Source organism: Ornithodoros turicata, chromosome 1 (assembly GCF_037126465.1).
Source record: "Ornithodoros turicata isolate Travis chromosome 1, ASM3712646v1, whole genome shotgun sequence".
Lineage (NCBI taxonomy): Eukaryota > Metazoa > Arthropoda > Arachnida > Ixodida > Argasidae > Ornithodoros > Ornithodoros turicata.
In genome coordinates this window covers 35,194,910-35,266,998 of record NC_088201.1, presented here as the reverse complement: position 1 = coordinate 35,266,998, position 72,089 = coordinate 35,194,910, and the positions used below count along the sequence as shown (strand labels likewise).

The following is a 72,089-nucleotide window of genomic DNA, read 5'->3' as shown; positions in this document are numbered from 1 at the left end:
GTTTTCTTTTGCCTTCCAACCAGAAACTGTGTATTCTTTTCCAACCTTCCGCTGCTATCTTAGACGGATATTTTTCTATTTCTTTCCTCCTCTGATCTCTATATAATTCCGCGACTGAGCTTCCGCTGTATTATTTGCTCTTGCCTAACCTTTTCAATTGCAGCAATGTGTGTTTCCCTGCTTCATAAATTGCTGGTTGCCTTTCCGACATTGGACACAGGTCTGTGATCTATCCCCTGTTGGCTAAACTGTCTTATGTTTATTTCCAGCCAAAATCTTGCTGCCTGCTGCCTGATGTCCTTCCCATCCAACATCCTATATATTCCATGTAAAGCATATGCTTGTGATAATTGTTTCAGATCAGAAATCTGTAGGCCCCCAATTTCAATAGGCAGCTTCATTTTCTCCTGCGCTACGCATTGCGTTTTCCCATCGCAAATATACTGAAAGCAGAGTTTCTCAATTCTACGGCATATTTGAGGAGAGGGGTAAGCGACAGAAAAAAGGTACGCGCATTTTCGGTATCATAATTAGTTTGACAATCTGCGCTCGAGCTGTCAGTGGCGTTCCTGGTTCCAATTGTTGTCTGAAACCCCGTCCTTATTAAACCTGACTCCGAGAATTTTGGTCTCTTCCACAATGTTCAGACCCAGATTTTTCCTCTATTTCTCTCCACCTAAATATACCAATTTTGATTCGTCTCTATTTATTTTTGCTCCACTCATTATCCCATATCCTGCCATTACTTCCAGAGCTTTCTCAACTTCCCTTTCGCCTTGAACTACCATCGTGAGATCATCTGCGTAAGCGACTATAGTTTTGCTTTATACAGCCGCTGGGAATCCAACCGCTTTCACTGCCTTCCCTGCCTCGCATTGGTTCAGCTCTCGTAATAACCTATCAAAGGCTAACACATACAGCAGGGGAGAAAGAGGGAAACCTTGCCTTAGTCTTGTCTTGACCTGAAAGCTCTTGCCTAATTGCCCATTGATGAGTAGCCTACTCCTGGCGTTTTCATACATGGCTCCTATTGTGTTTATTATTGGATTTTCCACCCCAATTCCTTCTAATGTTTCTCTTAAATATGCGTGTTTAAGCCGGTCAAATGCCTTTTCTAAATGTCTAAGGTCATGAGAATACTTGTTATTCTTGTTCCGCTTGTCCACTCTATAACATCTCTTAGCCCATATTTTCCTTTGGATGCACCCTGTAATGGTGACAACCACTCTTCCATATTTCCTTGTATTCGGCCCACCACTGCCCTGGCTAATATTTTATAATATGTATTTAGCAACCGTATAGGTGTCCATGCGCCCAACTCCTCCTTGCGCAGCTGATCCTTGTACGGCAGAGTGACCGTTCCTTCTAGGAAGGTTAATGGAAATGGACCTTTCTGAAGTGCTCCATTAAGCACCTTCACCAAAGAGGGGCCTAGAACGCTCCAATACCGTTTGTGGAATTCTGCCGGAAACCCCATCAGGTCCCGGCGACTTTCCACTCTTCAGGCTCCTAACCGCCTGCTGTGCCTCTTTGCAGCTAAGTTCTATGCCTTTTCCTGGCTTTCCCCCACAAAAGGAATCATCTTCCGTGAGTCCATTTTCAGACATGTTGGCGTAGAACTTCCGTGCCACAGTGGTTATTTCACCTTGTTTCGTTACTCGTCTGTCCTTGTTTATGAGGGCCTCTATGGGCGGCTGCGCTGAAGCCAGATGTTTAGAGAGGAGCTTCGGGGAGCACCAGGCTTCCTTCTGTAGATTGTACCTCGCCGCCATATACCTCAACGCCTCCCACCTTTCCTCCCTCAGGAGTGCGAGGTGATCTTTGTCGGAGGTGTAGCTCACACCGGAGAGTACTCCCACGTCGAACTTTTGCAACCGCCGCATGTGGTTCTCGAGCTTGTGCATCGTTGCGCACTTCTCATGCGCCTTTTTCTTCCCACAGGCCTTAAAGCAGTTATTTACAGTCTTTTTTAAGTTCCTCCCACCAATGAAAAGTATTGTCACAATCCTTCACCCCTCTTTGGATTATGTCTTTGACTTCTTGATCGACTTCTGGATGATCGAGCAACTTGATATTTATCCCCCATGGGGGTTGGGATCCCGAAAACTCCATTTCTGTCACTTCCAACAGGACCCCTTGTGGTCGGAAATATCAATTGTTTCGTTGGTTTTAACGTCCCTTACTTTCTGTGCTATTCGACTTGATACATATATTCTGTCAATTCTGCTTCCCCCTTTTTTTATTGAGGCAGGTACAACTTCTTCCCCCCCCCCCCCGCTATTGTCCACACGTCTTATAATTGGAATATTTGTATTCCCCACTCCAAGTGTCTAGCATCACTATTGGTGGTATGCTTTCCTGATGATCTATCTCTAGTATCAGTTACACAGTTAAAGTTCCCACCAAGTATAAAATTATGAGCCCCAATAAAATAATACGGAAAGTTATCTTATAGAACTCCTCCGATTCTTTTGCTCTGTTTGGGCCATACACGTTAATTATTCTAAGTACTTCTCCTCCGTGAGCTATGTCCACTGTAATCGGTGTCTTATTCGAGTTTGAGTTTGATTATAGAAAAAAAAAAAAAACGGAAGATCTTGAATTCATCACCTGACGAATTCTGCTACTCCCACAAAGGTGCCCTAAATGAAAGAAAAATGAAAAGATGAAACGATAAAAATATGAACACATCACCCCTCCCGGTCACCGAACTGTACGTGCACATGCGTAGCTACATCCCCTAGAAGTGAACTGAATTGCGAGAAACTAACAGGAACGGGGAACTCGACGACACATGCCTAGAATGCGGTCCTAAAATACAGATCCCATATCACTGCTCACCATGAAGTTGACAAGCGCTGATAACGCCGCATCTTTCTTCTTGGGTTCCCATACACCCAGCACCTTGACTATATCGAAGGTTCTATTGTCCAAGCAGTCTAGAGCAGACTTCAATGTAGCTCTGTGGGATGCATATCTTGTGTAGTGCATAAGGATGTGTTCGGTGTTTTCCACAGATGCACACGCTGGACAGTTTGCTGAACTAGCCCTGCCGACATTATGGAGAAACTGTTGACCGTACGGAACTTTAAGGCGAAACCGATGCAAAAGTGTTTGTATAGGTCGCGGTATGCTGGACGGAGCACGGAATTTCAGCTCCGGGTCAATCTGATGAAGCAAGGATGACCGTCTGTGGACTTGTAACCATTGCTTTCTGCATATGTCTTCTGTCAGCAATTTTAACATGTGTTTCACATCTGACCTGGAATATGTCACCGGGTGTTCCGTTGACGATAGGTGCGCTATATCTGCTATCTCATCTGGAGCTTCATTATCCCGTATGCCAATATGTCCAAGAATCCACTGAAGCAGTATGTCGTGGCTAGTATCTACTGCTTTCTTGTATGCGATGAGGATGTCCCGTACTATTGGCGCCGTACAGCCACTTCCCAAGAATGAAGTTACGGCTTGGAGACCGGCCTTTGAATCGCAATATATGACACATTGCGCAGGCACCTGACGTGCGGCCACATACTGCATTGCCAGCTGCATGGCTACCAATTCCGCTGTTGTCGACGATGTTCTGTGGGAAAGCCTTGCCATTGCCATTCCGTCTCTACTGTTCTGTGGTACAACAAACGCTGATGAAGACCCAGACGTTGACGTCGACCCGTCTGTGAAAATTGCGGTCCTAGCACGATGGCTCTCCACCAGAGACAGGCAGTAACTGTTTCAGCACTGGAGGTGGTAGTGCAACCTTTCGGTGATATTCGAATTTAATGGCTCTTATGCTCCTTGGTTGTAGACAAATAATTACAGCCCCTTTTGAGTTGTACGTTCTATAATTGGAGTACGACTTTGTGTTAAATGTTTTATCGAATTCTATTGCTTCTTGTTGTTTGTGCCAATGTCTCTCTTGAATTGGGATACAGTTAACCCCCCAAAAAATTCGCTAGTTCAATTACTTCACTTTGTTTCGGTTTACTCCTAAATCCTCTTACATCATTAAATGTTAGGAATTTCAATGTTAAATGGCGGAAATGCCGGCCGCGATCTCACAATCGGATGAATTTCAGTATCCGCGTTGCCGATTTTACGCTTCTATTGCCCCCCCCCCTGCTCCAAAACTTGAGTGCAGGTTTAAAATGGATGCAAGTAGGAGTCCTTTACATCTATCAGGCGAAGTTTGGCCGTCATGGCATATTTTATGCCTGTGTGTGCATGCATATTTTGAGTGTTCCGATGTGTAAAAGGCATAAAACAAATAAGCGAAAGCATTGCTGGTTGTCACTCGTATAAATGCAGTAATTGTTGACAAGTGAGAGGAGAAAATTAGTTAAGCCGGCTAAGTCTCTGGTCAGGAGCCTGCTCCCGACGTGAAGCTTATCCGCTTGAAGATGATTTTGGTTTGAATTGTATTCGCATGATTCGCAATTGTATGTAATTTGCATGAAGTTTTCTTAGCGTAATTTGCATTTACCACTTAGATGTCCTCGTTTTTTGGCTTTAAAATTTTGCCAAGTTATATCGTAGCACCACTTTCTATCGCATTTACTATTCCTAACCACGATAGACTTTTTTTCTAACCACTATAGACTTGCGTACAATCAATAGGGCGTGGTGATTGAAATCCCCACGCGCAGGTCACCAGCTGAACAAACTAACACAAGGCTTATTCCACGACTCTTTCTATTCCCCCATCGCCCGAAGAGCATTGAAATTCTCATTAATCATATAACAGAGTAAACAACAGGTGGTATCAGCGATGTTTTGTCACAGCTTTACTTGTCGCTGTTCTGGCTCTGATTCTCGTTGCTGCTTCGGTGAATTATCGCAGTGCTCGTGGTGTTTGCTCGGAAACTTAATCTACCTTAGTTCGGGCTTGTCCATTCTGATAACAACTCGGAAAGCTTCTCTCAGCGCGCCCTTGCTCGTTCAAAATGAGCAGCCTCAGCTTTTACGATGGCGTTCTCGTGTTTGACCAAGGACTTGAAGCGCGATACCGTGTGAGGGACAAAGCACCCGTACCCTCGGGTGTATTAGTGCGCTTAGATTTATTCTGCTGTGCAGTATTGGTAGAGTAGGATTTCCCCGAAGGAATGACGGCTCTGGTTGCCGAAGGAGATGACCGCTTATACTTTTCTGCAAGATTTGCTGTAGAAGGTGTTTCCTCTGGAGGTCGGTGAATACAGGTCGCTAGCACTGATATTCCAAAACACCGACTGTTATAGCCGACAAAAAAGTAACACGAGAAACAAAAGGAAGGACATATCTCAAAGGGCGCATGGATGTAAAACAACCAGGGAATAAGGGGAATGATCGCTACTAATATTATGCGTAGCCACTTATGCCGATGTAATATCAAGGACAGCAGTTTTGTGAGGTTACTTGTGCGCTATGTCCTGTAATACTCGTAGCTTCTAAATCTGCGGTCATTATTCATAATGAAAATGTTTTCTTGTGCTACACAGACGTCTACTAAATGAATAATAACATCTTGTATTAGCAATTATGGTGGCATATGTGAAGCGACTGTGTATTTTCAAATTCTGTGACATCCTCTTCGGCAGCTGACTTTATATAGACAAAAAGCAAAGCAAGTAATGGAAGAGTAAAGCGTAAGTTCACTGGTTAGAAAGCAGACAGGCCATGCTACCATGCAGCTACATATTTTTTGCAACACAAAAACCTCCCTCTGCGGTGCCAAGTGATTGAGCTTGAGATTTCCTTGAGAAACGTGATGGCATTTTGTATGTTGAACGGAACTTCCGTTAGCCCAGAGCTCGTCCTGCATGTTTCCCTGTCCCTGTTCTCCAGCGCTGTTTCCATCATGTTTGACACAAATTTACATCCGGATATTAATAAACCTAGAGACATCAAGTGACAATATGTGGAGTTAGTAACGATATGACCTGATCACAGACCTGACCGGCAATCAGAGAGGTGTGGGCTCGAGTCCTGCCACCGCCACTCGCTCACTTGTAGACCGATATGTATAGATCGATCTTGCGAAGTGGCCAAGTGTCCGTTGGCCTTCAAGATCTTGAGCGATGACCGATAAATTATGTATTCTTACACTTTGCAGGTATCGTGGCAACATTACACTGGGTACAGCTCATGCTTTGAGCAATCTGTCTTCCAGAATATATGTCTCTTCAACGGGCACTGAACGGACGCGGGATAGCGGCTTTGTTATTCACGGTGCACTGAGGAAACAGATACATATGTCTCTGTTTTCCCGTGCGCACGGCGTGCAGATGCCCGTGGACGCTCTCTGATTTGTCATGTGACAGCGACTTTGTATGCTTGATTAATATTGCGCCTCATTGCGAAATATGGGTGCAACTGCTTTTGTTCTGACGAAGATCTTTGGCGGTAACATTTCAACCGCCATTGATACAAGCACGGCTGACCCGCGTACCATTTGCTAACAGAATTTCCTGCAGCACGATGTTACGATGACAGTATAATGTAATTCACTTGCTACTGCTACTTCAAGGCATAAATATGCTGGACACGCTTGTGACACAGGACTTTTTGCCACAATTGTACGGCCAGTAACATTCGAGACGTATGTGCCCAGAGAAGGATTTCGCACTGGTGGTGAAACATGTGACACCACACCCTTTAGTTCCTATCTGTGGCACGGGTTCAGAGAGCGCACGTTGCACAAGAAACCCATTTAGGATCGAATGAAGGCCATGTTTCCTGGTGGCAGCACGAGCGAGACTAGACAAATGATGACTACTCGAGCGTCGTGCTTTCAAGTACTCTCGATACTTCTATCGCTTAATTGAACGCGTTCTTAACTTTTAAAACAAAGGACGATCGAATAGAAAGCAAGAAGATAGGCCGCCAAGTATATAGGCCCATACTTTTTGCTCAACGAGATGCACACGGGATAAATTGACTGCGGTTCGGAAAACAGAGGATTTGGAGATGCATTTAAGAGCAGCGGAAGCCCTTGAAGCGGATGAGGGAGCACTCGAAAATCCTTCTGTTTCGTGCTCGAGAGATTCTGAAAGGCCTGAGGTAACAAAAGGAAGGAGCCGCCGACGCTGCGGGAACTGCCGATGTCAGCAAATGAGAGAGCCGGCGCGATGCAACGGGATCACCGAGCGAGTGAGCACTGCTGCCACTGAGATAGAGACGGATACGACGAAGCGCATCTCTTTGCCTCATGAATACGGGCCCAACTGTTCGTTCTACGGGATGTACGCGTTTATACGGTACCTGTCGTTCGCAGCGCAACGAGACAAAAAAAAAAAAAAAGAGATAAACGACAAGCAACCAGTTTGTAACAGAGTATTAGGCCGTGAGCGTGGATAACACTAAATACAGAGATCCGCATCCGCAACTGCGCTAGTTGAAAGAGGTGTATCCGCGTTGATATTGACTACATCGGTGCATCGGTGATCGTTTTATTTGTCCGAAAGAAATATGCAGGACAACAAATGATATCTGACAAACGTTTTTGCTTCTGACCATACAAATTCCTTTAACGTTATGGAATACACAGCAACGCAACGGATGGCACGCTCATACACGCCACTTTGAATTCACTAAGCACTCTAAATTGCGGCTCCACCTAAGGACGTCGGCAGAGGCAATATAGCTTATTTGCGGCTGAAATACGGCTGCCCGGGCGCTCGTCGCAGGCGCACGATTTTACCTGCATTTTAGCCGCCAGATTTCTAAACATTTCATTTCTGCCCGCAAACCAGGATGTTGAGTGGATATACGGGTGGATCCGCGCACATAACCCTGCCCGGGCATAGCTCTAATTATATTCACCTCTGTGGAGTACAGTGACGCATATTCTGTTCAGGGCTGTCGTGTTGGGATGCATGGTGACCAGTAAAATAAACGCGAAGGGAAATATTCGGAAGTTGTATACGGAAGTATTTGTAGCGGACAGTTTACCAAATGGCGCGGATTTATTTTATATATTCGAATACTTGCACTTACTTGCTCTGTAATGCTCTGTTAGTGTCAAATGCACACATGGCTTCCTCGACATGGTATGCTCTAAAGTAAACAGCGGAACACGTGAATCTGTCTTTATTATATTTGCACCCTTGGGGATTGTGCATCGCATGGACAACCGTTTTCGTTTCTTGCACTTTTCTTTCTACTAACGTAGAAAGTTGGGATATAGTTGATGATTTAGCATGATGAACAAAATTTTATATATTTCTTTTTATTTTCGCTCTTCATTTGTATACGTCTACTCACTGACTTAATGACTTCTCTGAAGTCGCGACAGGGATGGGGCAACATGGCGTCCTCTTCTCCCCATTCACATTTGACACAAGCAACACAGCCAGTAGCAACGCACACACTTGCGGTGCGGCTCGAGATTTCATACGAGACACACAAACAGTATTTTCTTCTCGTATCGATTGTTGACTTGGAGCGAGCCTCCAATCGAACCAAAACACATGTGCGTTCCCTATACTGACGTCGCTTCGACCAGCATGTAAATGTGTCTTGGCTCTGTTCTCAAATACACATTGTTCTCAAATATGTATTACAATAGAAAAGCAAAAGCAGCTGCATTTGACCTTCAGTTGTGTAAAACTGCATCCTTATTTCAACGCATACATCTTCAACCTATCAACTGTGTGTCTTCTTGGAACCAATTATACTGTTTTAAACGCAATTAGCTGGAAGGCCGTACATCTAGCCTTCATTTGACACCCCGCCAATATCATGAGCGTCGTGCAGAGCACTGCCGCTCTATTATCCCTTTTATCTGCTAGCATTCGCGCGGAATCCTGGGATCGTACTGAGCAACAGATGCTCGCTTCTCCCTGAACGTTTACCTTTCTGCCTACTTCCTTTTCTGTCAAGAGAGACATTAGCTCTCTTTCGCCCTTATAGACTGCGACACCTGCTATGTCAGCAGGTGCAGTTCCCCAACGACTTTGATCTTGCCTTGGAGTGCTCGCCAGTGTGTCTACTATATGCCATATACACGTGGGATTTCGAATGTCTGGTTTTGCTACAACCGCAGAAAGGGACGAGAGTATGGCTAAGCAGTACCCGTTGCGCTCGAGGGAACATGCCAGGATGTCACACCGGGCACGGCAAACTTCAGGTTGCAAAGGCCCGTGCAACACAACTTGGCCACTTGCGAATACATACATATTTATTATATGTTCTACGTTGGTTATACGTTATTGCACGTACAGGGCAAGCGAAAGTGGCCTTTTCTCTCTCTCTCTCTCTTTTTTTTTTTTTAAGGGGGAGGGGGTGTTTATGGGAGTAGCCGAATTTGTCGCGTGATGAATTCAATCTCCCCTTTGTAGTTTTTTCGCCAACATCCACATCATCAACGGCTAATAGCGCTTTTGCTTATTTGGATTTCGATTTCCTTAGTTTATTAGCGAAATGACAAGCAATGAATCCACAGATACTGGACTCCAGCGACAAATTCGTGTAATAATAATAATAATTATTATTATTATTTCTATTATCTATATTATTTATTATTAATAATTATTATTATTATTTAAGATGATAATAATAATAATAATAATAATAATAATAGGAATTGGAATTGGAAGTTTTATTATCATCAATGAAATCGTTATTACATGTCATAAGGTCCACCTAAACCATAACGGTTTGTGGGCAGGACCCAGCAATCAAGTGGACAACTAACTGACAACAATAACAGTATCGATACCCTAACAATAACAACAACCTTGTTTTATGACTCTAGCTACACATCCGAAAAACAGCTCGAAATAGACAATGACTTAGTAACAATAACAATAACCATAACAATACCGTAACAGTAACAATACCATTAATTTATCAGTCTAGCAACGCATCCAGAACACTCTTAACAGCTCGAATTGACATCAAATCCAACGAATCAATAGGCGAAGTATTGAATATGCTAGGAACATAGTAGCGCCGCAAACCCTTACCATAATTAGTAAATATTCGTGGTACATAGTAAATTTCAAGACACCTGGAGGCATAATAATATGGACGACAGGCCTTAAACATGTCAGTCCAATAAAATTTTAACACAACAGTTCTAATAAAAAGATCCTTAAAAGAAGACATTCGGTGTAAATGAAACATATCAGCATCTTCGAAATCTGACCCAAGAAGTTGCCCATACCATAAATTCCTAAGTGCAGATAGGAGGATGGGATCAATTCTATTCCTCCATTCCGAAGAACAGTTAGAAAATAATGTAATACCATATCGCAAACTAGAGTATCCTAAGGACTGCAAAATCACTGTACTAGTAGTAGTAATTATTATTATTATTATTATTATTACAATAATAATAATAATATTAAAATTTTTAATAATAAAAATTAAAAATTCAATTTATTTCACTTGAAAATCGACAAAATCGGTCTTTCCTGGTGGCAAAAGTGCCGCAGAGGCCAATGCAGCAAGCGGCATTCTTGCACAACGTCTACATTTTTTAAATATAATTCGGGGACACGTTACAACAAGCACCCTGTATAGATTGTGATGATAAACGGACTATGCACAGACGGCAGCTGCTTCACATAAGGCACTGCATGAGAGGCAAAATAATTCAGTTGTTTTATCTACCAGATCACAGGTGAAGTGAATGGTTAAAGTTTGAGGAGAAACACACGACGTTGGGAATTTCTGTTGCACACTCGGTGTATTTCCACGGCTTGAAAGGAGTGTGGACGTATCTATTATCTATTAACACTGGCGCGCCTTTGTCTACGCCTCTCAGTGATGCGCTCTTTTAACAACAACATTCATTTTGATCATTGAATCAGGAACACTCAAATCCGATCTCCTTCGCGTCCGATGGCAGGTATTTATTACATCTGCAACAACTCTGCGCAACATGGTTTGACAAAAACAGTTTAGAACAACAGTGTTTAAATCTTCCGTAATCGCGTATGAATTTTCAAGCTCATAAAGCCGATTCTAATATACGTGGCATTGAAAACGAAGGTCAGTTACAGCGTGCATCTTCAACAGTCTCATGTCACAAACAATCGGGCACGTCCTACAGAACCGTCACGATGTTTTTTTTTTTTTTTTTTCTACTTTAGTCGATAGGGAATGGAGACGATCCCCGGCGCGTGGAAAAGCAAAGTCAGAATGCGGTGCCTTTGAAAAGGGCACGCCGACTGCTCCTTCGTTACAATGGCATGCGATTTTCACAATGCGCCCTTTGCAATATCGCTGGGCCGAGTGTCGAGCGAACAAAGCATTCCCCGGGCGTCCTCATTGAACCGTTTCGGTGCCGTCATCTCTGCACCGGTTTCCGACGCATCAGTCAAGCGGAAACTTGTAGAGCGGAAGACGGCAGTGAAAGAGTTCGAGGAAACGTGGTCCAGCGTGTCAGGGGCAGCCAATGGCCGGGCCGCCCTCAGTCATAAATTAATATCACTACCAGATGCTCAGCGAACCCGCCTCTCTGGTGTTCGCTTCTGGCACAATGGTCTTCCCATTAGACGGACGGATGCCGCAGGATTGAGCCGTCGTCTAAACGGGGGAACGCTCTCCCAGGGTGTCAGGTGTTGCGCCGGCACCCGCTGTTCCATCCACGCCTGTCTCAATTATTAGTAATATTGACTTTTTTCGTTCCTTTCAGTTTTGTAATATAAGAAAAAGAAGAAAAAAAAAAAACCTTCGAAACTTGAACAACACAGTATGGGACTAAAGGATGGGGGGGAGGTCGATAACTCGTAAAGATAATAATCAAAAGTCAATCTCAAATTGCACTAATTTTCTCGGAACAAATCACTCAACACAGCCAAAAAAAAAAAAGACACCATTCCTGCGTTATACTGCACTGCAGCAAAACTGATTGGTAATAAAATCGCGAATTGAGTTTGAGTTAGAATGCGGAAAAAAAAAAGGAACAAGTTGAATTCGTCACATGGCGAATTCTGCTGCTCCCATAAAGAACCCATAAATTGATGGACCCCGCAGAAAGGGGAGAGAGAGAGACAGAGAGATTGTGGGTTTAATGGCACAAAGGCAACAAAGGCCACAAAGCGCCAAAACTACGGTGAGTATGTGAGAGATGATTATGGGAGAGATGATGATGGTGAGAGAGAGTGTGTGTGGTAGTTAAAAGATATCTACAGAAAGGAAAAAGAAAAATTATAAAAATAAAAAATGAAAAGAAATAAACATCACCCCTTACTGTCACCGAACTGTATGTGCACATGCGTAGCTGCATAGTTTTAACTTTCCTTTTCGTTTCTTTCGTTCTTTTTTTTTTTTTTTTTGCCAATAAATCCCCTTACCCAAGAAGTGAAAGGAATAGCGATAAACTGTAAGAGCGACGAGAAACTCTACGACACATGCCGAGAACGCGGTCCTAAAATACAGATTCGATATCACTGCTCACGATGAAGTTGACAAGTGCTGATAACGCTGCATCTCTCTTCTTGGGTTCGCATGCACCCAGTACCTTGACTATATCGAATATTCTATTGTTCAAGCCGTCTAAAGCAGACTTCAATGTAGCTCTTTGGGATGCATATCTTGTGCAGCGCATGAGCATGTGTTCCGTGTTTTCCACAGATGCAAGCACTCGCGAATTCTTTTTTTCCATTACCATTGATATAATCGCATTTTCTGGTCATGCATTGTTAGAATTCAACAGCGCTAACCCGTACGTGCGGCACAGCCATCCCCTAGGCTACCACTGGTGGTAACGTTCGTCCCCACAGGTATCTTGAACATCCTGACGGTATAAAGTTGTTGACACCTGTTATTATGCGGTCGACAGCTCGAGCACCACATTTCCGACACCACGTTCACGATGTGTTCTTATAACGTGCGTACTAATACGAATCGCTTTCGGTACTGCGCTTTAGCCCATCCCTCATCACTTCCTTTCTTCGTCCTTCACCCGAGCATACTTATCTTGCGCCAGAAGAAGGGGGTGGGGTGGGGGGTGACATGATGCAGGAACGTCGACATAGTTAGATATAGGCAACATTGACGGCAATTTTGTCACAGACGTGTGCTCGCACCCCTGGCGGGCAACTTACCGCCTGTAAGGTACTATACTGCCTTCGTTCTTTGCTCTGATAGTTGTTTCATCCTTCTTTTATCTGCTGTATGGAAGTGGGACGATTATGGCTGCGTTGCAATACCTCGCGCCCGCGATGCCGCCTGACTAGGCAGCTGAGTAGACCCCTTTGCTTGTCACTATTGGAACAGGCTTGCCTAGCCGAGGCGCCGGTGGCGCCATCTCGTTGCTCACGCAAGAAATGCGTACGGCGCAAGCGCAGCAGGACTCTAATGCGCTAAGTTTGTAGGACATCGTGCATAAACGGTCACCTTCACAACTAAACATGTGTTGCAACTCTCTACGCAGTTTTAAAAAACATACCACTATGTGCAACTTTAGATTTAAAGCCAGCAGAAACAGCGGGCACGCTGGTACCGTCAACGCGCGTCTCCATCCAGGCTGTCAGATGGTCAGGCGTATAACTAAACTGCATCGATGCGCACTAGGCGGTAGCCGACTGAATAGCGGACTTGGCGAGATTTGGAACGAGACTTAACATGGCGGCACTTCCGGTTAGACCGCTAGGCAGCCGACTGACTATTGGAACGCAGCCTATGATACCTCAAATCCCCCTTCGAAACATCCTGCCACGCATTATTCTGTGTATACGCAGAAATATGTAGTAACAGGTGCAATCTATTTATCTCCTAACGCTATGTCCTTTTCCATATGAATGCGTTAGCATTAGGAGTGTCAAAATGGAAAAAGCTGTATGTATGTGTTTGCGTGTATGAGATGGTGAAGCCTCACCGAGACAGAGGTATAAGTGGACATGTAAAGGGGAGAGAAGAGGGTAATTGTAAATGAAGGTAAATGATATGGCATTGAAGTAGTTAAGTAAGAGGCAAGAGTAGTTAAATGTAATTAGAGGTAATTAAAGAAAGAAAGTTGAGTTTAAAGGTAATGGATGTAAGATATATCCAATTAAGGGAAATATTAAATGAAATTAAAGATTACTGAAGGTAATCACAGGTTAGCGGAGCTAATTAAATGTATTTATAGGTAATTAACGTCAATTAAAGGGAAATTGAGAGTAATTAAAGCAAGTAAACGTAATTAAGGGGAATTAAATTAAATTCAATATTACTTCAAGTAACCTGCGGTTACCTTCCTGCGGTTGCCTTCGCTAATTAAAGGGTAATTGAAAGTAATTGAGGCTAATTAAAGGTTAATTAAATGGACTTATATGTAGTAATTGAAAGTGTCGAACCGGAAGTACAGACCGAAGGTGGACAACCGGAAGTCAGGTTAGACCGGAAGTGGACATCCGGAAGTCGAGTTGGACCGGAAGTGGATACCGGAAGTCAAGTATATGACGGGAAGTGGACAACCGGAAGTCAGGTTTAGACCGGAAAGGCGCTTACTGCTAACTCATTTCCCTCGCATTTACCGCTGAAGCGCCACTGAATTTTTTGCCATTGTTTAGTTTGTAGACTTTCGCATTATTAGGCATAAAAGGTACAAGTGCATCCGTTTGCACAGTAGACAGTGCACAAGCTCAGATCTTGCGGTCGTGAGACAGCGACGCGAGGATCGAGTACACGAACCTTCAGCAGCATTTTGGTAACATTTTCAGACTTTCCAGCAACCAGCTGTGGTGCGTAATATTCGTGATATTTTCCTAACGAGAAGTTCGAAATCTTATCGAAAGACACATATTTTTATGGAACCATCATTCGGTCGAACACGCTCCACCTGCGCCGTTGCAACGCCCACAATCCTTAAGATGATACCTCGAATCTCCACGTCCTAATACAAGACATCGACGAGGCTACACGATGTAGTGCAGGCAACTGTGCATATCATTACAGGTCAACACGGTCATCCGGTACAAGATCGGTGGAAGTCATCATCATCATGCGCCATGTCCACCAATTCTAAACAAGGCCTCATGGCCCTACTTGACATGACCTTATGGACAGTGCGAACGTATGCAGTAGTCTCTTGCAGAGCATGTGCCCACGCAAGTCTGGTGACGGGCGACCACAGTACTCGCCTCCAGAGGATCCCGGTTTATTGGGAACTCTTGGTAGTCGGCAGGCTGACGCAGCCGCGAAAGTAGCGCACAGCAATGGGGAACTTATGTAATGCCTATTTCGGCAAGTCTGATTAAATGATACTATTCAAGACTGGCACAAGAACGTAATTGCACGAACGCTGTGTCTTAGCCGATTCCAGACGGTCAGTGTCATGGGTAGCTGGTTCACACTATCACTCCTATTTGAAATGCCGTGTTGTGGCCTTTAGTAAGTATAGACAGATAGATGTAGAAAGAAAAAAATGGAGACGTATAGATCACTCCGGTACAATAGTAGTCGCTGACACTACAGCAGTCGTCGTACTTTGTGCTGAATACCTCTGGAGCAGGGCGCTCTCAGCACGCCAGAGCCATCGTTTCACGTTCCGTAGCACTCCATCGAAGATAGCATTTGATTTCCACACGTGCATTGAGGGCGGCATCGAAGAGGTAAGCCATACGGGCACACTAATTACAAAAGAACCTAACCCCACCCCCATCGCGTGACCTCCACTAGATATGGACCATTATGAAAGTAGTCCAAACTTTCAGGGAATTTCCCAGCACTCTTACATCACCCCCCCCCCCCAAAAAAAAAACAACAAAAAAACAAAGCAACAGCCCCAACGTATCTGCTGGAAGAGCAAATAATAATAATAATAATAATAATAATAATAATAATAACGAAAAGAATGCCTGAAAAGACAGCAGATATCGGTGTCAAGCACCGCTACGGGATACCGACACCCCGTCCCCCGAGATGAAATCCTGTGTATAGGCTGCGCAGGCCCCCTAGCCCCTTGCCCAAACATCTCGCGGAGAACGAGGCGTTGGCTGCTGCTGCCCCCTCCTGATAAGTGTTGAGAGCGAACGGGGAAGCACAGCAGTTCGATACCGCACCCAGAGATGGCGCACGATCTCCGCTCGTCGCTTTTTTCGGAAAACTAGAACTATTATTTACATGCTATGAAGGGTGAAACTATGTTGAATGAGATAAAGACATTCTTGGTGGGGCGACCAAACACACGTACTATTATTGCAGGAATGGGGTAACTGTTGGCACACTGTGCACAAACGAAAGCATGGAGCTATAATAAGACAAGTATTTGAAGAGATTTAAACATTACAGTAATTTATTTTTCTAAAAAAACAAGCTTTCGGACAGAAGACACTATGCTAAAGCCATATCTCACAACAGTGCTAACATACAACATAGTATGCCGTGTAGAAAAGAATTTGTAGCAACTAGGATACTCAGTCCCGCGTACAATTACACTCAAATAGACATTTGAAGGTCAGACAAAAAGTGTTTCAGCGTTAGAGCATTGGTAATACTTTGAGGCAATGCATTCCACTCATTCATAGTACGAGGGAAAAAGGAGTATTTAAATACATTTGTCCGACACAGTGGAATGTTTAATGTACGACTATGACGCGAACGAACCGTCCTATTTTCGTTGTAAGAGATGTACTTGGAGTCATCAATACAAAGTTTACCATTAATGATTTGGTATACAAGTAATGAAGGCGGTCGTGTTTACGACGGGATTCGAGGGTGACGAAGGTGAAGCGAAGACCTAATCTCTGAACGCGTTCTCTGAACATATTCAAGTTCCGAAATATTAGATTGTGTGCATGTATCCCACACTGGAACTGGCGTATTCGAGTATAGGGCGTGTAAGTGTTTTAAATGCAAGCAGTTTGGTTTGTGAAGTTGCGTGCATTAGGTGACACTTGATGTACCAAAGCTTAATGTGAGCCTGCCTCGTGATCTCGTTTATGTGAGTATTCCAACTTAGGTTCGTGGAAATATGTACCCCAAAGTATTTATATGTACTAACCTAGAAGTGAACCTAACATAGAAGTGAATATTCAAATGTGAGTGGCCTTTCCTTTTGAGTAATAGTCATCACAGCACACTTTTTGAGATTCAAGGGCATTTGCCAGTCATCGCGCCAGTTAGACATAGCAGAAACGCATGACTGTAGTTCCAGTTCATCCTTAACGCCGTTAATTTCTTTATAGATGGCGCAGTCATCAGCATATAACCAACTCCCGTGGCATAGTGGTTAGAGTGATCACTTTCCACGCCGAGACTGGGAGGTGACACGGGTTCGAATCCTGTCACCGGCTGTGCTGTCTGAGGTTTTCCCTGGGTTTTCTGAAGACTTTCCAGACGAATGTTGGCCTAGTTCCCCTTGAAGTCGGCCCAGGACGCATACTAACCCCGCTGTCCCCCACTCCTTCCTGCTGTCCTCTCTTCATCTGTCCACGTCTATACGCCGGCGTTCGTTCGCGGCGCTAACACGGAATTTTAAAAAAAAGTCATCTGTATATAGAAGTATTGTGGCGTGAAAGCACACGATATCATTAACGTATATATTGAAAAGCAATGGTCCGAGTACGGATCCCTGGGGGTCTCCGGATGTGACAGTAGTTGGTGGCGATCATACAGAGTTCACATGTACATATTGGGATCTGTTAGCTAGGTATGCGTGAAGCCACTTTAGAATCGAGTCATTGATGATCAGCTTGACTAGTAGAAGTTTGGCGTGTGAAACCCTGCTTGTGAATGCTTTCGAGAAATCGAAGAAGACAACGTCAACTTGTCCCTTCCGATTAAGTATTTCAGAAAGGTCGTAGGTGATCTCTGTTAGCTGAGTCACTGTCGAGAGCCGTTTCTGTAATCCATGTTGATTATCGAATAGTGTTTTGTGTTCTTCTAAATGTGCAATTATGTGATTGAATACTATGTGCTCTAGCAGTTTGGAACATGTACAAAGTAATGGTATTGGACGGAAATCGGAAGAATTTCTGCTGGAACCTACTTTTCATATCGGTATGACTTTTGCACATTTCCACTGTGATGGAATAGAGCCATACTCTAAAGCTTTCATAAATAGAATATGCATGTACCTAGTACACCATTCAGCATACCTTATGAGGAACTGGTTTGGGATACCATCATCACCTGGGGAATGTTTAAGGGTCAAGGTTTAACGAGGCATTAAGTACACCATCTCGTGAAATCGTGATATCGGGAACACTGAAGAACTCACAAGCAAAAGGTGGTACGTATCCATTGTCATGAGTGAAAGAAGTTACAAATTGCCCATTAAAAGTATTTGCTATTAAAAGTGGGTTATCAACATGAGAACCATTTACACAGATTTTATCAAGTTTAGGTTTTGAGAGGGAAACGTAGCGCCAGAATTTTCCGGAATCGTTCTTTAGAAAGGAAGACATTTTGTTATTATAAAAGTGAAACTTTGATGCTCTAATTTTGTCTTTAAGGTTACCTGCAGTGTCCGCGTATTACTGAGTAGACGGTATTTTCTTTCCCCGAAGTTTATTGAACCTGCGTTTTAGGTGAATGATCTCTCTTGTTATCCAGGGATTTTTGTACGTCGTGTACGTCGTATAATTTTGTACGTCGTTTCTCGCACAACCCGAATCCCTTTGAGTTCTCACGTACAACACTGTCACGTATCCGCTGTAATGTCTATGAGACTCCATAAACAAACTGTGGAGAGCGTGTGAGACTTCTTTTCTCGTTTACAAGCAGCTGCACCTCGTGTTCTTCCTTAAGCTAAATATTTTAAACTGGAACTCTTCACTGTAAATGCAAGCTGTAATGCTTTGCTGAAATTCAGGTGCAAAAATCGCAGGTAACTCAAAGCGTCAACAGATCGAGTTCCATTTTAGATTGTTCTAAGTAATCTTGCGTGCATGTAATCTCTTTCGTGACTCTGCAATCTTAAAAACAGAGGAGGAGGTAAACAGAGATGGTGGTGGATGGTGACGAGATCGGCTTGCCGTTGTGGGGTAAACCGAACTTCATCACATCGCAAGCTCGTCCCGAATGACATCGTTCTCTCCTTTGATTTGTTGAAAACGTCCCCGAGCGTAGGAAATTCTTCACGCTTTCCTCGAAAATCTACACGGTAGGCCCAGTGTTTCCTTGAAAGGGAGGGGTCCGCCTTTTCGTGACACTTATGTGGTTAAGTTAATTGTCACAAAAAGGCGTGCGCAAAGTGCTTTCCACACATCAAGATTGATAAGTGTATCATTTTGTGCAATGGATGGCATTCAGTGTGATGCACTTGTTCTCTGCCTCCCATTGAAAGAAAAGCAGGACCAAGGGTCGCGTCCCTTTAAGGGACCATATCGTAATCCCCTCAAGACCGTGGTTTTCGGGCGCGACCTTGTTCACCTCTAGCTTCGAGCGTAGTTCAATTCTACCAAATTTGTGGCGCTGTCGAACACTATGACGTCATTTGTATACAAAAGGGGAGAGGTCTATTGTTGGACATAAACGAAAACGATCTAAGCGTGTTGCACTCCTCCGCAGGCAACTCAAAGTCTAACTCAACTGCTCATGCGCGCTGCACCTGCGTAATGCTATTTTGTGTCCGAAGTAACTTGGAAGTAAGTTGTTCTTTTAATTCAGTAACCGCGAGTTACGTTTCAGGCTGAAGAACTTTGTTATTAGCTTAGTTACATTTTTCACACGGTAACTTAACTTGTAACGAGTTCTTTTTGACAAGGTAACTTCTCAATCTATGGTCCGAATCATATTGTAACAAGATAACATCTCCGGGGCAATCAGCCTGATGGAAATCTATAATTGCTAACTTTTCATACAATATTTGCGTAAAATTAATTAGAAATAAATGAAATCAATTGCACCCACAATATGCACTAACCAACTCCCGTGGCATAGTGGTTAGAGTGATCACTTTCCACGCCGAGACTGGGAGGTGACACGGGTTCGAATCCTGTCACCGGCTGTGCTGTCTGAGGTTTTCCCTGGGTTTTCTGAAGACTTTCCAGACGAATGTTGGCCTAGTTCCCCTTGAAGTCGGCCCAGGACGCATACTAACCCCGCTGTCCCCCACTCCTTCCTGCTGTCCTCTCTTCATCTGTCCACGTCTATACGCCGGCGTTCGTTCGCGGCGCTAACACGGAATTTTAAAAAAAAGTCATCTGTATATAGAAGTATTGTGGCGTGAAAGCACACGATATCATTAACGTATATATTGAAAAGCAATGGTCCGAGTACGGATCCCTGGGGGTCTCCGGATGTGACAGTAGTTGGTGGCGATCATACAGAGTTCACATGTACATATTGGGATCTGTTAGCTAGGTATGCGTGAAGCCACTTTAGAATCGAGTCATTGATGATCAGCTTGACTAGTAGAAGTTTGGCGTGTGAAACCCTGCTTGTGAATGCTTTCGAGAAATCGAAGAAGACAACGTCAACTTGTCCCTTCCGATTAAGTATTTCAGAAAGGTCGTAGGTGATCTCTGTTAGCTGAGTCACTGTCGAGAGCCGTTTCTGTAATCCATGTTGATTATCGAATAGTGTTTTGTGTTCTTCTAAATGTGCAATTATGTGATTGAATACTATGTGCTCTAGCAGTTTGGAACATGTACAAAGTAATGGTATTGGACGGAAATCGGAAGAATTTCTGCTGGAACCTACTTTTCATATCGGTATGACTTTTGCACATTTCCACTGTGATGGAATAGAGCCATACTCTAAAGCTTTCATAAATAGAATATGCATGTACCTAGTACACCATTCAGCATACCTTATGAGGAACTGGTTTGGGATACCATCATCACCTGGGGAATGTTTAAGGGTCAAGGTTTAACGAGGCATTAAGTACACCATCTCGTGAAATCGTGATATCGGGAACACTGAAGAACTCACAAGCAAAAGGTGGTACGTATCCATTGTCATGAGTGAAAGAAGTTACAAATTGCCCATTAAAAGTATTTGCTATTAAAAGTGGGTTATCAACATGAGAACCATTTACACAGATTTTATCAAGTTTAGGTTTTGAGAGGGAAACGTAGCGCCAGAATTTTCCGGAATCGTTCTTTAGAAAGGAAGACATTTTGTTATTATAAAAGTGAAACTTTGATGCTCTAATTTTGTCTTTAAGGTTACCTGCAGTGTCCGCGTATTACTGAGTAGACGGTATTTTCTTTCCCCGAAGTTTATTGAACCTGCGTTTTAGGTGAATGATCTCTCTTGTTATCCAGGGATTTTTGTACGTCGTGTACGTCGTATAATTTTGTACGTCGTTTCTCGCACAACCCGAATCCCTTTGAGTTCTCACGTACAACACTGTCACGTATCCGCTGTAATGTCTATGAGACTCCATAAACAAACTGTGGAGAGCGTGTGAGACTTCTTTTCTCGTTTACAAGCAGCTGCACCTCGTGTTCTTCCTTAAGCTAAATATTTTAAACTGGAACTCTTCACTGTAAATGCAAGCTGTAATGCTTTGCTGAAATTCAGGTGCAAAAATCGCAGGTAACTCAAAGCGTCAACAGATCGAGTTCCATTTTAGATTGTTCTAAGTAATCTTGCGTGCATGTAATCTCTTTCGTGACTCTGCAATCTTAAAACAGAGGAGGAGGTAAACAGAGATGGTGGTGGATGGTGACGAGATCGGCTTGCCGTTGTGGGGTAAACCGAACTTCATCACATCGCAAGCTCGTCCCGAATGACATCGTTCTCTCCTTTGATTTGTTGAAAACGTCCCCGAGCGTAGGAAATTCTTCACGCTTTCCTCGAAAATCTACACGGTAGGCCCAGTGTTTCCTTGAAAGGGAGGGGTCCGCCTTTTCGTGACACTTATGTGGTTAAGTTAATTGTCACAAAAAGGCGTGCGCAAAGTGCTTTCCACACATCAAGATTGATAAGTGTATCATTTTGTGCAATGGATGGCATTCAGTGTGATGCACTTGTTCTCTGCCTCCCATTGAAAGAAAAGCAGGACCAAGGGTCGCGTCCCTTTAAGGGACCATATCGTAATCCCCTCAAGACCGTGGTTTTCGGGCGCGACCTTGTTCACCTCTAGCTTCGAGCGTAGTTCAATTCTACCAAATTTGTGGCGCTGTCGAACACTATGACGTCATTTGTATACAAAAGGGGAGAGGTCTATTGTTGGACATAAACGAAAACGATCTAAGCGTGTTGCACTCCTCCGCAGGCAACTCAAAGTCTAACTCAACTGCTCATGCGCGCTGCACCTGCGTAATGCTATTTTGTGTCCGAAGTAACTTGGAAGTAAGTTGTTCTTTTAATTCAGTAACCGCGAGTTACGTTTCAGGCTGAAGAACTTTGTTATTAGCTTAGTTACATTTTTCACACGGTAACTTAACTTGTAACGAGTTCTTTTTGACAAGGTAACTTCTCAATCTATGGTCCGAATCATATTGTAACAAGATAACATCTCCGGGGCAATCAGCCTGATGGAAATCTATAATTGCTAACTTTTCATACAATATTTGCGTAAAATTAATTAGAAATAAATGAAATCAATTGCACCCACAATATGCACACCAATATATAGTTCACACATCAAATATGCACATGTGTGAAGAGATTAATATGTGAGATTTTACAGAAGCTTGCAGCAATAAGCTTGTTGAACAAGGGACCGGTTACCTACCTATGTGGAAGGGTACCGAGAGCTCGGAGAATACACTTAACGTGTGACAGGAAGCTCCTCCTTCAAGACTAAATGAAAATGGCCCGCAGGTGGTGGCTTATGTTTGCATTTTACTTTGCTTGAATGATGGCAGTTGTGGCACAGGCACCAGCAGTAGGATTCGAACCTACACGCTGTGATTGCTGGTCAGAGATGCTACCAATTGACGTATGCGAATAGCGATGTGAGGCTTGTCCTTCTATGTTTAATCGCCTCGTCTACTACGCCGCGTCACAGCCGAACGCAAGCACAGCATGTGAGCCTGTCATCTTTACTCGAAATGCCCCCCGAGCGGAGGAAATCCTTCGCGCTTTCCTCGAACATCTACACGGTAGGCCCGGAGTTTCCTCAAATCCCAATGACTCCTCAAGTGGAGGGGCATTTCTTTCCTACACTCACTGGAGCCGAGGCGGGGTATCGAGTTGAGGATCGTTAAAGAATACGGCCGTTAGAGCCGTATTCTTAGAAGATCCTCGGCTCCACCCTCCACATCAGCTACTCCTCGAGAAGGGTTTTGTGCTTCAAAATCTACTTTTAGTCTCAATGTCTCCGAACGGAGGAAATCCTTTGCGTTTCCTTGAAAATCTACATGGTAGGTTCGGTGTTTCCCTGAATCCCAATAACTCCTCCAGTGGAAGAGCACTTATGGAGTCGAGGCAGGGTGTCGAGTCGAGGATCGTTTTAGAATACGGACGTTAGAACCGTATTCTTAAACGATCTTCGGCTCGACCCTGCACTACAGCTGATCCTCGAGACCAGCTTTGTGCTTCAAAAATCGGCCTTTACTTTAAACGCCCCCGAGTGTAGGAAAGCCTTCACGCTTTCCTCGAAAATCTACACGGTACACTCTTAACTTGGTACCCTTTATTGTAACTTTTAGCAATGTGTAACCTTTATATAGACGTAGATTTCCAAATATCGTAGAGGTTACACGTCCGATACCTCTATTTAGAGGTTAAACACGACTTGTAACGTGACACTGGAGGAGCAATAGAGGTTACTTCAGAGTTCAACGGAAATCCAATCGTCGTAACTTATAAATGTACCCTTTATAGGAACGTTGTAACTTCTAAACGAATTCCGTGTTTGAATTTCCTTCGTTTGTTTTTCTTGTTTCTTTGCAAGGTAACCTGTATAAAAAGTACTGCTTAAAAGTCACTTTGTTCTCGTTCAAACCGCACATTCAATCATTCAGTACGAGAGTTTCGGATCAGTGTGCGTTACGTTATTGTGTCTCTGCGTCTGTACGAACCGCGGATCGTGTTCAGAATTGTGAAGAAAGCACAAGGTTGAAGTGATGGAACTCTATGAAGGTATTATTACGGTATGTTCACTACAAAGTTTACGTAGTTACGTTTTTGCTGGACAGTCTAGGAACACTAATCGCATCACAGTCTGTCTTTTCAACACGGTTCAACGGTTCAACACAGTGTGTACGTGTGTGTGTTACAGTGGCGTATCTAGGGTGTGGCAGGTGTGGACAGGTGCCATGGGCGCCAGGTGAACAGGGGCGCCATTATGTGGTCGAGTGTGAATGTGCCAGGTCGGGCACTCAACCTGGCACATTCATAAATGATCTAAAGCACCCGCCATTAGAGAGGTTGTAGTGTGAAACCTAGTGCGGACCACACGAAAACGCATCCCCAAGGACATCATGTTACCCATGTTGCCATGGGCGCAGGTAGCTCTAGATACGCCACTGGTGTGTTATGCCCGTTATTTGCTTAGTCCTTTGTCATCCTTGTGTATTACTTCTTCGTGTGCTTCTGATTAACCATAGCCGCGTCGCTGATGTGTCATTCTGACGTATCAGAAAGGAATAGAAATGTTTTCGGCGTACTGGAGAGGGAGTTGCAACCATGTGAGGACTGTAAAGAGTATGCCTCCTTGAAACTGAATGCGGTTCACCACAGCTGAAGTATTGGTATTGTGACGTCCTCGTGCGCTTGCCTCAGCGGTAGTTCCAGGTTTGCCAACTAAATAATACATATGCTCCAATTGCAATTATTTCTTTTTCATTTATTGTGCATGTGAATCAGTAGGTGTAGTGATCACTCGCTTTTCACCACGGATGCCTTTAGATGAACGACGTATATTATGGCTATATGTTGCGAATGAGAGTATGCGTTCTGCACTTATGAGAGCTCATTTTGAGTACCATTTGTCCTGTAGCGTCTGTGAAGAGGCGGGCGTCTTAGAGACAGCCATGCCTGGCGAAACTAACTTTTACGTCGGTGTGGCGGTTAGGAGACAGTGACCTCTATTTATAGGTGATCCGTGTAACGTTTATAGAGGGTAACCTCTGAAATAGAGGGTAAAAATTTTGAAATGTTTACCCTTTACTAGAAGGTACCAGATTTCGAGTGTAGGCCCGGGGTCTCCTTGAATTCCAATGACTCCTCAAGCGGAGGGGCACTTCTTTCCTCCACTCACTGGAGCCGAGGCGGGGTGTCGAGTTGAGGATCGTTTAAGAATAGAGCCGTTAGCGTCCTTCACTTTGCCCGCATTTGAAGGGCATTTATGAAATACACACACACGTACACACAAAATCACCATCGTCTATGGGGTCAAACTGTAACAGGGTGAAGTTACTATGCAATTTACATCAGCACTGTCTCTTCTAGTTTCTGTATACCTTCCTCCGATTTATGTGCATAAAATCAGCGTAGACAGTGGGAACAACCAGCAATAAAAATGTCGTCGATAGGACTTTTTCTCGATAACGCTAGGATTTGCAGTTTTTAGATTTTCTCCAGGACGCAAAATTACATCTCTCTGTATAACTGCGTACCATTTTTCTCTCTTTTCTTCCCCACAGATGTGAAGTTCAACTTAACTTGAACACGACGAACAAGTCCTAAAACAAAGTTCTGCGGGCATTCGATGGTTTCACAGTTTACAGCCTTTATCACAAGAAGCCCCGTGGCTTCAAATACTCTCATCATGTTTCTTTTTTCTTTTTGTTCCGGCGTTAGCACCGCGAATCAACTGTGTCTATGGGCCGCGTACATACATGGAGAGGCGGAGAGAGGACAGCGGCAACGGGTGGGATACACAGGGGGTTAGTATGCATACTGGGTCAACTTTCGGGGGAACTGTGCCGACACACGTCTGGAATGTGCCGCGGAAAACCCAGGAAAAACTTCGAACAGCATAGCCGGTAGTGGGACTCGACTCCACCATCTCGCAGTCTTCAACGTGACCTTGGATGTACTAGCGACGAACGAATGGTATCAAAGGAACGTGTCCACAAACTTATCGAACAACGACCGCATCTATTCTGCCATGCCGCTGTGTGTGCGTCGCTAGAAACTTGCTTGGTCATGCTCCTTGAAGGCTTCCAGAAAACAGATATTACATATTAGGAAGGAGAATGTAGAACATTCTGGTGTTTTCAATTTTTATATCAGCACAGGAATTTCAGATGTATAGGAAGTTCAGATGCATAAGGCGCTGCCAGAGTGGCGAACCAAAAATGTTATCGGTTCGGTTCAGGTTCAGGTCCGATTCAGCTCCATGCCGACGCATGTATCGGTTCAACCCGGTTCGCGAAAAATTTAAGCGGTTCAAGACCAGTTCGTTGCATAAATTATGTGCGAATAAACGCAATACGCGTCACGTGCAATAATGATGGGCCTTTTATGGCGACAGCCAGTCATGGGGCAGTTTCCATCTAAAGATCGCTACGTTACAGTTACACTTCTTCTAGAAAAAAGTAACTTAGTTACAGCTACAGTTGCTACTTTCAGAAAGTAACTAGTTACAGTTAAGCGATCCACAGCGTACAAGCGTTACGTGCGTTACGTGCGTTACGTGCGAATGTTGCGTACAAGCCAGTACGGACAACCGTATGTGCACAGGCAAACAGTACTTTATTTTCAAACACGCACGGCATTCTTAACTTAAGAATGCTACAATTCATATGATGCAATGCAGCTCGTTCAGACAATTCTTAGAATCTTGAGTATCATCTGAACGAGTTGCATTTCAATAACAATAGTTTTTCGAATTTTTTATCATTAATCCTCCCACGCTTGAGTCCACAGATGTACCCTGCCAACACTGAAGAGCCTTTCGACTGGTGCACTTGATAGAATTCCGGTGTTGAACAATACGAAGAGCTTCTTTAAACCAGAAAAGCCATTCAGAGACAGCATGTGACTGCGGTTGTTCTGTCTCCACCTGTCCAGTTCCTCCTCATTGAAGGAATCCTGGAGCTGAGAGAAGTCGTTGTCATCATGTGGCAGATCGTTCCTTCTCGATGGTCTTGTATTCCTCCGACACCATGTTGGACCGTCGCATCAACACGCAGACCTGTGAAGTGGCTGAAAAAAGTTTTCACACTTTCACGTAGTAAGTAGTTACCGAACATTGGTAACGAGTTACTCCCCATCACTGGCGACAGCAATATCGGTTCGGTTTAGTTCGGTCCAGCCGAAAAATAACGGTCATTTTCTGTTTCCGGCACTCTGGTTGCTGCTACGGGTGTCTTATTATTGCATCAAATCACAGAGCTACCAACGGAAAAACAACCTTGAACTACCACATCCCTACATGCACTCCCACTTTCAATGCACTGTACTGCTTGAGAAGAATTGTACCACGAGGAGATGTTCAACAAGCGGACGATTTTGTGTCTGCCGACGCATAGCTCGGGGTTTTGACCTTGCTGCTATGCGTGGATCTGAAGCCGCCGGCGTCTCGGAAAATGTCAAAATAAAAGCAGCCCTTCATCCCAGATTGTGAGGATAAGAAGCGATATTAATAGCTTCCCCGCAGTAAAATGAGTAATTGCTAGGGTGGTGCATCCTGCAGCTTCACGGTAACACACAGTAAAGGTTGCTCAGGGTAAGATAAATTACCTGAATGGAGATGTGGGTTTTCGTGGGAAGTAGCCTATCATTTGTACGATGACTCGAACGTGTAAAGAGTAATTGTTGTAATATGACGAATTTTAATTATCTCATTCTGTCCCAATGACATATCGGTATTCGCAGGTTATCTCTTGAAAATATTCCGGATGTAATTGCAGTTGCGATGCTTGTTATTCAGTTTTTCGAGAAAAATGATAAAACAAGTCATCTAACATCCCGAACCAAGCAGGACATGGAAGTCTGCTGGAGACCACGCATAATACGCTGCATAAATTCAAAAGTAAATAAATAAGTAAACAAATAGTGGCCTTGGGTAATCGCTCTCCTCGTCGTCCACTTCGAATGCTCTCGGTATTCTTTCGATCGGCTACTCTCGATTGCCGTCTACAGAATAAGCCTGTTTTGCACTTCAACTACCGCATAAGTACATATAATATTGTCTATCAGAAAACAAAAATGCGTGGATAGCCGTCACCCCGCCCAATGGGACCAAACTTTGTGGCGAAAAAATGGCAGGAACGAAGAGATCATCGCGTCTAATGTGTCACAACACATTTGTGAGACGACCATGCCAGCGCCGATCGACTTCCGTGCAATCCCTGATTTTCTCGTCGCGGGGTGTTGGCCCTTCCCCCGCCCTTTCGGCTCTATGGGTACCTCACCCGGAGTCAGTTGTCGGTTTCTTTCACGAGTGCCATTTTTCTTCGCACACGCTGGGCGGTGTCGCGCCGTTCGCTCATCGGCAGAGACCTGTTTGCCATTCGGAAGGCATGATTGGGCCTAGCGTAGCGTGAATGAATGCTTGCGACACTTTTGATAACAACGGCAACATCGTGGTGAAAAGACAACGTTGTGGAGTTCCATGGCGTCTCGGTATAGGGATATACATCCACTCCTTACAGTGTTAGAAATTTTCCTGGTGGAAAGTGGTGTGATTGATTTTATAGAGAAATAACGAAGGACGTTTCACAGCTATATGTTATTGTGAGCTGTGGGAAATCTCACCATGCTTGAACGAAGGTGAACCCGAAAGTTTGGAGAGTCAGAGGGCGATTAGCGAAATGAAACGCGGGAAAGCATAAACAAAAACAAGCGCTGCGTGCAGAACAGCCACACTTAGCTGTACAAGTCTGCTGTACAAACGTATTCAATAACAAGACATTTGTTTGTGTGTTAGGAGTAGCAAAACAAGTTGGGAGACGAGTTCAATTTCTCCTCTCTTTCAAAACAAACAAACGTCTGAAAAATTGAAATATGTGTTCTAGAACTCAGAGACCTCGGGGAAGAACACTGTAGCTCATCGCGTCATCTGATATTTTCGCTTCCTCACTTTTTATTTTTGCACATTCGTGCGACAGGAACTCCACTCCTTAGTTACTGTTTCTTTCATTTTACTTGTTTATATCTTAATTTTGAGCACTCAGCTCTAAGCGTCATGAAGTAGTCTGGTATCTATATAGTAGTAGTAGTATCTCCATATCTCCATATCTAGTAGTCTATCTAGTAGTCTATCTCCATATTTTTCTTCGCACATCTCATTCCATTCCATTCCAACTTTGTCTTTTCTCTATATCGTATCCGCTGACATACCTGGGGAAATTATTTGCATTGCAATAGCGTTACTCATTGCGCCATGTAACGGGACGCTCCATTACAGGAATAATTACACCAACAGTGATGTAATCAAGTAATGACACTGCATCACCAATACGATGTAGAAGGAATCTCATACAAATTCATTGCTACTTGGCTGTACCGAGGCCAGAAGTGCTGGGTTTGTATATGACATTACTTCTACCGGTCAAGCTCATGGAAGACACTGTTGTTACCAGCCCGTAGGCGGTGCCCCTTTTATATTTATCTCTATGCTCTTTTTTTCAGCATATTTTGCTGCATATTTTTCGAGTATAATACGAAGTGATGAAATGACTATTGTACAGAAGTTCGGTGTGGTTGACAGAAGTGGTACGCTGCATCCCATTTACAAGGAGAGTGCAATTTTTATGCTCCTCCGCTTCTCGATATTGTTGGTGATGTACGGTATAGTTATTATGCGTGGTTTTATGTGGTCGGTACATTTTTTATTGGGATAGTGATAGTGTGTCTACTTCTTGAGTACCGGTGAAAGTTGCACCATCTTCTAGCCTATAGAATGAATCATAGGGGAAAAAAAGAACTGAAGAAACCAGAATAATAAGGCTGACCTGAATAATTGAACCCGTGGATGCAATAAGGGGTTTAAGTCGAGAAATTTCAAACTGAGAAAACTCCAAATGAATATTCGGTAAAGTACGAGGGGTGTTCAAGTCAAACCGGGACTTTCTGTCTCCTGAGTGTCTCCTGAGTGTCGCGCTGCTTATTTTTCGTCATTTTCACACGCGACAGGCCTCCGCGTTCACCACGTGGTGGTCCAAGGTTTGTGCGAAACAGAAGACACGTGCTGGACAAGATGGCCGACAACGAGGTGAGCGCGCACATCGAACAGCGAATTCTCATGACGTTTCTCGTGAATGAAGGCGTAAAGTCATCTGAAATTCACAGAAGACTTCAGGCTCCGTATGGCCACGATACACTTAGCCGCAGCAAAGCGTTTGAGTGGTGCAAACGGTTCCGAGACGGCCGTACATCAGTGCAGGACGATCCCGGCCGGGGCGGCTCAGAGCGCCCAGTGTCACAGTTCCTGAGAACATCCAACTTGTGGAGCGCCTGATCCTCAAGGACCGACGGATAACATGTCTCGAACTGGCTCGAAAGACGGACCTTTCTGTGGGAATTGCTGTGTATCATTCATGAACACTTCCAGTTTCGGAAAGTTAGGGCCCGTTGGGTCCCGAGGCAGCTCTCCGTGTTTGACTGGCAGAGAAGACTGGAAATCTCCCAAGAGCTAAGGTACCGTTTCGACACTGAAGGACAGCCGTTCCTTGATCGGATCATCACGTGCGATGAAACGTGGGTGCACCATTTCACTCCTGAGTTTAAACGCGCATCAAAATAGTGGAAGCATCCGGGCTCGCCAGCTCCCAAGAAGTTCCCAAGCACCCCGTCTGCGGGTAAGGTCATGGCCACGGTTTTTATGGGACAAGGCTGGCGTTGTTCATGTTGATTTTCTGCCCAGTGGTACCACCATCAATAGTGCATATTACTGCCAGGTTCTCAGGGGTGTGCATAAGGCACTGAAGCAAAAGCGGCCGGGCCTCATCACCAAAGGAGTCCTCCTCTTACAGGACAATGCACGCCCGCATACCGCGCATCTTACGACACGCACCTTACAGGAACTTGGCTGGGAGTTGCTGCCACATCCCCCATACAGTCCAGACCTCGCCCACAGCGATTTCCATCTCTTCGGGCCACTGAAGGCATTCCTTGGGGGCCGCCACTTCAGCTGCGACGACGAGGTCAAGAATGCGGTCCGATCATGGCTGCTACGCGCCGGTAAGGATTTCTACGCTGGTGGCATCCAATCCCTCGTGAAACGCTGGGACAAGTGCATTAGTGCAGCTGGAGATTACGTTGAAAAATAAAAATAATTTCTCGCCTGTAAGTTCATTTTACTTTTGCGAAAAATGAAAAGTCCCAGTTTGACTTGAACACCCCTTGTAATTACAGCTGGGTTTCCTCGAATAACGCAAATGCAAAATGTGTGGCATATATGTATGCGTCTACTCTGCATGCATGCCCTGTTAGCATCGTTTTGGGGGGGGTGATTTAGCAGAAACTGAACAAAATCCAGGAACATATCTTATCCCCTTTTCCAATATAACACCGCATGCACAGGGTTCTGCTCCAGAAAAAAAAAAAAAAAAAAAACTATTCTCACGAGTCAGACCTTGTTGGCTGAACAATGGTGATATCAGGTAGGATGAAGTGACCCGTGTGTAGTGGAGCAGCCATGATCGGGCTGGTTGTGGCGTTAAACGAGCACACTCTTGAAAATGATGTCCTAAGATGTCCAGCACAATACGACTTATTAGCATAGTGCATGTGTTTTTTTCCGATTACAATGCTCAGTGGCACCGCTGACACGGTCACGTGAGGTAGGAAGAATGTGTTTTTCGAGTGGAAGCCGAAGTTCGTTTCCGCATCGTAGCAAAATTTAAGCTGCACAATTTGTATGCGTGTGTAGAAAAGGGGCCTGGTCTGACTGTCCATCCCATTGACACACATGCATTTCCCGTTTCTTACCCTCCTGTAGCGGATCAATAAATTGCAGTACGGTACTAAATTTTCTTTGGCAGGTAGATACTGGTACGTAAATGCCATAGCAACAAAAATACTAAAGAGGTGATAAGTCGGATTATCCCCTTATTGCATCCACGGGTTCAATTGACGAATACAAAACCGGGAAATGCGAAAAATATAAACTTCCTTGTCTTCAACTGCAATGCAACGACTTTGAATTTTCGGTCAGCCACGAGGTAGTTTTCGTCGTTCTTTTTCAATGTCATCCTGATCATTTCTTTTATTTCTCTATTCAATTGAATGTTGGACACGTATCGTGCACCGGTAGCCTTCGTCTCCCCTATAGATCCGACTCCGCCGTTGTGTTTAATCGCTCCTACAACTCCGAGTGGTAAGGAATAAGTGGTAGCTATTGCACTCCCGGAGTCTTCCACGGCCACTATTTGTGTGACTTTAGCTAGTTTACGTTCGATTTTATATCTCAGTCGTTCCCCCGTGATTTCCTGTTGGAAAACCATTCGCATGGCGTATGTAGATTTTATGGAGCGCGGCAAGAAGGGGCCACCGTTACTTTACTTCTCAAACTCTCTGACCTGATGGCGCTGGGTCGTCGAAGGAAACGTATTTTCACTTTAAAGCCTCCCATGTCACCTCACGGGTCGTCGGTCTTCCTTTCTTGGGACTTTGTTTCTGCTCAACTGGGCCCCAATAGCCGAAGCACCCTTAAATACGGCAGTCGTTCAGAGGTCGCTATACTGTATCCCCTGCATCACGCGGTCCAGTCAGTCCAGACTTACGCTCAGTTAGATTTAAAGGTTTGCTGTGAGCGGGTGATTGGCTGTTATATATATGATGCGTTCGAATTGCTAATAATGTGTTTACTAGAGCGCGACCTTTCTTCTTCTCATTGTTGTTTTTGCATTGACTGTGTTTTGCTGCGTACGTATATGCCTCGTAATTTTCAGAAACTGAACTTCTAGTATAATACACCGCAGCAACAATGCAAGGTTGGGCATTACATGCGCGCATGAGGTGCAACTGAGGAACCATGTCCCTCAGTATGGGGAGAGAAAAAGACGAGGACCGCGCACACCATAACACAGAACCAGCACCGAATTTTTAACCAAAACATAGAATCGGAGGGAATAAATGTGTACAAGAGAAGAGGGAAAAGGAAAAGGGGAGGGAAAAATCGTCTTTTTTCCCTCTCCAAACTCAGGGACATGGTTCTTCAGTCGTCATCACACCAGCATGCTTGCTTCATCTTCTTTTCTGAGATACGATTCCCCCCCCCCCCCCCGTCCTGACCAGCACAACAATGCACATAAATCAACGCTCAAATGATATAATCTGTATATCTATAAGTATGCTATGTTCTATAGCTCTATACTCAGTGACACTGCTTTACTACTATCAAGTGAGATGCTTATGAACTTATATGACTTTTCAGGGTTCTAACGCCGCCCAGTCAACTTCCTTATAGACCCTACGGGCTGTCACCCACTGGAACGTCCCTTGATCTACATCTCCTGGTAAGTTTCCAGTAACTTCATAATTGTTTAACCTAGGGAACCGTGAATGCCTATATTTAGCAGACACTGATAATTAAGAGTGATGCTCACTTTGAAAGATTAGATGATAATCATGGCTTCGAAGCCATCTGGATCTTCAACTTCATGTCCCGTACTGATTGTTGGAGCTCTTTAGAGGGTTTGTTAAGATAGGCTACTTCGGAAAATTTTCCCTTTTACGAACGTTCTTGTAGCAGGTGACTATACATTGTGCTATAATAGATTGCTTAACCCTGTAGCTCAACGTATGCTATAATTTTGATAAACTTGTATGGCAGCGCTACCCGGATAACTACTCGCACCACTGGCAATATTCTGGGTCTTGCCTTTTGATTACACAAACTGTTTTCCGCAGCGTTATTAAATGTTCTCTTCTTGACTATATCGGTGACCACTCAGTTATATCATGTACAATCATCATTAGCATCTTCAGCTTCTGGATTAGCTCACACCACGGGAATACAGGACTTCGTTGTGGCTGATAATTTCGGTATTGTTTATCGTTCTAGCTATTCCTATTATTTTATTATCTATGTCTGAATGGCATCATTTGTGTTGGTGCCTTGCGAGTCTTTCTTGAGATTCATTATTGTGGCGTCCGTTTTCCACCTTGAACGTAATTGGTGCAATGCATTTGAGGGCAATTTTTGCTGGAATACTTGCAGGGCGTGTAATTATACCTTATTGCGTTTCGCATGCAGACTCTAGGACACATAAATGACAGATTATTTATAGTCCAATTTCTTGTTGGCTACCTGTACAACAGTACCACCAATAGCGTTCTTAAATAAAACTGTAAAGTGTAATGTTCTCTCTGCTTCAACTGGCACTTCCATTGCACGCTTTTCCATACAGGAGTCCGTGGGCCACAAATTTGATAATGCGAAAAGGAAAAAAAATCGAGGCTGATTCATGAGACTCACAGACTTTACAAAGCCTATTAAGGCTCGCACTTATCAAAAACCAAGTCCACATTTGCCCCTAATTATACACCACGAAATTCACGCGTGTCACATTGAAATGACGTGAGCTAAAAGTATGCGTTCCCAGGCGCTGTGACAAAGAATAATATCTGCCCAATTGGTTTAGCGCGGTCATAGTTCATGGCTCATGAAGCCAACTTTCTCTAATCATCAAGATTTATGAGTGACAAAAAAAATTGACACTTCGTGCTCGGGCCCTTTTAGATATTTCTCTCCGTTGGTCGTTTTCTACAACGTTGCGAGAAGTCTATTCCATGAAGGTTCAAAATTTGAAATTATTGCGGCTTCTAACGTGCTCGCTCGCCCGAGTTGGACAGGTATAATAGATTAACCACCCATGTCGTGGGATCATTTCCCTACGCGTGCCCAGGATGCTGGCTCCCCTGGGCTATTAAAAATGCACTCATATAACTGTTCTATGTCTTTGACGAAACGATCAAAATGAGGTCCTAGATATTAGCTAATTACTCCGTTAACTTTGTGAGCTCTTATAATTTTATACTGTAACAAAATCATCTCCTCGCTTATTACGAGCACGGTTTTAATAACGCGCAGTCGTGCAGTTCTTAGTTTCGATGCGGGTATTTTAACTTGCCCTGAGCACTTTGTAAATCAGACCAAATGTTAAAGTTACTGTAACACGGTGGATCATGGACTAACTTTATCTTTCGCAAGGTCTCGATTAACCTTCACAACCACGGCTTGCTACTCTTTAATTATGAAATGAACAGATATAGCAAACTGCTATGAAAACACATGCTATGAACCGTTGTATGAACATGCACGACTTTTCGTCGGTCCTCGACCGCCTTTCTTGGGCGTTGGTGAGGCTTAATGTTCGTTCAGCCCCTGTAATCTACGTTAGCTAGTTGATATTTTCGCAATTTCCCGCGATCTTTTCAATACGACAACAGGAGCCCAATCACAATCCACCAAACACCTTACATATGGTTCAATTGTGTTTTATTTATTCAGTAAAAATCGGCTTACGTTCCCGATGCGCTTTGCACTCCTGAACATTGGTGTTCGCCTCATGCAGCAGGTCTTTTACAGGGCACCCGTCTCTGGAAATATCAGGAGGTGTCACTATCAATAAGTACAATTTTTGTCTTCAGTTGTTCCTGCGTTATTCTTTTCAACAGATCACACGCTCCAGAAATGTATTCTGCGTTAAACCAGAGGCAGAGAGCTACTTCACGTAACACATATTCCTGAAAGTTTTAAAGGAAGCTCCACAAGCCGCACAACTTAAAAGTACGTAGAGTTTGTAGGCACAATCAATGCAGCGCTGCATTCGTGCACGGGAGCTACGTAAGCAACAAACCATGAGCTACACCGGCGTGCCGTTGTTGGCCTCGCTCATGTGGGCAACGTCATGTCCGTAGCCAGGATGAAATGAGATGACGTGATACATAACACGCTCACAGCCAACCGTCAGGCCCGGTTCCACCAACACCAGTTAACACTTAAACCGAGATTAGACTTCCCTAAACGTGGTGCTAATCGTCAAACCTGTGTTACCAACGGCTCTAAGGCCCGGTATCACCGACGCTGGTTAACTTTAAACCGCGCGATCAAGGGCTGCTAAAACTTAACTTAACTTAACTTAAAGTTAACACTCCAATCTTTTTTGCAAACGTTAGTTGGTGACATAATGAATGCTTCAGTGACAATAACTCCCTTTATTCAAGCGGAGTTAAGCGTTGAATTCAAGTTAAGGGGCCGTTGATCTCGGTTCAAATGTTCATCGGCGTTGGTGAAACCAGGGGTGGTGGTGCTCCTGAAAGAGCTCGTCGTTGTCGGCCTCACAGAGGTGGGGAACGTCATGACTAACGCTCTGGGGAATGTGCGTCCTGGGCCGACTTCTAAGGGAACTGTGCCGAAGTCGGCCCAATTCCCAGTTGTCGGCCAGAAAGGTATACTCCCCGCTCTCATCCAATCAGAAGCGAAACTGTATGATTCGGCGCAAGCTTGGCGCAGAGCGTGCCATCGGTGAAGCTATGTTTTTGTGGTGTACTCTCTAAAAAAAGGAACTTCACCAGCCAGCATTCCTAATGGTACTGCTCTGTCTCATGGTTTAACTGAGGACGAAGGGCGTACGCCATTTTGGAGCCCTTCGTGCATATGTAAAGTGTTCCAGAGGAGGCGTTTCCCACAATCACTTTCCTCCGGTGTTCCACATTCAGAAGACTTGAGTGACATGATTATGTGCGTTGGTTACACCATATAGCACGCTACTACCAACCATCATCCCGAATGACAACGTTCTTGCCCCTGATTTGTTGAAAACGGGAGGCGGAGCCTATTTTGTTCACATTATGTATGGCATAATTGTACAAGAAAGGCGTACGCCTACCATTGTCATCAAATGAAGGGAGATGACGTTGTCATTCGCGATGATGGTTGGCCAGGAGCGTGCTATGTGGTGAAGTTCATTTTTAAGAGTGTACATGGTGAGACTTACCAGATCCCGTTTTACCAGATACGCTCTTAAAACAGAACTGCACCGCATAACTCTCTCATAGCCAACCATCATCCCGAATGACGTCGTTCTGTCCCCCGATTTGTTGAAAACGGAAGGAGTACGGCTTTTAGTGATACTTATGCCGTTATGTTAAGTGTCACCGAGCTTTACACAAATCAGGACAGATAACGGTATCGTTCTGCGCAGTGTTTGGTCTTTAGTGTGTTATGCGGTGAAGTTAATTAAGAATGCATTAATTATTATATAATTATATAATAAATAATAAGAATTATTAATGCGGTGAATAATTAAGACATAAGCCCCCCCCCCCCCCCCTGTCCTACACTGTTAAAACAGAACTTCACCACATAGCCCGCTCCTAGCCAACCATCATCTCGAATGATATCGTTATCTGCCCTGATTTGTTGAGAACGGGAGGCGTACGCCTTTTTTGTGACACTTACGCAGAAATGTTAATGTCACAAAATGGCGTACGCCCCGCGCTTTCCACAAATCAAGAGTCATAGAGGTATCTCTCTGTGCAATGGTTGGCCTTCAGCGTGCTATGTGGTGAAGCTTTGTTTTAAGAGTGTAGGTGTACCCATTCATTATTAAGCCCTCTTATTTTCCGAAATTCATTTCGCTAAAGGCTGATGTCTGCGTTGGAGACGGCAGATCAGTAAATTATGACGCGCGTAAGCCAAACTATGTCATCCTGCACATCGTGATATTTCAAAATCGCCCCTTTAAACAACAGAATTGATCTTGTCCTCCGATTACCTTTCAACTTTGTGTTGCGTGGCGAAAGGGCAGTGAGCTTCCCCAAAGCGGTGCGCGATGAGGGAAAAAAGAGCAGAGTTTCGCATCGCACTCCCTTCGTAACTCAATCCTGCTCGACGCCTGCAGCTCCCATTGCTGGACTCGTCAACGCGCTCAGGGTCCCTACAAGGCCAGTCACGTCTCCCCGATTTTTATGAGTAATATAAATTTCATCCTTCCATCGCCTCAAAATGTTCCTGCTGCTACCGCCTGTGACTTTTCTTTTGGAGCCGCCGTTTTCCCCTACAATTGGCTTTGGCTACTCATGAAGTGTAAAAGGATTTCACAGCCACCGCGGAGCCAAAGAAAACTCAGATAGACGCGTTAGCCTCATCCACGCGAAAAAGAAATAATAATAAGAAAAAACGTCGGACAACTTAAAAGCGTGCACAGACTTCCCAACTAGTTCCCTTGTGCTGCTCGTTTAATTTTAGTGGGGGGTCAAATGACCTGAAGGGAAGTGGGGAAAGCACTGATTCCCAACGAATGCACGCTACGCCCTCGGTATGTAATTATAAAAAAAAAAAACATACATGAATGAAATCGGTAAATGAGTGAACAGGTAAAAGGGTAAACTGTGAGCTACCGGGACTGTGTCCCTGAAAGTGTTGCCGTTTTACCGCGTGCTAAGTTTGCTCTCTGCAACCGTTTTGCCTTCCGCTGAGGACTCGCGGTGGTATTCGCATCTCAGTGTTGCGTCTCCATTCGTGTTTTTGTACACAGGCTAAACTTCCAGCTCCCATGGCTTAGTCGCTCGGTATTAAAGGGGTACGAAAGTGGGAAAAAGTAAGAAAATGGGAAAAGAAGTGGAAGAAGGTGGAAAAAAATCTCTTCGCGGAATGAAATATGCCGTTACCATGACATCAACATAAACGGAACGGGATTCATCGGTTGCGTCGTTCGTGATTTATGTGAGAAACAGGCCTGACTTTAAGCTTTTCCTCTCCATCTCCTTCTCGAGAAGCGCGCCAATATACGGAGAAGCCTCGGATTGGTCTCCTCAAACGATCTCCCGCGATGATTGGACAAATCGTTTGAGGATACCAATGAGAGGCCGTTCCGCATTGTCGGCCTTCTTGAGAAGGAGAGGGAGAGGGAAAACTTAAATTCCGACTTGTTTCGCTCATAAATCACGAACGACGCAACCGAGGAATCCCGTTCCTCTTGTGTTGGTGTCAAGGTAACAGCATCTTTCATTCCACGAGTAGAAATTTTTCCACTTTAATGTCCGTTTAAAGATTAAAAAAAAACTACGATGATCACCTTCCGCGCCGAGACTGGGAAGTGGCACGGGTTCGAATCCCGGCGCCGGCTGTGTTCGATGTCTGCCCAGGATGCGGTAACTTTGGAAACCGGTAATTTTCCTTTCGGGAAGCAGCCGACCTACAACAGGCAACACAGGACAATGTAACCACTTTCCAGTCCCAGCAGCCGACACTTCTGAGGCTCCTGCTTTATGTATGCGGTTTTTATGCGGTTTACGTATACAGTGCTGTATTTATGTCTGCAGTTGAAGGTGCCAAGAGCAGCAGGAGTGGGCCAATAGCCTTACGAAATTTGTGTGTTGAGGGAGCCGCGCTTCCCTCAAGAGCCGGTGTCGAAAATTTGCCACCTCTTCCTGTAATACAAATAGAGTAAATGAAACACTGATTGACTTGAACATGTCTGAGTATGCGTCGCGACATGGTCTGTTGCAAGATGCATTTGCGTTGATCCTATTTTTATCATCCGAAATTTCTTCCTGGAATAGGTGCCAAGCCGAAAGAGTTACTTTATTTTTTTGTTTCTACGCATACAATTTTCTTTGACATCCAACACTTTCAAACGCGTGACGACGTTGACTTCGCTGTCTACGTTGCCCAAGTAGTAAACACGAAACGGGGACCAGCTTGACTAGCTTTTTCTTACATTGCAACCTGTGTGTGTCATTGCTACATACCCGTGCATTTATTTTTGACATATAGGTTACAACTTACTTGGGTAGTTAAGGAAGAGAACATTGGAGATGGACCAACGGAAGGGCCATTTCCATTTGCACAGGGAGGGCCCAGATTTCAGCCTCGTAGTTTTTCCTTCATTTCTCTGTCTTTCTTGGGTACATCCCGTATCCGACTCACTTCAGGTTGCATATTATGAATGGCCACAAAAGTTGGCCAGCGTTATGGTCCGTGGATTGCTTTCCTGGAAACGGGATTCGCCCCACATGGTGATGGTGAAAGGGCTCGCCGTTGTCGGCCTCGCAGATGTGGGTAACGTCACGACTGACGCCCTGGGGGAATGTGCGTCTTGGGCCGACTTCTAAGGGAACTGTGCCGACATATGTCTCAAAGCGTCTGAGGAAAACCCAGGAAAAACCCCAGACAGCACAGCCAGCACTGGGATTCGAACCCGAAATTTTAACCTCAAGCCAGTGTCAAAAAGTGTTCGCACCTATTAAGTAAAACGGATATGTACACCATTGTGAGCTTCGATTCTTTTTCTTCCTCGACAACAATCATAACAACAACAACAACAACAACAACTAGATAATGATGATAACAGGGGGACAATAACAGCAGTCTTTGCACAGTATACGATATAGTTGTTGTTTAATACCCCTCACACGCGGGCTAGCAAGAACCCCTTTGCGGTGGGAGTCATTTACTGCTTCGAAGGATACCTTGCTGAAAGGAGGTCGCACCGGTGTCGATCCTCTTTTCGTTCGGTAGTGCCATCTGAAATGTGGCTTGAGAGTACCGTACTCACGAACCTTCGTGAGGTCTTTGTAAACTGTAATTATTAAATTAGCTGTAAAATGGCTTTCTAACTTCATCCGTTAAAGAATTAAAAAATATTCTTAGTCGAGCATTCTTATTTTCAATTGCCGTGGTGTAATAATCGTCGGCTGGTTCTGCGTTCAAGGCTATGGCTTTTCGCCCGTAAAGGAGATAAGCAATCTCCTCTTTCGCCAAGCCACGCCTGCGAAGGGGAGATCTCTTCTCTTTTATCATGTGTCCTGGGAAGCAAACGCCATTCGGAAGGGTGTCCTTCTCTGGAAAGGCCTTTAGGCTGCGCATGTGTTAGGGGTATAACTAGACAAGCATTCCAGTAGGTAGTAGAAGGAACAATTATACTCTCTAGATCTCCTGAAAAATCAAACGCAAATCACTAAAGCAAGGCGCGACCGAGCACACATTCTGGAGCTGCATCAGGCAATGAAAAAGGCGGAAAGGAATAGGCGCGATACGGCGTGTCCCAGGTCCCCACTAGAAACAATGGTCGTGGACCACGAACAGCGTTTCTAGACGCTGTGTTCTGTGTTTTACTCATCTCGATTAAATCGCAAAATTTATGCACGGAAACGACTTAAACTAACGGTGTAGTTGATGACGCACTTAAACATAGAGGGACAAACACAACACAAGCCCCCGCACTGCTGGTGCCTTTTGTTCAACTGACATCATTCAATTTAGTTAAAATATGAATAATTCGAAATGCCATTTACAGCACTGAAGGATCGCCCTTATAGCCTAGAATTTTATTTGGCTGGTAGTACTTCGTAAACGAACGTGACGACATTTCTGAAAATATCCGTTCTCTGTTCAGAAAAGAAAAATAGCTCTATTTCGTTTGACGCCTCTAGAGTTTATTTAAGCCTGAGCCTACTCAATTGACGCATGCATTTGCCTCCCCCTAGCGGGCAGAATACGATGCCCCAATACGTAATGTCAGCTGTGATATCATAATAAAACACTATTATGTACGTACGATTATTGATAATGAAGTAAAACGAAATACATTTATTTATTCTCAGGCTTCCGGAGAAGAACTCAACTCTAAGCACCGTTGGTTCTTAGACGGGCTCCTAAGGCCTCTACCCAAAAGACTCTATATATCATACGGCGTACAAGAGAAGAGCACATGTGGGGATGATGGGAAGCGGGCTGTGGAATGCTGGTTTAATAGTTTCGCTTTGTGTTGTTTGGGCCATCGCGCCTGGCCAATTTGTTTTACCCATCCATCGGTGGAGGTGTATTAGTGTCAGGGGAACACAACCTACCCCGGTCAGAGATTAATGAGAAACCGATTGCCTCACTGTTTCCGGCCGATTGCCAATCGATGCTCGGAGGCTTCCATACGACTTCGCCTGATCGCTCGCACAGTCGTGGACGCGGTCTGCTTGATGAATGGCTGCCGTTCAACTGTGGGCTTCAGCTGGGCTAGAGTTCGAAAATGATATTTAAAAAACTCCTTATGTAACTTGCAATTTGCGTTTCTTTCTATACCATTTGCAAGAACAGCTACAGATAGCTGGATTTTTCACAAAATGGAAAGCCAGACTCCATTTATATTAAACTGTCGCCAAGGAGGGCATTAACATACTGATGTATTTTAGAGGGGGAAATATTTATTAGTGTCCTAACTCTTCTATTTGTTTTGTGGTCAGTAACCGCATCAAAGTTAAGAGCTAGGAAGCCTCTGTGATGCAGAACGACCACCACAAAGTGCCTGAAGAACATTGTAGCAGACCATGGTAAGCCTTGAACGACTCCATCGAGAGTCTTAGTGGATCGAAAGGTGTTCACGATAGCCGTTCCGAAAATACGATAAGCCAATAGCTTCATTCCTTTGAAGTGGCTGACATCACATTGCTGATCTTTGATTTGAGAACTTCCTTTATTGTATCGTTTTCGTAGAGGGCTTCCGTTCTATACTAAAACTCCCTATACTATCTTCCCGTGTGTTAAGCCAGTCAGTGGATCATGTCAATAAAAAATTATGTAGATCATTTTTGTTTAGTTTGTGCACTAGCGTACCAAGGTCAGCGCATGTCGCCAGATACGGCGTCTCCATAAAACGACAGGGTGGGCGATAGGGTGCAACGAGCAATCGTGTTAGTTTTAACTGGAATGTTTATCGAGCTGTCGGTGGACCTTGTTCTTCTGACTGGTAAAATTGTTGCATTGGTTTCGCCAGTGCAGCTTCATTAGAGCCTGGATGAATTACTCCTCCGACACGAAGGGGACATTAGGAAGTGGTCAAGAGGGGAAGGGACACAATGCGGCGATGGGAACCGTGGCATCTGTCGAGAACGCACGATCAAATCGGATCAGAACGGCGCTGATTTCATTAAGGGACAGTCTCTGGCCGTTTCCGTTCCTCAGCTGGGGTTCCTGGGAATACCAAGGGGAGATGAGGGAAGCGACGGGCACCGCAGTGCAGCAGACCAGCCACCTTACTAAGGCCTCGATCGTGTCTACAAAAATTATGTGTTTTACGCCTTTCGTTTGTTGCAAAAACATAACCGAAAAGACCAAAACGATGCATTCTAAGTGTTTTAATACTTTGAGGATTGTTCGATGCGTAATTTGCTGTCGCTCTATTAAATGGTATTTTGCAGTTTGTTGTTGTGTGTCTTTATAATGTCAATATCTTGAGGCGTATTAGGCTAGTAGTGCACGCATTCATTCAATCATTCCTGTAGGGCGTTGAGAATATTTAAATTTGTCTAATACCGAAACGAATAATTGTGTATTCGATTCGAATTCCTAATCGAATATGGAATTCTATATCTGAATTTCGAATTGAATGACTGTCTCTTCCAAACCAAATGCATACATATACTATCGGAATAAGTTAAAACTGGAAAGTGACTGTCCTGAGGCTGGAACACACAAACAGAGAAACACAACACAAGCATCAATACCTTAGAACATGAACAGTAGAACTTTTTTCTGGTAGAACTAGTTTTCTACTGTTCATGTCCTAAGGCATTGAGGCTTGTGTTGTGTTTCTCTGTTTGTGTGTTCCAGCCTCAGAACAGTCATTTTCCACCGTGTTTAACAGATGCCGCTGCCTCGTACTTGTGTTGTATGTTTCAGTTTCAGTTTGTTTACTTATTAAGAAGGCCAAAAAATAGGCGATGTCAAGTTGCCGGTGGTGAGCAAACCAAAGAGTGATATTAAATGGTAGGAGCTCCTTCCGTTTAATATCACTCTTTGTTTATTTATTGTTACACAAAGTGCCATGTACATGGGGATTGCCAAAAAGCGGCACAAAAGCCACTTGACAGGAGCACATTCCCCTAAAACACTTGCGTTGGTCATAACGCGCACACAAAAATAGTAGTCGCAAATAGTAGTGACACATATTGATTAATGGTAAAAGAAAAATACACAGTGGTTCAGAAAGAGAACTGACGTACATTAACATGATAAAGATTATACAGTATTACATAAATATTGCTCGCAATGCAGTTACTGAGATGTTATTAATATTTATCCCCGTCGTGTTACAAGAGTTTAATAATCAGGGAAGAGAGTGAGACGATAGCTGATCGCAATAACCAGTTCTAGAAATGGGAACTTTCCATTACTCAGTATGTCGAGTGTGCCTTCGTTGCTTTTCTTTCCTGGGAAAATAGAAATAATATGGTACTGTTGTTTTGTCGTGACGCAACTGAGTAGGTTTTTGTAAAAAATAGTCGTGAAAATTTGCTATTCTTAAAATACCAAGAACATTAAACAATTGATCGGTATGACAGTCATATGGAACGTTTCCTATAATTCGAACAGTCCGTTTTTGCGCGAGTAGTAAACTATGCAGGCAATCCAGAAGATGTGGTCCCAGTCCTACAGCTAGCTAACCTTTTCAGTGACTTTCATCTTTCTTCATCTTTCTATGCAGGTTATTTTGGCTTGTAGTTCCCCAAACCAAGAAACAGTAACGTAAAACAGATAAAATCAGTGAATTGTAAATAAGCATTTTAACGTTTTTTGGGAGGACAGGTCGTAGGTGGTTTATCAGACCAATGGGCTTTGATATGCTACTTTTAACGTAGAATTAACGTAGCGTAACGCAGTGAGTCTTGCATTTTTTAGTGTCTAGAACGAGGAGCAGACTTCATCCGTAGATGTAGGGAGCAAAAATATGGAGTCAATATTACTGCCTGGGATGTCTAATAGGATACCTTTCTATCATCATCACTTTCTCATCCCTTCCACAAGCGCAATGGGGTAGTGTACCGCCATAACGGCGGAGAATGACCCGCCACATCATCATCCCATTTATGTGTGTGTGTGGGGGGGGGGATGTAAATACATGTGTCTGAAACATCGTGGCCATCTAGAGGCTTGTGTGGGACTATATTGACAAGATACTGGTTAAAAGTACTGCACAAACCTTCACCACTAATTCTTTCGCCAGTTAAGGTCATGCCATTGAAATTGTGAGTCTGTGCTCGGATGATGTTATTCGGCGTTTTCCATACGGCTGTAGCGTTCCCACCATAAGTTTCGAAAAGATTATGGTAGTAGACTACTTTTGCCTGTTTCAAAGCTCTAGTTACTTGATTGCGGTAGGATTGCGGCATATATGTATGTATGTGTGTGTATGTGTGTATGAGAAGACATGTAGGAGAGAATGTGATGGGAGTGAGTGTGTGTGTGTGTGTCCCGTTAGTTGAATGAGGCTCCTCGGCAAGTCGTCGGAAAGCAGATGCCAGCGTGGTCGAATTAGTAGGGCACTTGACCAGCAATCGAGATTTGCGTGGTTCAAATCCCGCCGCTGTCTGGCTTTTTCGACGACTGCCATATTTATACTATATTGGAATAGTTTCGAAGCTGCAAGTGTAAATCCAAAAACACCACAAGAGTAGTTAAACAACGAAGCCGTGCCGTTCCTCAGCGACACAGGTCTCATGAACAGCCTGTGAACTCAAGTCCTCATTCTTCAGTGTCCTACCCTCACCTCTCACCCTCATACGCATCACCGTCATCTTTTTTTTTTTATTAAGTCATCTTTGTCTTTACTCTATCTCATCTTGCTTTCACCTTTTATTAGTTTATCCTTTATTTCACAGTTCTGTTCTCCACTTTTTTATCCTACTTTTATGTAATTTTCTTTCGTTCTTTTCTGTCTTTCTTTTTTTTTGCGGAATAGTAAGCCGACATGCTGTTTGACTCACCTTTCCTTTTTTTTCTTTGTCCTAATAAATATACCCCCCTCCCCACGTGCTCTTTCATGCAAAGATCCATGTGCGTATATCCCGTACGCATGAATACAGCTCGGTTATATTCGCTTATGTTACACAGATATTCGCTTGGTATTTGCCTCCATTTTAAAAAGAGTATTCGCACAGCCCTACTGGTAACGCGCATATGTTGAACGTTATCCAGTCTAGTTAATGTGAGCCTGGTAAAACAGTTTAGGGATGTGTAAATGCCCTGCGAAGTCGCTAATTAGCCACAGCGGGGCCGTTGCAAATGTCTGTTATCTATTCCTGGCAGGTCAGTTAAAGGACAGTGCGCGAAGAAGAGTTCATTTCGTTGAGGCGCCGCGATCGAAGGAACGGATTCTTGTGCGCGGCCTCATCGTACGCAATGAATCCCTCCAGGCACGACAGTAATGAGCTCGACTCCGGAGATCGGAATACAATTACCGTTATTAAGCTCTACATTAGAACCGCACTGAAACTAAAGGGTAACGGCAACCGTGATAGAATAATTAAGAGGAAGTATGCGGTATAAGAACCATCGAAACATTTCGATGCACGATCGATTCTCTTTGCCGTTTTTTGTGGATGAGCTCAACGTTTGATTCCCGTGTTTGCAATGTTTGGAATGCCAGAGATGTCGCCGTCGTCTCATCTACGTAATATAATGGGTCGTACATCGTTTAAGATACGACCGGGGAATTCGGAGCAACTAATTGTGGAATCGTTTGAGGGGATTACTCGTGCTATAGTTCCTTTTTCCTTCGTCTTTTTCTTTTTTTTTTCGAATATATTCGTGTTAGTCGCATCGCGAACGTACACCGTGTCTCTGATATCTCTGATGGGATATGCTCTATTTATGCAAGGTATCCCGAAATACATGGTGGAAAATACATAAGACGGTAGTCATTGGCTGCACTGTGCCTGTGTGTGATGTGTACAATCACCATCGATTTACGAGTGCTCTCGCTTTTGTGAACGGTACATCGTGGGGGCAAGAACTCCGCCTGGTATCTGTCCCTCGTTTTATGAACTCTCGATTTACGATTAGTGAATAAAAGCATTTTTTGGCGCACGAACCTACACAATGTAAATCAGAACTCCACCAGGTAGCGCGTTTCTGACCAACCATCATTCCGAATGAATCGTACGCTTTTTTGGAACAATTTTGGTTTGTGCTAATGTTATCCCTTTTCCGTCATTTATTGTTATTGTCGTTGTAATGTCACAAAAGGGCGTACGATCCTGTCTTTCCCCAAACAATACGGATTTTTAGGATCAAATCTAAGGAAGCTGTCAAATCCAGTTTCAGCAATCAATGTGTTGTCAGTCACTTCAAAGGAAGAGCACGATTGGCTTGTCACGCTTTCGGGACCGTTATCGTCGACACCTTCCGATATACTAAAACTCCCTAACGAATGGTATTAGTTGGTCTTGACAGTGTGAAATCGTGAAGTTCTGTTCTACCCTGATAATTATATTCCTGCACGATGAACTGAACTCCATCTGACAAACTACAACGGCATTTACATGGATAATATGGGGCAATAGAAAAGCAGTGTAACATGTGTTTCCAGCTTACACCGGCACGGACATGTTTTCGCCCTTGATGCATTCTGCATTTTTCTTTCTGCTTTTTTCGTTTTTTTTATGCCCGTCTTCGGTAAATGTCGGTGGAACAAACTACAAACTCGATGGAGATACTTTAAAAAACTTTCAGAAACGTCGTGCTCATACCCGGTTACAAGAACAGATTTTTACTATTTTGAAATGTTTTCTGTGAATAAAATTTGAAAATCTCTCATTATTTAATGAACGATCTAAAAATTAGGAAATTCGAAATTGAATGATGCGTACCTTAAAGATGATACATCACTCAAGAGTGTAAACTTTGTCTCAAAGTCTCATTAGGACCATCTCTGAAAAGTCTTTCCGGTTTTTCATGAAATATGGTTCGGCCTCTGGAGAACCGCACCATTGTTACCTAAAACTTCTTTTAAAAAATTCTAACCGCACGGTTCCTAGTGTATCACAATTCTTTAGCATCGTTGGCTCGTAGTAATCGTAATCTTCCGTAATCTGGGCTAATAAGGCTTCTAACAGTACCAACCCCACTGCAGCAATGTGGACAGCATGTACGTATAGCCTTCGGTTAGCAGTATCCTTTCCGTGTCATTTCAGCGAGTCTTCAGTTATTGTGGCAGGGTGTGTTCACAACCATTGTCCTTTGAACGACAGTTTCTAGTTGCGACCAGTTGTGACATTTGCAATGTAACGACTCCTAGAGCAGCTATTAGAGAGCGTTTTAGTGCATCGTACGCGATCGCCTTTGCGAAGGGATAGCGTGGTAGTTCTGCGCACTGCGCGAAGCTACCTATATGTTTTGAGCCTGCGCAGAACCACCAACGCTAACCCTTACGTACGTAAAGGCGATAGCGTACGATGCACTAAAACTCTCTATTAACTGCACTTCGCTTCCGTGGGAAAGGAACCTCCAACGTCTATAATGCATCACTTCACGTTTCGTGACCTCATGGAAGCAAATTGCAAACAATTTTAGACCTGAAGTTAGGAAGTGAAATACCGACAGCGTTCACGCTGTCTCGGGACATATCGTTGTAGCCTGTAAATATACGAACACCCGTTTCGACAGTTGCCTTCCTCTGTGTGCAAACAATTCCTAGTGATTACTCACTATGTGTAAAAAGACAATCGTGACATTTTTGGGGAAGAAATAATTGCTGCGGCACCATTCCAACAGGAATGCCCACTGGAAAGTGGCTCGGTTGACCAGCGAGCAAACCGCCGCCTTTCGCATTCCATCCTTTTTAATAACCGTGGGGCCCGAAGGCTACCAAACAAGAAGCAGTGAGCCGTTCGGAACGCGCCAACGAGTGAGTGAAATTATTACGCCTCCCCCACAAGATCCAGGTGGTCAGCACTTTCCCAGCAAAAGTCAACCTACTTTGTTCCGAGCAGGGCGCTTGTAATTAGACTCTGTTAATGATGGAATTTAATAAATTTGCCGCGGGAAAACCAACCAACCCCGCCACACACTCCCCGTGTGTAATAATGCTCCCGCGACCCTTACAGAACTGCCGCGGACCGCGGAATGTTCCCCTTCGGGCAGCGGGACGCAGCCTTTGGCAACAAAAACGTTTGCCGCAATTAGCCGGACCGGGAGGTGCTGCGGGGGAGCCCTCCGTCCATTAATTTGTTTGTTAATTAATTTCACATAAATAACGTGCCGCCGTTTACCTCTCTCCCTCTTCTTCTTCTTCGCACATGCAGTGTTCCAGCGTGCGAGGCTATAGTGCGGAGGGGACCGCCTGGAATGGGGTTAATTGAAAAGTGGACCTGGGACTCGCAGATCATCTCGAGAGCCTGCTACTCGTGTGCAGTCCTGCTCGTAAAAGTGAGGTTTACTGCGTTTACTTGTTGGCTTACTCTGGGCGTTGTATCATTGTTCTGTTTTATGGGTTTAATAGTGCTCTCTTAACTAGATGTGTTTCTTATTACGGCATCCTTCCTTCCTTCCTTCTTATTTTTTTTTCTTTTGCCCTATGTTTTCCTTTCTCTCCCCCACCCCCACCCCCACCCCCTTTGCCGTATCCTTTTATTTCTACGTTCGCCCACACACAGTAACGAATGCATACGAAGAACATCTAAATTCGATGCATGAGTTATCCCTGACCCCTATTAACGTGCATATACTAAGCGGCACAAGGTGTCTAGTCGTTTGACTATACTTATCAATAAGAGTGTAGAGTAAATGGAGTAAATTCGTAAGCACACCACGTAGAAAATAGGTAGCAACTGCCTCAATTAGCATTACAGCAATACAATCCTCCATAGTACAGTTCACATGGAATTCATGACAGCAAAGACCTCAGTCTCTAAGTCAAGATAAATAGCTTACCTTTCTAATTATCAGTTCACAATAGGTGAACCCAGTGTGACGTAAAGGCAGGAACTACGATGTGTACGGGCGTGTATTTGAGGCGGCAGTGACTCCTCTTCTCAATACCCGCATTTCTCCTCTTGGTCCTGCTAAGCGAGAGGCAGTGAAAAATGTTCCAGAATATAGGAGCAAAAATTCTAGACCACCCCGCTATTGCGTTCCCCGTTGAATAACAGGATTAGTTGGGTCTTTCTGTGCGTCGTCTCGTCTTTGTTTCTGAACACTGCTTCATGCACGCACCACCCTCTTCCGGGTTAAGGCTTCAGAGTTAGGGCGTATCTGGAACCCATTGAATTTTTATGGAACACTTATCACCGATCACGCGGATCGCACTGTTACAAAACTTTCTCCTTTTTTGTTCCTTTTTGAACTTCGCCTTCTTCTTTATAATGCTACTTTTATATTCTTTTTCGGTTTCCTGTCGGGAGTTGTTCAATGAAGTGGAGGGGGAGCGACTGCTTCGGAGGGCGATCTCCTTTTCGTTTTCTTTTTACTGCGTGTTCCTACCTTCCGATTTTTGGTATCGTGATATCCGGAATTCCTTGGTCTATACGCTTCCAGAATAGAGTTGCGTGTGGTTTTATGTAGTGAGCATTAGTTCTCTCGAGTATCAAAGCGACTGGTATTACTGCTTTAAGTAATCAGTTCTGTTATAGCCCAACTCGATTCTGCTCACAATAGGGCGTTGAACACTTCTGGAATGTCAAATGTGCGGTTCGGAAAGGAGCGAAAATTCTTCCTACGTAATATTGAGGGTCACCTGCCTAACGAAATGTACGTTAGGTCGGCTGAAGACAACGGTCCTGTTTGCGTTGTCCATTAATAGGAAAGGTTACAGCAGGTCCTTGGAGTTTTATGGTCCTGCTTGGTCTCTGGGTCAACTCATCGTTACAGCGTTTGACCATCGAAGCTCTTGGACCCCTACGGAAACGGGATTGGCTTCGCAGCTCTAACTGTGTCATATGATATTGTCAATGCTGCCGCGGTGCGTTTGAATCTATCGATCTATCATGCCAAAGGGACAACTCTTTCATTTTGATGCACCTGTCTCATCTGGGAACAGAAACAACCAATGTTGTCATTGTCAACAACCAATGTTGGGTAACAGGTCCTATTGTGTCGTGACCAACCTCTCTGCATATAGTTTTTTGCATATCCCCTGGTTAGCATCGCCGCCACATTTTTCTTGTTTCAGTCCTTGTCGTTTTTACATTAAAATAACGGCACGGGCATGGTGGACCTGCACGTACTAACAAATTTCTGCTAGGAGGTGAAAAAGTGCGTAGCTTCTGACATCAAGCAATCCTTGTGCTGTGGAAGAGGGTGCCGAGCACCGTGCATTATAGCTTTTATTAGAGAGTTTTAGCAGACCGTTGATAACGCGGATTGCGTCGAACGGTATCAACCGGAACCAATCAGTGGATAAGATTCTCAGTCACGCACAACTGCGATTGGTTCCGATAGGCACGATAACCTTATCAACGATATACTAAACCTCACTATTGTCTGACAAGCTTGTACGTTACTTGTCACAGTAATAACGCTTCGTTGCGAGGCCCTACCAAATAAAGAGAAAAAGTTCGTGTATTCAAACGTGCAGTAGGTACCATTTTTCATTGACTTCGTTCAACCGCGGTAAAAAACCCATGTCTCGTTACCATCTATTTATTGTTCTTGTTGATATTCAACCCGAAGTTGTATTCTTGCGACCAATAAATTTTATATTATTTACCAAATCAGCAACTGCGTTACGTAGAAGGCAAGAAGAGCTTCGGATCCAGCGAACCAAAATGTTGCACCTCCGAGTTCACCAGTCTAGACTCAATGTCCAGGAAGTAATTCCGTTTTAAATATACGCGCTCGGTCCTTCGCGCTGTCTCTCGAAAAAGAAGAAAAACAAAACAAAAAAACTCTAGGGACCATTGGTGGAGCGGAGTGTCTGCGTGAAGCGTAGCTCGTGCCAAATGTCTGTCAGGCGTGCAAGCAACAGCGGCAGTCGACTATGACTTAACGCGTGGCATATCGAAAGTGCCAAGAAACGCAGCGTGTGACACGTGCCTGGGACGCTGTCTATTATACAAGCCACTTCGGGAGGCGCGTTACTTATTGTTTGCTTCTATTTTCCTGACTCGACGTCAATATTGTGTGGTGTATCACGTATTCTCCAAGCGAATAATGAGCGTGGTTGATTAGGGACGCGTCGACGCGACCTGGTTGGTCGTGCTGAGGAAAACGTCTCTTAGAGTAATAGCATACTCATGTCGGAGATTGGTCGTTTTGTGCAGCTGGTATGATTTCGTCTTGTCCTCACTGTAAAGGAGCAATGTATATAGATCCGCAGACCAGCAACGTAACCAGAAAAATATTTCGGGAGACGATGTGCGGAAACACGACATGGAGAAGGTTTTCACGTTCGTATTTACTTCTTCCAAATGCACTGCTAAAGGTATGTTTTTTTTTGTTTTTTTTTTGTTTTTTTTTTGGGGGGGGGGGGGGTGCGAACCCTCGAAACTCGACTCCCTTGGCTGAAGCAGACTAGTCCCACTCGTAAGTATTCCAGCAACGACTATCTGCATTTCATATTAATCAAATTCATTTCATTAAGGACAACAGAGAATTCAAGTATAAACGGTGGATCATATTGTGTGTATTGTTTGTTCTACGCTGCCTGTGACTATAGCCAGAAAGGATGAAGGGTGAAGGGTTGGAGGTGAGGTAAGTACAGGATGAATAAGTACGATGTGCACTGTGGATGAGGGGTACGTTAGGCGCAAGTCCCGTTGCCTGCCAACAACGCATAACACGCATAACATGCTCCTCGATAACCATGATCTCGAATGTCATCAATCTCTCACCTGATTACACTCTAAAAACAGAACTTCACCACATAGCACGGTGCAGGCCAACCATTGCACAGAATGATACCTTTATCATTCCCGAGCTGTGGAAAGCGCGGGGTGAACTGCATAAGTGTTCCAAAGAGGCGTACGCCTCCCGTTTCTAACCAATCAGGAGGCAGAACGATGTCATTCGGGATGGTGATTAGCTAAGAGCGTGCTATTAGGTGAAGATCTGTTTTTAGAGTGTACTTCAAAACAGGAGGTATGAGCCTTTTTTGTGACACTTATGTAGTTATATCAATTGTCATCTAAAGCTTACCGCATATCAGGAGTGACAACGGTATCATTCTGTGCAATGATTGGCCTTCAGCGTGTTATGCGGTGAAGCTTTGTTTTTAGAGTGCTTAGGGGGGGGGGGCGAAATAGCCCGCCGTTGCTGGCCACACACGAGTGGGCATCGTCACGACTATAGCAAAAAAAGAAAAACATGAAGACGGGGGAAGATGAGAGTGCAGCACTCCACCGCATGACATGGCCTACGCCAACCATTCCGCCAAATGATTCATTTATATCGATTCTGATTTGAAGAGATAGCAGGGCGGACGCCTTCTGTGACAATTAACGTAACTGGTGCAAGTGATGTGGAGTTGCGGGCCTCAGTCTAGTGAAACCAAAATCTCCATTTGATTTTTCTGAAAATCAAATCAAATCAACATAACTGCACAACTGTCACAAGAAGGCGTACGCCTCCCATTTTCAACAAATCAGGAAATAGTACGACATCATTCGGAATGACGGTTGGTTCTGAGCATGTGCGGCGAAGTTCTGTTTTAGAGTGTACATTTATGGCTTTTAATTTATAATATATTATTATACATTATTATATATTATTATTATTTATTATATATTCTTTGTTATATATTTGTTTATCCTGTCGACTGCGCCTATGTAATATAACAGCTCGGTATAGAGATCATGTAGTTTATTCCATACGTGACATTTCTCATCGTACTCTACATAATTTAAGGAGAGCGTTGGGCGTACGCCTTCACGTGATAATTAACATGTAGCCAAGTTGGCACAAAATGGGGTACGCTGTCCATTTTCAACAAAATCGGATGAAGGAACGCCCTTATTCAGAATGCACTCTAAAAACAGAACTTCACCACATCACACAGTGTACATTTAGTGTACCTGCTTGGGCCGGGGATAGGACTGCAGTATTTTTAAATAAAAAATAAAACACGCACATAGCCAACCACCATCCCGTGGGCATCGTTCTCTCCCGTGGCTTGTTGAAAACGAAAGGTAAACGCCTTTTTGTGTCACTTGTGCGTCTATGTTAATTGTCACAAAATGGCGTATGCCCCGTGCTTTCCACAAACGAAGAGTGATAACGATATCAATCTGTGCAATGGTTGGCCTTCAGCGTGTCACGCAGTGAAGTTCTGTCAGACATATGTCGGCACATTTCCCTGAGAAGTCGGCCCAGGACGCACGTTCCCCCCAGAGCGTTACTCGTGACGCCGCCCACCTCTGTGAGTACGGCAATGGCTACCTCTCACAAGCACCACAACCACCACCACCATCTGCCTTATGAGTGTGGTGGCTGGATAATGATGTGTTATGAGGTGAGGTTTCGCTTTTTAAACGTCTGCCAGCATAATAATCTAATGGCGTAGCCAGTCTTCTTTTTTGCGTCAGGTTAAAACTTGAGGTGAAAGCAAAATTAAGCACTATATCTTGATCAAAACCCTCCATCAAGTATTCAGGAGCTCCATACTCCCAGATGCCACTGAGCCCCGCAGCGACACGTACTTATTTTTCCTTGGTCCCGCTCGTCCACTGATATAGTTAAACAACCCTTCTCATTGAATAAAGCCCATCCCAGAGGCCAGACTAACGAAAGGACAAACAGGCAAACGACGGAGGGACATTTACTTAAAGACCGCTGTTGTTCCTTGCCATGCCTCGAGGGACGTCCCGACGACCACCCCGGAATACCCCCGGGTTAACGGCACCGTTGCGGCTGCGATTGGTATCGATATCAATGGACCTATGGAGACTCCTCTCTGTTTGTGTAATTTCACTGTCCTAGAGTTACGCTCCTTCCATGGAACTTCACTGCTAAATACTCGTAGAAACAGGATCGAAACTAGGATGGGAAAGAAGATAAGGTTTTATGCGGTCTGTCATTTCGATGCGAGAGAAGCGAGGATGAAGAGTGGCGGAGTATGGAACATTCAGTGTAAAGCGGGAGCAACTTTGTTGAGGGTTGCTTACGACAGCTTCGCGCGATATGTTTTTAAGCATCTAAAAGTAACATTACTTCGCGTATTACAATAAAATTCAACATTTTTTATGTGAAGCATTTCCTACTGACGACACGCTTGCGCTTTTCTCCTACAACCGTCTTGTTCAAGTTGTTGCGCCAGAAAACATCAAATCAATCAATCAGTCTTGTTCAATACCTGCATATATATTAGGGATGTGCCAACCGAATCTGCGAATCCTCGAATCCTATAGGCAAGGATTCGAGATTCGCGAATCCGAATCGCATTGCCCAAAACTGCGAATCGAATCCTTCGAATCCACCAACTACGTTTGTTTGCTTCTTTTTAAAATCTCCGCCTTCAAGCCTGCTTGGCCGGCGGCCCCCGGGGCGCGACAAAACCACAACATAAAGCTCCGATATTTAAAGTTTAAAAGTAACACGGTTTTGCTTTGATTGTTTCTTAGTTTTACGGAGGGAATTCAGACTCCTGAGTTTGTATTTCCTGTAGTCGATGAACAACATGTTAAATAAGTTACACTTAAAAGAAGTATATGCCCAGGCAGCACAAGATGTTGCAAATGTGTTGCATCAATGTTACCTCAACGTTGAAGTGTTGCAGCGGTGTTTCATGCCCACATTTGTCGTTGTAGCAATGTCCTTGCTTCAATGTTCATGCTATGTCTCAAAGATTGCGTAAAGCTAACATTGCGGTGATGTTACTGAAGCAATGTTGAATATGTTACACTCGGATAATGTGGCGTACATTTACATCGTTGATGCAATGTTTAGCAAGCAATGTCAATGCTATGTTGCAATTGCATTTCTTCCAAAACGCTTAATCAGCAACGTAAATTCAACGTTTGTGCAATATCTTTATTTCAATGTTTTTGCCGTATTTCAAAAGATGCGTAGAGGTAACAGTGTGATTGTGTTTCCGAAGCAATGTGCGTGTGCCATACACTTGAAGAAATGTCGCAGTTACATTGCTGATGTGGTGTTTGGCAACCAATTTTAATACAATGTTGCAATAGCATTGCTCACAAAACAGTGCATCAGCGACCTAATCTTAATGTTGCAGCACTATCAATATAATATGTGTCTGCTGTATTTCGAAGGATGCGTAGATCTAACAGTGTGATTCTCTTGCGAGAGCAATGGTGCATATGGTACATTGAGGAAACGTCGCAGCTTAGAAATGTTACATCTAGGCTACGTCTGAAACATTGCAGCAACATCGAAACAAACATATAGCTGCAATTTTACACGTTTTGCAAGCAGCATTTCCGAGGCACTTGCTCCGAGTGCTCCAGTAACACAATGTTTGCACGATCTTGTTCTATCTGTAATAGGCGATTTCAGATATTGCCCTTGTGCTCCGCACGGGGGCCCTCCGTCGCCCAAGTCACGCGCATCACGCAATGCGTCATGGGAAATGGTTTGCATTTGTGCTTGCCTGCCTGTTGCTCGAAGGAAGGAGGGAAAACCGAAACCGTTTGCGCTCTTCTTCTTCTGTCTGACTCATAAAAACTAAATTCCAAGGTGCAGTGGGGCATTCGCAACACGGCGCTCTCTGGCGTGCCATCCATACAATTTCTGAAATCGTCTATTCCCACCAATAAACAATGAATGAAATCTTCGGAACTTCCTGTGACGTTCACCCGTCATTTATCAGTTTGTTTTTGACGACGTGTTCAAATGTTGCGGCAAGGTTTCAAGCACAAATGGAATGTTACCACAATGCCTCTAGTTCAATGTTGGTGCAGATTTTGAGACGATGCATTTTAGAAACATTACGATTATGTTGCTCAGGCAATGTTTCACGTGCTGCAGTGAGGTAACATTACAATTAGTATGACCATTATGGGGAGAATTAATTCAGACTGTGAGAGACATATTCTGGGACGCACTATGGGAGATGACTGTGGACAGAAGGATCGAGAAGAGGGCAACATAATCTCAAAGAAAATTAATCTGACTGAGAATTAATTACAATCCATTCTTACGCACATGTGAATACGCGCTGACCCTCGATGTGGCGTTCTTCCATAGCATCAGTGCGACCACAGCCCTTGAGCCATCGCGTGGCATAGTGGCAAGAATGATCGCCTTCCGTGCAAAGGCTGGGAGGTAACACGGGTTCGAATCCTGACTGTGCTGTCTGCGGATTCCCCAGAGCTTGCCGGTAGGCTTTCCAGACGAATGTCGGCATTGAATATGTAAGCATACTTTGTTCACTTGCACATATGTCACCAAGACTGTAGTGCTCCTCTGACGTTGCTACACTATAAAATAACTAGTCATTGGCAGCGTTGCATCAACATTGCAATATCACATTTTTTGCAATGTTGTTTCTGTAATATTGCTGCAAAATAACGAAGCCGGTGTTTAGCATTATCACATCAGCATTGCAATGTCACATTTTTGCAATGTTGTTTCAATAACATCGTTGCAGCATAACGAAGGCTGTCATTTAGCAACATAACATCAATATTGCGTGGCAATATTGGTGCAATGTCACTGCAACAATTTGTGCTGACTTGGTGGGTATGTCTTCTCCCGAAATTTGTTTAAACAAAGATATCAAATTCTGTCTCAAAACACTTTTCATTAGAAGAGTTTTTCCCTGGCTTTTAAAACTTTTCTTAAAGAAAGGATTCGTAAGATTCGTGGATTCGCAGAACCGTCGTTGGATTCGGATTCGATAAATTCTGGATTCATCCCATCTCTAATATATATTCTATCTACAGCGTAGCGTAGCTGTAGATGCAATAGAGAACAATCGGAAGCAGAGACGATAATACTGTTATCGCTTGCCATAGTTCAGCTCATACTAGTGGGCATAGATTGAGAAGTTACCCGTCAAAGAGAACTCGTTACAAGTTACCATGTGCAAAATGTAACTAAGTTAATAACGAAGTTCTTCAGCCTGAAATGTAACTCGCAGTTACTGAGTTACATAAAAAAAGAACGAGTTACTTCCAAGTTACTTGGAAGTTGGGACACAAAATGGCATTACGAATGTGCAGCGCGCGTGAGCAGTTGAGTTAGACCTTGAGTTGCCTGCCGATGAGTGCAACACGCTTAGATCGTTTTCGTTTATGTCCAACAATAGACCTCTCCCTGTTTGTAAACAAATGACGTCATAGTGTTCGACAGCGCTACAAATTTGGTAGAATTGAACTACGCTCGAAGCTAGAGGTGAACAAGGTCGCGCCCGAAAGCCACGGTCTTGAGGGGATTACGATATGGTCCCTTAAAGGGACGCGACCCTCGGTCCTGCTTTTCTTTCAATGGGAGGCAGCGAACAAGTGCCCGTTCGTGGAACCCAGCCCTCTCCTTCTGATTTGTTTCGGTTCAGTCTGTCTACCAATGTCATGATGACGTTTCTCTGGTAGAGGTCTATTCGAACGCTTTACATCTTACTCCCTGTGGGCGCACAATGGTTCAGCTTCATTTCAATGGCAGCGGTTCTTACTTCCTGAATAAAATACTGTCATTGATTGAATATCACGTTTTATGGGAAAAAATGCATTGAAGGAACCGGAGAGAAAGCAAGAAAATATGTGGATGTGAGTGAAAAGCGAGTTAAAAGTAACTTGGAACTGAACTTAAGTTACTTTGGCAAAGTTACCTGAAAAAGGAACGAGTTCCTCTGAAAGTTACCACGGCGCAAAAGTACCGAGTTAAGTTACAAGTTACCAAAAAAGGAACTTAGTTACAGTAACGAGTTACTTGTAACGAGTTACCTCGAACTCTGCTAGTGGGCGACTCCACGACTCCGAAGATGGGGATGATGTTGATAAATGAGGATGAACGGGGCGGGGATGTTTGGGACGGTGCCCTGGCTCCAGACTGTTGAGGCTTGTCTTTTCATAGCGTTATTCTCTCTACATGCACCGGCCTCTGTGGATCAGAATGAAAAAAAAAATCTCGGTGGATCAGTTGGTAGCGTATCCGTGCATACTGATTCCAAGGTTGCACACTCTTAGAAATGGACTTCACCGCATAGCACGCTCGTAGTCAACCATCATCTCGAATGATATCGTTATCTGCCCTGATTTGTTGAAAACTGGAGGCGTGCGCCTTTCTTGTGACAATTACGAACAGCATAAGTGTCACAAAAAGGCGTACGCCTCCCGTTTTCAACAAATCAGGGCATATAACGATATCATTCGAGATTATGGTTGGCTAGGAGCGTGCTTTGTGGTGAAGTACATTTTTAAGAGTATAGCTGATTACATTATATCATTCAATCATTTTTATCGATCTCTACTCTTGTAATGTTCACAAATGTCCAACAGCTCATGATTACGTTCATTTTTAAGAGTGCAGCTTCGAACTCGTATGAGGACGCCAGCAAATAATACAGTTGTCTTCCGACGTTAAATACGCTGTTCCGTGTGGTGAGATTTGGGCGCACGTAAAAGAAACCTCGGGTGGCTAAGACAAATCCACGGACAGACCACTGTGGTGTCACTTGTGATTGGAAGACAGAGGGGGGCGTACGCTTTTCTGTGGAAATTTTCATATATCCAAGCTGCCACAAAGAGCACAGCGTGCTATGCGGTGAAGTGCTGTTTTTAGAGTGTAGTTGTCTCGTGACGTAAAACCACGAATTATTTATTTTGATTTATTAAAATTTATTCTTAATTATGTGCAGCCGACTGGCTTTGAACGTGCTATGTGGTCCAGTTTTACGTTACGCTGTTCACGAGATGATCGTTCCAAAAATATGTATTCTACGTTAAACATCTTCATACGAAGTTTTCAATGTTAGCCTACATAATGGACGGGGCTTAGGAAGGTCTCGGTAGGGAGGTCTCAACAAAAGTAACGCGAAAGATTTGTAAAACATGTTTTCACTGCCGCAATCCAAACTGCAAGCATCTTGCACTTTCAGCGCCATTAAGCGGCAGCTGGGGCATTCGTTTCCTGTACGGATTTTCAGCGAAATTGATTAACTTAAAAGATACAAGTTATGGTAATAAATGGCATCGGTGAACTCATGTTATACACTCTGAAGACAGGACTTCACTGCATAGCAGGCTGTGATGCAAACCAGCGCTACGAATGATAGGGCTATCGCTTCTGATTCGAAGGGAGAGGAGGGGCGTACGCCTTTTTGTATCCATCATGATATATCCAAATAGACGCAAAAGGGTGTACGCCGCTCCCCCCTCTCTCTCTCTCTTCGAATTAGAAGCGATAACCCTGTCATTCGTTGCAATGGTTGGCGTACAGCGTGCTATGCAGTGAAGCTCTGTTTTTAGAGTGTACTACACGGCTGCGCGCTTTTCTTCCCCCCTTTACGTTTACGCTCTGTCGCAGCGTCTCGCGATTCACCAAATTACCAAGGGAATGTGGTTGAATATTGTATCAAGATGTGATGTGGTGTGATGTGGTAAAGAAAAAAATAGGGATCACCTCAAGAAAATCGTTAAAATGGAGCTGTTGCGTAAATTGTAGAGACTGAACGAACGACTCCTCATTTTTTTTCTTCTTCTTCCTCTATCACATTACATCGCAACTTTCTTAAAAACAAACTTCACCTCATAGCACGCTCCTACACTCTAAAAACATAACTTCACCGCATAGCACGTAGTGCGCCAATCATTGCCGCGAACGATATGGTTATCTGTTTTGATTCGAGGAGAGAGGGAGTCGTACGCATTTTTGTGGCAATTACCATATATCCAAATTGCCACAAAAAGGCGTGCGCCCCCTCTCTCCTCGAATCAGATGCGATAACCCTATAATTCGTGGCAATGGTTGGCGCACAGCGTGCTATGCGGTGAAGCTCTGTTTTTAGAGTGTAGCTAACCATCATCCCGAATGATATTGTACTCGCCCCTGATTTGTTGAAAACGGGAAGCGTACGCGTTTTTTGCACCAATTACGTGTACCTCTCTCGTTTTCAACAACCCAGGGGCGAAAACAATGTCATTCAGGATTATGGTTGTCTAGGAGCGTGCTATGAGGTGAAGTTCGTTTTTAAGAGTGTAGGACAACACAACGTTTAAACCCCATCAAGCAATCGTCTGAAAGACGGCAGTTGACGAAAAGTCAGCGAGTGCGGGACTCGAACCCCGTCCCGGCTTCCAATCCCGCACTGGGTGCGAGACCCGCCACCGGCACTTCTCGGCAGCTACTCGCGATTTCAGTTTAGGTGCCCATGTTCCAAAGCACCGTGCGCACCTTAAACCAAGAGCGTCGTTTCTGTTCGGTGCATGCGCACGTGCGACGACGCTATCTTTATTCTACTTTATTTTTTGGAAAGGGGTACCCAAAGCGCTTGGGTCCCAAGTACTGAAACTATATTATCTGCTGTTCTTTCCGCATGGAAAGCCAGTAGGAGCAAGAAAGCAAAGATGACTTAGCTTGTTCCACGATACAGCTCTGTTTTAGTACAGACTTGTTTCTGTGTTTGGTTCTTGTTTGTCCGGCAGTTGTGCCTTCAATAGTGAGCTTTAATGTATCGTACGCTATCACCTTTGCGTACGTAAGGGACAGCGTTGGTGGTTCTGCGCACGCGCGAAACACAAAGAGAGCTTCGCGCTGTGCGCAGAACCACCACGCTATCCCTTACGTATACGCAAAGCCGATAGCGTACGATGCAGTAAAACTCTCTAATATTTGTGTAGACATAACGGTTCCCTGTTCTCCAAACCCCAGCAATCAGTCAGGAATCAGGAGTCAGTACGTCGAGCGTTACGCAGTCAAGCTTCCGTTTGGACGATAGCAGTGGGGGTTTTATTTTGGGCAAGAATCATTCGAGGACGCGAATATCATGGATGTTTCAAAGGTGAACGGTCCCATTAAGGGAGCGTTAAGATGAAGGCGAACTTTAATTATGTCCCACACAACAAACGGCGAGGAAAGGTACCGTTATTTTTAGATGTTGGCTTCAACACGGCTCATATCTGATCGTGCAGGTTCTTTTGCGGCCTACGATAGTATCAAAGCGTCACCGCAGAACGAGTCCCGTTGGCGTCCTCTAGACCAAGTGTCGTAAAAAGGGGTACAAATAGATAATTACTAAAAGCTGCCAGCAAGTCGTCCTTTACCGTTTAACGGTACAAGTCATAAAGTCTCGAGACGTGTTATTTTGTTTCGCTCCTTTCGGTGGGATCTTTCGCATTTGCTGGACGCCAAGCCTGTGTCTGGGGTTACCACATGTGTTACCTTTATTCTTAGTCACCTTATGTCACCATGACGTGCTTTATATCGGCATAGAAACTTGTTTGGGCACATGAAACAACTGAATCTCAATTATAACTTGTGCGCAACCAATATATCGTTACAATAAGTCGTTGTCGAATGCATCCACTCTTGTGGGTGTATGCGGCCTCTTGAAAACATGGCTAGTTCGTAACAAAGCTGTTTTAAAATGTATTCAGTGAAAGATGTTTTCGTGATGAGCTCGTACGGCTTCAGGTCCCCTGTTAAGGGTGTGTCGCTATAGGATGATCTGTAATGCAGTGAAGAGCACCTTCTGTGCCTTTTAAGATTCGCGGGCCCTCTATGACTCTCAATGTCGTCTTCTTTATTTAAAGGTAAAAAGCATGCCCAAAAATTATCTGTATTTAGAAGTGCTAACTGTTACCTTTTGTTTCTTCTGAAGGAAGGCTACATGATCACCTCTAAAACTATCAAAATTACCTTTATATTAAGGGGACTGTTCCCTCTAAAATATACCTTTCCTCCTCTCTCATTTTTGTAGCCTTTATTTAGCAGGCTGTTTGTACCCTCTGAGATAATCCTTCCATATAGCTTATCCAAAATCTGTATACAGCTCCCGTTACACTCCACAATAACACTGAGCCTCGTCCCCAAGCACTATCAGAGCCATCTTTGCGGCGCTTGGCGAATATTATTTAGACAGGATCTTTGAGCTGGCAAGGTCCAGGGATCCTGTTTTTTAATGAATATTTCCCAAGCACTGTCAAGATGACTCTGATTGTGCTTGGGGACGAGACTCATTGTTGTTGTGCAGTGTAACGGGAGCTGTATACAGATTTTGGATATAAGCTGTACAAAAGGATTATCCCAGGCGACAGCTGTACAGTATGCTTCGAGAAAAAAAAAAACCGATTGACGAATAATTTGGCACCGGTGACCATTTCCTCAACCATTACCTCGTTGGTAAGTTCACTTGGCATACCGGCCAATGGATGGGCAGCGTGTACAGCTCACTAGTACAAAAATGCGCACTTTAAACTGGGAAATCGTGAAAACTTTGATACACGAAGGTTGCCAGATAGTACCTTCATTAAGGCGGTAGTAGTAGTCGGTACATAAATAATAAGTATTAAAATAATAAGCAGTAAAATAATCTATGACATTCTTAATGATTCTTTCGCGAGTGTGATAGAATGTGTTAACCATAACGAAGAGAAGTGGACGTCGATAACATTCTTCGTCTCTAAAAAAAAGAATGAATAGAGAGAATGTCGCTGTGCATGTTTTTAAGTGATGTGCCTGACCAATGGTCCTCTCACACAAATCTTCTAATTTTGAAATTTTTTTATACAAAAATAGTGAGCTCTAACACACACGCATCCATCAGCCCGTATAAACGTGGGGAGCTTACCGAAAGGATACTTTCCTCGTCTGTGGTCACTGGTGTCGAATTGTTCCGCCAGGGCATTTTTGTGAAGAATTCCGCTGCACACCGTGCTGTCAGCATTAGCCCCCTCGTTTGTTGGGACGACAATAAGAAAAGGCACAATTTAGTTGATTCACGAATATATTATCAAGTGATATACATGTACATATCACAAAATTGTGAAAACTACACAAAACTTGGATGGATGAACTGAAATGGATTACAATCACAGCCACAGACCTTTTGCGAGCTCCTACATTTAGAGGATGATATAGTCAAATATCATTCTATCACTAGCAACACAATGTCCTTTTGGCGTTGCCGGCTTTATCAACGTCCATAACGTAGCCAGGACACGGACAGTCGGCACTGCACATGCCACGGCGAATGCCGTTATATGTCTTTGTTTGTCACAGGCATGGCGTGGTGGCGTGGCGATGTCTTTCTCATCAACGCATAACGAGTAATGCTTACCTGGTAGCTGTGAGCGCGGTGTTGTAATTGCTAGAACAGGGGATAAACTGCTAGGTAAAAACTGTTTGCCAATTGATACGCGAAACAGGCAACTTACCGACAATTTTTCAAATGGTATTCATGGAGACGCGCACCACACGACTTCGCATAACGACAAATGCATGCATTGACAAGAAGACGAAGAGGGGAACTGGTGGGGTGGATCACGTGCGACGCGAGCTTCCGTTGTAGAAGTGACATCAAAATTGCTTCTATATTAAGGGGACACGATAGCACGGCGGCAACGCTGCGCCCCTGACCAAGCCGTCCCTGACCAAGCCGTCCCTTTGAGTTTGAAGTTAGTTACCTGGGTATAACTTAAAACTGGGTGTCACCTTAAGGAAATTGGTATGTCACTTCTGAATTACCGGTCACGGCATTTTCAGAGTAACTTTAAAGGGGACGACAATGAGATACATCCCATAGCTGCGATATGTTCGCTGGCATTGCGTTTGCACGTCTTTTAATAAGGCGTTTTGAAAGCACCTGTGCTTGTATGTGGTCTTGATCCGGTTGCAATAAATGCCTGCTCAGGTTTTTCATGCTCCCTCATGAAATTTCGAATTTCGCTAAATAATTTATTCTCCGGAACTGATACTGCCGACCGTATTTTTCTTCCATATTGTCAATTGTTTGGATCCCGTTTCCCCGATGTCCTAGTGTCGCTTTTCTTCTTTCTTTCCTTCCTTCCTTTTCTTTCTCCCTTTCTCCTTTTTTTTGTTTGGAATAGCAAGCCGCCTTTTTGCCGGGTTAACCTTTCCTTTTGTTTAATAAACAAACCCCCCGATTCGACGCATATGACACCATGTGCTCCTGGCGGGACGCCATAGAGAGTACTTGCCATTTTGCGGTCAAGTATAAACGTACAGTATACCGGGTGTCTTAGTTAAATCCCCGGGCTAAATAATTCGCGAATGGGTGCACCAATCGAATAACTTTCTTTTTTACAAGTATCTGTCTGATACGACCTACAAGCCGCGCACCGTGTGAACGAGTGCGAGGGGCTCATTATTTAAATAAAAATTCAAATGAGTTTTGTGAAAAACATGACTTCTAAAGCAGGGCGCCGTCGGCATTAAAATGGGTACTACCCCTTTTGAGACCTTCGGTGGACACCTTTCAAAGAAAAATCTGCCATCGAAACAGGTAACTTGTTCCAGTAACTAATTGGCTTCGGTTTACAAATTTTTGTAGCGGCTGGTCGCAGTGAAGCGCAAAAGGACGCTCTTCCACTCCCTTATCCACCAATGAATTGCGTGTTCTTGAGCTTACTTCGCTATGGGGAGTGCTGAAGAAAAAATGGAAAGCATGTGATATCAAGGAACTATGTGATTAACTGTGTTTCCTCCATGCGATCATAACTGAGAAAGGGCGCATATCAGTCAGATAAGCAGGGTGGGGACTGGTGTAGCCTGTCTGACGCTGTTACTTTTTCTTCAGCACTCCCCGTTGCGAAGTAAGCTCAAGAACACTTAATTCATTGGTGGATAAGGGAGTGGAAGAGCGTCCTTTTGCGCTTCACCGCCACCATCCGCGACAAAAATATGTAAACCGAAACGAATTAATTACTGCAACAAATGACCCGCTTCGGTGGCAGATTTTGCTCTAAAAGCTGTCCACTGAAGGTCCCAAAAGGGGTAGTACCCATTTTAATGCCAATGGCACCCTGCTTTAGAAGTTATGTTTTTCGCGAAACTCATTTGGATTTTTATCTAAATAATGAGCGCCTCCCACACATTCACACGGTGCGCAGCCTGTAGGAGGTATTGCACAAATACTTGTAAAAAAGGAAGTTATTCGATTGGTGCACCCATTCGCGAATTATTTAGCCCGGGGATTTAACTGAGACACCATGTATACCAGCGGCATGACCGCTCGTTGGTGGTAGCCAAGGTCGTGCTGAAGACTGGGAGGTGGCGGGTTCGAATCCTACCACCGGCTGCGCTGTCTGAGGTTTTCCCTGGGTTTTCCGGAGACTTTCCAGGCGAATGTCGGCACGGTTTCCCCCTGAAGTCTGCTCAGGACGCATACTAACCCCCTTGTCTCCCACTCCTTCCTGCTGTTCTTTCTCCGTCTGTCCACATCTGTACGTCGCTCATAGGCACAGCTGCTTCGCGGCGCTAACACGGTTCGATCGAAAAATAAAAAAATAATGTACAGTGTAGAGTGCACTTGCACACAGTGATTTTCTTAGACCTTTCAGTGTGTAAAAGGGGTGTTTTTGTAAATGAACACTCCTTTTTATTTCACGGGCTCCACTGTATGTGAAACAGTATTTTAAATGTAATACATCTCCCTGAAATGGTGTTTTCTGCAGAATATCTCATTTGAAATGGTGTTTGTTGTACAATGCACCATTTAGAAGGGTGCATTGTAACTCGCCACTCATCATCATTCAACTAAATTTGTTGTTATCTTGTGCATGGTGCGAAACTTGCACCACAAAGGCGTGTGCCATGGGGCAAAGCATTTGCACCTGAAAGGTGCAAAAAAATTTGCTGAGTAGCGTACATTCATTTTCGGCATAGCAAAGAAAAGATGTTACAATCGCTCCAGTTGCATCGTGCCATTGCTTACTGAAATCTAGCCTGCACTCTTAAAAATGAACCTCGCCGTATAGCACGGTCCTAGCCAACCATCATCTCGAATGATATCGTTATCGTCGCTGATTTGTTGAAAACGGGAGGCGTAGGCCTGTACATGTATCATACGCCTCTACGCGTATCGTACGGAATGGGTACAATATCATTCGAGATGATGGTTGGCTAGGAGCGTGCTATGCGGTGAAGTTCATTTTTAAGAGTGCAGGCTAGCGCAACGGCAAGCCCTATCACCACCACCACCACCACCTCATTTCTAAGCGTGTACAGCATTTCTGGCACCTTTACCGGCTTTTCTTCTTTCTGCTTGCCATACTGATCCAAAAATTCCAGAGTGACTGCTCTGTACTTTAGATGCTTCTCCATGTGTCACCCACATATATTTTACGGCACATGCGGCACTCAGTTATATACCGAAAATGATAATAGAAACGAGTGTAGGAACGAAGTGATAAAAGCTGAAAGAGTGTGCGTGAATATCCGTCTGAAAACCTAGTAATCCAGTCTGCGCTACAGGCCATGTAACCGGGCCTGCGTTGTGGGACGCCATACGTGACTCAGAGTGAAGCTGCGGGTTTCAGTTTCTTCCCCTGCAGAAAGGTCGATGAGCAAGCTCGCGAAGCCACGACATATCGGACACGGATGACGGAATTATGTAACCACGCAATGGGCTCTCCCCTTTGATTGGATCAGCGGCAGTAAGTGCTCGGAGGAAGATGCGGAAGGGATGCGATCCCCACCAACTTCCTGCTCCATCTTTGTGTCAAATTGGATAGGATAAAATCGCGTTGAGTTCTTGAGAGGGGTAAAACAGAGGGCACGCAGCGTGCAAAGAGCGATCGCGGAAGAAATACAACGACCAACTAAAGTCGCGTCTCCACTGCAGCGGTGAGGGCTGCGGTTTCAGGTTTGGTTACTCTGTCAAGGGAAGGAACGTTGCGTGTTATGCGTTCGCTTTACTTGGACACACACAACGCAGGACTTCGTGACCATCGTGAATAAACCGAAATAAGCGCGTAAAAAAATGTTTCTTCGTGCTATTTATCGCGATACAAAACGTCACTGTTACAAGAATTCCTGCTGTTATCATCAATACCTAGTTGTTGTAGTTGCTGGTACTACAGTAGAAGGTCTAAATGTAGATTTATTTATTTATTTAACTTCAACGTTACACACTACAATAGGGAGTGGGTAGCACACAAACATTAAAATAATCATAATACGTACACAAAGTGCATGTATTTTATTTATAATACTTCTGGCATGGGGTATGCCGTAGAAGGAGGGGCAGTACATAGCCAAAAACAAATCACACGAAATCAAATCATGCCACGCACAATGAGCATCATCAGTATGTCAAGAACACATAACATGTCGACATTGCAAAAAAAAAGCGTAGAAATGAGACATTAAGCTGAAATGTAGAGAGAAATGAAGACAGAGTGTCACACATGACAACCTTATGGATAATCGATTCCAGTCTGCGATCACAGTGGGAAAAAAAATCTCTTAAATAATTAGTGCGAAAATAGTATCGTTCGATGTGTTTGGAGTCTTTGTTACGAGATGAACCTTTATACGACATCCTGGTGTAATCACTGGGGAGGATACATGTAAGATTACGCAATATTAACCACCGTGGTTTCAGACGTTGAACCCTAACTCTACGTGCTAGTGTTGGAATTTGAGCCATTTCTAACATACGCGTCGGGGAATTCAACAGGGGGAATACCTCCTAAACACAAAACGGATGGCTTTTCTTTGTACCTGCTCTCTTTGCTTAATTTTTGTAAATCCGGATGGGTTTCTAGATTGATGGAACTATAGTCTACAATGGAACGGACAAATGTTTTATATGCGGTTAACTTAGTTTTGAAATCGGCATCTTTTAAAGTTCTCCTTAAGTAATATAGAGGGTGTCTTTTTTTTCGATACAGATTTTTCATTAAAAAACTATAAAGGCTATAGACATGCTGTTTTCACTTCTATCATCTCTGGGCCGGCGGACGTTCTTGGCCATATGTTGCTCAACCGTCAAATGACTAATTACCTAAAAATCGTGAATTAACTTTTTAATTATAAAAGTTACGAAGTTGTCCCAATGAAAACATCTGTTCCTTTCGGTGACCTGATATCGTAGCCGTTTTCAGAACAAAAATCCGTTCGGTAGATCGTCCGCAAAAAAATTCGTGAAGGAACACCATTTTTTTCTTTAGTTTGTTCATTGCGCATCTTCGGAGACCCTTCTTTCCTTCACCCCCAATGTGAGAGGGTGAAAGAGCACACTGTCGCCTCTTGCGTCCTGGAAAAAGATTAAAAGAAAACAGAAAATACAACCCAAGATAAGGGCAGTTCCGATAGCGTCACCCCATACATGTGTTTTTGTTTTGTTTCCGCAAGTTAAAGCTCATCTTCGACGCATGAGGCGGCACTGTGGCGGCATCTTTGACGCATGAGGCTCCTTCACACTCTCACATTGGGGGTGAAGGAAAGACGCGTCTCCGAAGATGCAAGGAACAAAATAAAGAAAAAAAATTGTGTTCCTTCACGAATTTTTTGCGGACGATCTACCGAACGGATTTTTGTTCTGAAAACGGCCACGATATCAGATCACCGAAAGGTGACAGGTGTTCTCATTGGGACAACTTCGTAGCTTTTTATAATTAAAAAGTTAATTAAAGATTTTTAGGTAATTAGTCATTTGATGGTTGAGAAACATATGGCCAAGAATGTCCGCCGGCCTAGAGATGATAGAAATGAAAACAGCATGTCTATAGCCCTTATAGCTTTTTTTATGAAAAATCTGTATAGCAAAAAAAAAAAAAAAAAAACACACCCTGTAGATGGCTATAATCCTTAGCCAAAACATTATTAATGTGGTCGTCCCATTTAAGATAGTCTCTGAAGAGCAAACCTAGGTATTTAAAATGCTTTACACGAGCGAGACGTCTGCTATTAATCTTGTAATCAAAATAAAATAAGTTTTTGTTTTTTTAGTAACCGTCATGATAACGCTCTTCTGATTGATTACCACCATTTGTCATTTGTGGCACCAACCAACAACAGCATCAAGGGACTTTTGTAAAGAGACCTGGTCAAATGATGAGCTAATTTCTTTGTACAAAATGCAATCATCCGCGAAGAGTTTAATCTTTACGTTTATATTGTCCACAGTATCATTTATATTAGCAAAAACAATAATGGTCCCAGAACTGAGCCTCCCCCAACGATACCGGTAGCCGCGAAGTTTTGTTTTTCTTATATTCAACAAACTGGAACATTATTCAGGTACGACGCAAGACAAGCTATTCAATTTCCATTTTTAAATATGCATTGCAGCTGCTACAGTAACCTTAAATGAGACACCATGATGTGGATGTAGATATGAAGCTACATGGAAGAAGAAGCTGGTGTTGAAGCACGAACATGTAACTCGTAATCGTAACTCGTAATATTTTATTTTTTATTTATTTATCAATACTGCCGGCTGCTTGTTAGCAGCCAAAGCAGGGGTGGGAACATACATTGTAAAGCTTACAGCAACTAAAACGAGCACTGCAATACAAAAAATACACCAATAACCACCACCAACAAGAAGATACACTCAAAACAAGAATCTTTTGTGGAAAGTAATTACAGCTGATCACCAACGACAGCTAAAAATGCATTCACGGATGCTGCATGTACTGCGTCTGCAGGAAGACAGTTCCAGTCAGTTGTGGTTCGTGAAAAGAAACTGTATTTAAAGGAGTCTGTGCTAGGAATTTCTGTTCTGAACTGCAAATGGTGTGATCGAGTTCGAGAATGTGAAGCCCTTCCAAAGTAATGGTCAATATTAATCTTGTATTTCCCTTGGACAAGCTCATAAAAAAAATTTAATCTATTAATCTTTCGTCTTTTAACCAATGAGTCGAGTCCAGCTAATTCGTACATACAGGTAGTGGATGAGCTAGGGCTATATCGATTGTAAATGAATCGTAAGGCTCTCTTTTGGATGGCTTCGAGTTTATCAATATTCGTGGTAGTAAAAGGGTCCCATACGGGGGAAGCATACTCTAATATCGGTCGTACACAAGTTTTGTAAGCGGCTAGCTTTGTATCAGGGGTAGCGTGCTTTAAATTTCGTTTCAAGAACCACAACCTATGAGATGCCTTTCGACAAATTTTTTCGATATGGGAATTCCAGGTCAAATCATTCGTGATGTTAATCCCTAAATAGGTGTAGCTATTAACAAAATTGACAGCCCTGCCGTCGATTTCATACGTGTAACGTAAAGGATCACTCTGTCTTGACACAGTCATAACCGCACATTTTTGTACATTGAGGTCCATTTGCCAAGATGAACACCAACTACTTATAGCATTAAGAGCGTCCTGATCCCTCCGACACAAAATACGAGAAAAAATTACACAATCATCTGAAAACATTGATACCTTCGCCGAGATATCACGTACCATATCATTAATGAACAGTAAGAACAGCAAAGGGCCGAGTACCGACCCCTGCGGCACTCCCGATGTAACTGGCACTAATCCAGACCTATCGCCCCGTACTTCAACACACTATTGCCGTAAATTAAGATAGTCTGTCAGCCAACGTACAATGATTTCATTCTTGAGAATCTCTCTGAGCTTTATCAGAAGTTTTGCATGCGACACTTTGTCAAAGGCACGTGATAAATCTAAAAATATAACATCCGTTTGACCTCTATTGTTGATAGAAATAGACAGATTGTGCACAAAATCTAAAAGCTGAGTTACGGTCGACAAACCTCTTCAGAACCCGTGTTGCCTTTCGGTAATGAAATTTATGTTGTCAAGGTAGTTTGCAATGTGTCCCACCAAAATATGTTCAAAAACCTTACTACAGTTGCATAGCAGCGACACCGGGCGGTAATTTGAAACGTCAATGATACTCCCTTTCTTATGTACTGGCACTACCTTGGCCACCTTCCACTGTCGCGGTACCAAGCCACTATTCAATGATTTCTTAAAAATTACTAAAAGATATTTACTAATCCACTCCGCGTATCTTCGAAGGAATATATTGGGTATACCGTCTGGTCCGGTGGCCTTTTTTACATCAAATCGGAGTAAAAGGTTTATTATACCCTCTTCACTTACTTCCAAGTCTGGAATTCCAGATAAATGCGACGGCGGATAAAGAGGGAGTATACCGTTTTCTAATGTAAACTGTATGCGACGATGCGTAGCTTCTGTTTCAACAATGAACCAATAAGAAAGAAAGCCTTTAGTCCACCTATAGTGAGCCATTATGGTGGCCATTCAGTAGAGCCATCCAGTGATTACCGTCGTCGGTGCCGGTCGGGTTCTTATCGATACCATAATCAGTTGATACCCACAGCCTAATGCGCGTAGCCATTTGGGCGGTTAGGTCGAATTAGTGTAGCTTGCGTACCAGATTCATTACTCGTCGGCTTTCGGTGCGTTAACCTTTGCGCAGGACAATGGTCCTGTTAGCCGTGGATTATAAGACCACCATAACTGTTCCGATCGGACGAACAGTGTCACAATTTACATGGTCGTGCTAATTATGCGTGTGTAAAAAAAACCTAGAAGGACGCACTGAAAAATTTACCTATAAGTAGGAATAGTATAGTTTAGGATTAGGATCCCCAGCGTTTTTGCATACATTTACATGGGAGACTCTTAGAGGTCTCTTAGGGTTTTGTAGAGTTACACTCTTAAAAATGAACTTCACCGCATAGCACGCTCCTAGCCAACCATAATCTGGAATGATATCGTTATCTGCCCTCATTTGTTGAAAACGGGAGGCGTACGCCTTTTTTGTGACACTTATGCTGTTCATAATTGTCGCAAAAAAGGCGTACGCCTC

General features: G+C 43.9%; 1 long non-coding RNA gene across 2 annotated transcripts; it reads right to left on the bottom strand.

Annotated features, from left to right (window-relative positions):
- Positions 1-26,554: 26,554 nt before the first annotated feature.
- LOC135377981 (uncharacterized) lies at positions 26,555-63,746 on the bottom strand. 2 transcript variants are annotated; one of them, XR_010418233.1, is made up of 6 exons: positions 63,691-63,746; positions 63,594-63,623; positions 58,261-58,417; positions 49,358-49,488; positions 35,174-35,247; positions 26,555-26,901 (listed from the first exon to the last, which is right to left on the bottom strand). It is a non-coding gene; the product is annotated as an uncharacterized LOC135377981 (long non-coding RNA). The 2 variants fall into 2 exon arrangements; XR_010418232.1 differs by having other exon boundaries at positions 49,358-49,485.
- Positions 63,747-72,089: the final 8,343 nt, after the last annotated feature.